This window comes from Benincasa hispida, chromosome 9, assembly GCF_009727055.1.
Source record: "Benincasa hispida cultivar B227 chromosome 9, ASM972705v1, whole genome shotgun sequence".
NCBI lineage: Eukaryota > Viridiplantae > Streptophyta > Magnoliopsida > Cucurbitales > Cucurbitaceae > Benincasa > Benincasa hispida.
Genome location: NC_052357.1, coordinates 77,559,194 through 77,620,141, shown reverse-complemented (window position 1 = coordinate 77,620,141; position 60,948 = coordinate 77,559,194). Strand labels below are relative to the sequence as shown.

Genomic DNA, 60,948 nt, shown 5'->3' with positions numbered 1-60,948 from the left:
ACCAAATAAAGTTATCAAACGGGACCTAATAACCACAAATTTCAAAGTTTAGAGGCAAAACTTGTAATTTAATTTTAAACAATCATATCGATAATTTTGTTACAAATTTACAATCCTTGACATTTGTTGAAAATTTATCAAACAAATTCGAATTTAGTTAGCGAGAAGAATGATCTTTGTCGAATATGCGAGACTTGTAAATTTATCAAATATCTTTGCTATTTTTAAATTTAAAATAAATTTATTTCTTAAAAAAAAGAATTTAGAATTTATCAACAGAATTAGTCTAATACTCATGACTTAATTCAACATTTAGAAGTATCACACCATATATTTTTTCAAATTTCAAATTGATACAATTGTTAGTACATGGATTTAATTCTTTGAGTATAACAAGAAAGATTCGAACCACCCACCTCATGATCATGGATACATATTAGATTAAATTTATTTTATTTTATTAATTTTTAATATTAGTATATAAAAAATTGAATAATAGTGATAAAAAAATAATGGAATTTTCCATATATATAGAAGGGTTCTAAAAGAAAGAGTGTAGAGTACTCCATCATTTTTGCCGCTAAACTTAAAAGCATTTCTCTGCTTTTGAGTTCTGAGTGTGAAGCTTTGTGAAACCAAACGAAAATTTCTCTGTTCTAAGAGATTGAAGAACAGAGCAGAATCGAACCAATAATGCATCTCCATTTTCTTCTTCTTCCTGCGGAGATTCCTCGTGCTGTTATTTTCCCTGCAATCTAGTCTCCAGAAGCAGTTTTCCAGTTTCCGATATGGCCAAGTGTCAAAGAAACGACGTCGGATCTGTAGTTTTTGACCGAGTCTCCACTTCTACTGCCGCCGGCAGCCATTTCCGCCTCTGCACTTCCTTCTCCACCGCTTCATTTCGTAGGAAGATTTTTGACGCTGTAAGTTGTGGCGGAAGTTCTCGCTATCGCTATCACCACGATGGCAATGTCGGTGGCGGCGATGGTACTGTTTCCTCGGCTATTAGGTCGTTGTCTGAGATTGTGAAGGAAAGGGAGGCAGTGAGGCCGAAACGCGCCAATGTGAAGTCGGAGAAGCTGTTCGATCTTCTTAAGTTGGAGTCATCGCCGGAATCGAAGCCGGAGACGAAGAAGAAGGAGGAGGTACTGGAAGACTTCAAAAGCGTGGTGAAGAAGTTGCAGGATGAGGATTTAGTGGAGAGGAGAGCAGCTGCGAGTCGAGTTAGGTTGCTTGCTAAAGAAGATGCAGAAGCGAGAGGAACGCTTGCAATGCTCGGAGCCATTCCGCCGCTGGTTGGAATGCTTGATTTGGAAGACGATGAATCTAAGATCGCCTCGCTTTATGCATTGCTCAATCTTGGAATTGGAAACGATTTGTAAGTTTTTTCTTGCTCTATCTTCTCTATGTTTGCTTGATTTTCACATGGTTTACTTTTAACGCGCGTTCTTGGCATCGGTTCCTTTTTATTAATCTCCATTTGTTCTTCATTCTGCTCGAGGTTTGTGATTCTCCCGTTTCTTTTTTCTTCTTTGGTGGGGGAGGGAATGGTACCGATGAGTCACTTTCAGTATTTTTTCTAATTTGTTTCAGCAATTTTTGTTTCATTGATCATTTTCATATTCCAAGTTCTATTCTTCTGATTCCATTGTGTTCTTTCATATTCCAATTTTGTTTATTTCCTTGGTTTGTCTGTATCTCCCCACAGTCATCCCCCCTTCCCTCTCGGAAAACGAGACATAAAAAAGATGTGTAATAGGACAGTGAAACTAAACAAAATGTCCTTGAGACATTGAATTGAGTAGTTGGGTAACTCTCTTTTTGTTTTCTTAAGACTATAGGTCAAATTACTTCTTATCTTGTTAAAAAAAAATAGCTAAATTAGAAAAATTATCCATCAAACTTTGACTATATCAAAAATATTCTTATTCTTTAGTCACTTTTCATAACCGGTTTAACACTATCTTTGAGAGGAGATACTCTAGAATTTCCTATAGAAATTGGGACTTTCAATAGTATGATGGTGACTTAGAATAGAAATTTAGATTGCACATCAATCTAAGTCACCACTACATTATTCTGGGTCTTATTTGTAAATAAAGTAATGAGAAATTTTTTTAACGATGAGCAAAGTTGCTACAAATTTTTAATCTGCTACCATTTACTGTCCTTTTTTTCCCCCTACATTTTCGTTCTGTGACTCACTTTTTTCTCCTTGACTACATTTTTTTGAATCTTGTACTGTCTGCTTCCATGACCATCATAGCCTTATCAAACTTCCCTCCCCTTGTCACGTGATGATCCTTTTTAGTCTTTTCTTTATCTCTAATTTGCATACATAGATTGACAACTTTGTATCCGGAGCTATTATTCTTTGAATTTTGCATAATTTTTCACCCCATTTTCAGGAACAAGGCAGCCATTGCTAAAGCGGGTACTGTTCACAAAATGCTCAAGCTGATAGAATCTGAAAGTTCCCCAAATCCATCTGTTTCAGAAGCCATAGTTGCGAATTTCCTCGGGTTGAGCGCATTAGATACAAACAAACTGGTAATTGGATCATCAGGTGCAGTTCCATTCTTGGTAAAGAACTTATACGACCCACATCAAGAAAGTAGTTCACAAGTCAAGCAAGACGCTCTACGTGCGCTTTATAACCTTTCTATTTTCCCATCCAATATTCCAATTATCTTAGAAACCAAGTTGATCCCATTTCTTCTAAACGCATTGGGAGATATGGAAGTAAGTGAAAGAGCCCTCTCTGTTCTAAGCAATGTGGTATCAACCCCAGAAGGTCGTAAGGCCATAAGCACTTTCCCAAATTCATTTCTTATACTAATTGATGTCTTGAATTGGGCTGATTCACCAGGCTGCCAAGAGAAGGCATCCTACATTTTAATGGTGATGGCACACAAATCTTACAGTGATAGACAAGTAATGATTGAAGCTGGGATTTCATCAGCTTTGTTGGAACTAACTCTTTTGGGCAGTACATTGGCTCAGAAGAGGGCCTCGAGGATTTTGGAGTCTTTGAGGATTGATAAAGGGAAGCAAATCTCTGATCATTTTGGGGGGAATTCTTCTGCTCCAATTTGTGGTTCTTTATCTTCTTTTACTAACCCAATTCTAGGTTCTGCTGAAGGTTTGGAAGGGTCGGATGATTTGGTGAGTGAAGAGAAGAAAGCTGTGAAGCAATTGGTGCGGCTGAGTTTGCAAAACAATATGAAGAGAATTGTGAAGAGAGCCAATTTGCCTCAAGATTTTGTGCCTTCTGATCATTTCAAGTCGCTCACATCAAGTTCCACTTCAAAAAGCTTGCCATTTTGAGTCCTCAACTACCTGAAGTCATGGCGTTATTGAAGATTCTGAAGTTAGTCTCTCTTCATAAATCCATCTATCTTGTGTAGTTTGAGTGTTTTTTTTTTCTTTCTTTCCTTGGGGGTTGGTCAATTGGCCTTTATTGTTTATCATAAAGTTAATATATTAGAAATATATTGGATTTGTTTTATAGGTTAGGCCAACTACATGTAAGTTCCTATCGTTGAATTTTACCATTTAGTCGTTATTGTTTGAAAAGTTTTAATTTAGTCTCTTTCGCTTTAACATTAATCTATTAAATTCTAGGAGTCAAAGTCACCTAAAAATACAACATTAAAACTCTCATTTCTTAGGTGTCTAATTCCTCTTCTAAATTATGCCAATTTAGTAAGTAACTTAAGTTGGTGTCTAGGGTGTTAAGTTGAGTTATGAAATTTAGAGTTAGGAAGTCTGAATTTAGGATGTAGAGTTGTAAAATAGAGTTCTTCAATAAACGTGCAAAAGAAAGAGTAAAAAATGGAATTTTTCGATAAATGTGTAAATTTCAATAACTTTAATAGTAAATACTATTGAAGTTGAGTTATTTAACACATACTATTAAAGTCGATAGACTAAACACTCCTTAAACTTATTCCAATCAATTTCAACATTCATTTTAATTTAGAAAAAGTTATAAAGCAAAGGACTAAATTGAGAAGACATCCCATAGATAGTTTAAGAGCACATTTTATGAACCCAATAAGTTTGGATTTACATGGTTCAATCTATGCCAAAAGGGTAATTTAGTGGATAAGGCTCGTAGAGGTTGTTTAACTCACCAACTTGAGTTAAATTGAATTGGTTAAAAACTCAAAACAACCAACCAAGTGTCGGACCTACCAACTTTACAAATCAGTGTTAAATAACTTCAAACCACGAACTTTAATAGTGTTTCATTATTTAAGTCAGCATATTGATCGAAAAACTACATCGTCTTTCCTTTGTCTCTCGTCCTTTCTCTAACTTCAATAGTGTTTCACAAGTTAGTGGTTCGATCCTACCTTTGGAATGATCGAGGAAAGGGTTTAGGTTTATGAAATTAAAAATCCAAGTGAAGAGTAAGATTAAATAACCAAAATTTATGGGATATATTCTTGAAATCCTAGAGTGGGATCGAATAACTAGAAGTGTTCGTACCATAGGATCTGCTAATCTCTGTGGATGAATTAGTGATAGAAGAAAGAGGAAGGGTCTTAAGATATGTTGAGATCCAAAGTATTGTAATAAATTAGTGGTACCCTTTGTCTCTCATACAGGTCCCCATAGAATTTAATATTTACACATCACTTATTTCTGTTTCAAACAGTGTGGGTCTATTTTTTTTATTTGTTTTTATCCTCCTAGAAAGAAGGAAACCTGAGAAAGCTCAATTTTATTTTTCTTCTTTGAAGTTGAAAGGTGTCGTTGAAACAGGGACTGCCTATTCGTGTCTTGGAATCTTTTACTTTTGTGATTTCATACCATGTGGCCTCTCTAATATTTTACTCTCTGCTTCTTTGGATCTCTAAAAATTTGAGTTGGACAGACTTTAACTCTTGCAGTTAAACATGGATTCTTCTACTTCTGTTTTGTTTATTGAAAAAACGTACAAGCAGTTAAAATAAAAATGGACGATGATGAACACAATGATACTAACAAGTGGACTAACAAAGAGATAAGTAGAGAGAGAAATAACACATAATATGTTAACCCAGTTCAATATAACTTTACCTACATCTGGAGGCTCAGGGCGTAATCGAAAAGAAGAATAGTAATATTCAAAAGGTTTACAAGAATGACTACTTAAAACCTTAGATAGGTATTTTGTTTAGACTTCCCTAAACTTGATGTCACCTATCTCAATATCTTCTCACAACTCAGGCTCCCCCTGAGTCCGAAACTTTTAGCTTGTTCGATCTCGCACGTTTAAGCTCTCCCTATACTCAATGCTTCTTTTTCAAGAATCACACACACAATGTGTAGATCCAGCCACACTTCATTCTTAGTCTTTCTGTAAGAGCCATACAAGAAGAACAACGTCTATCACCAAAAAACCTACCTTCAATCTATTTAATACTTCCTTATATAACAACGTCTAAAAAGGAAGGGACGGACAAGGTAACCAACATCAATACCAAAAAAGGTAAGCAAAAGGAATATTTCAAAACAAAACCAATCAGTTCAAACCGAAGTCAACCGAAAAAGATCTAACATTCAAATAAAAGAAAATTTACCTGTCAAGTCAACAATAACATTTATATTTGTTTATATGGTTAAATTACAACTTTCAGTCACTAAACTTTAAATTGTCGTGTTTTATATTTTAGTTTGTTTCTAGAAAGTTGTGTGTTTGAATCAAGAAACTACTATTACTAATACAAATGGATGGAGTTTTGAATTATTTTCTTTTGTCTTGTTTTCAAATGTTGCTATCCAATACAAGGTTTGGAGTATGGAGCTGGTGAAATTGAAAGGAACTAATGGAAAAAATTACATTTTTGGTCTCCAAAATTTGATTTAGGTTACTGATAATTTGTAGAAATACAAGTTATTCTGCCTCTTTTATCTAAAATAATTAGGAAAAAACTTTGAAAATGCAATAACTTGATAAGGAATTCATGAAAATAATTATATCATGCGATCACACACACACACAAAACCTGATATGTCTACAAAATGTTAAAAATCATACTTTGTTTAGTGCAGAAAATCTGTCAATGCAATCGGCTGAGTTCTCAACGCCAATATATGATCGCATAGTTGACCAAGTCGGTGGTTTTAGGCGATGAGATATGACATGACGTGTGGGTGATGAAAATCAAATCAAAGGTCAAGTTGGTAGTTGATAAGAAAGTTTCATTGCAGAACCAATGAACTTCTAACGCATAGTAGGTGGCGCATTAGGGTATGAAATTTAAGGCTCCTTATCAGGACAATCATTAGTAAAAGAAGAAAAGCTGCCTCTGAACGCCAATAAATACACCATGAAATCGCCATGCAACATGACACGAGAGGATAGGAAGAAAGTTCTACAAAAGACTCCACTTCTCTTTCCACTATTTATAAATCTTGAGGAAAAACTTAAGAATCACCTCTGGAGGCGGAAGAGGAACTTCAATCTTACACTCCTAGTGAAGCAGTCATCGATAAAGTCGGAGAAAGTAAGAAATTGCACACCATGGCTTGTTTCTCTATCTCTATTTCCTATCTTAGTGTGTTTATATTGTATAAACGTTGAAAAACCTCTTTTCTCGGTATGAATACATATTCAGTCCATATCCCATCCATCCTTTTTATTTTCATTATGGGCAACTAAATCATTCATGGGTTGAGAAGCATTTAGCTAACATGAATTAAACAATATTTAAACCATGCGTTCAACTTATTTTATGCATACTTATTGAAATGCTTGAATAACTCGAGATATTATTCTAAGTAGATTAAATCTAGATTCGAAAGAACTAGAGATTAAGAACTCATTAAAAAAGAAGAGAGGTTATTTAGAAATAAAGAAAGCTTTTGCAACATACATTCATCGCATGCATCCTAAAAATAAGATATTGTGGCTATGTACGTTGAAAAGTGTAGGTTATAATATCGACTACACTGCTTGAACACATGATTTATATATTTTCTTAGGAAATGTTAGTGAATATTCTTCTCGACCCTACCATCTCTCATTTGAATTTCACATTCATCGCATACACTGTTTCACTTAAGTGAAAATCCTATCGCATCCATTATACTAAAATTAATCTTAGCATTAGAATAGCATCAAAATTCATCACCTGTTTAGTGTTCAAATTGCATCAAGATCAGAACATTAGTTGTCAACGCATTCACACCAAAGTAATCCCCTAGTTCAATTTAGATTCACTAGGACTCTAATTGAGCTTATACTTGGGTTTAACTAGATAAAACAGTGCGTTAGAACCCAATTTTCAACATTCATTTTATCGCATGGTATGGACGCATCAGTTACATTCAGGGCTTGTGAGTTTTCAAATTCTACAATTTTATCTTTGAAGTTTGTATGTCCATGCCAACTTTCCGTTGCTAATTAATGGAAAAACTAACAAATGAGCCAAAAGGTTACCAAATACAAATCTTGTAGCATTGTTGAGTTTGAAAAACTCGAAATCTTTTAATAACCTAAACCAAATCTTAAGATAAAAAATGTAGTCCTCATTTGGTAGTCATTTCGTTTTTTATTTTTGGTTTTTGAAAATTAAATATATTTCCTCCTCATTTCTTACAATAATTTGCATATTAAGTAAATGATTGCAGCCAAATTCCAAAAATAAAAACAAGTTTTTAAAAATTTACTTTATTTTAGTTTTTAAAATTTTGCTTGATTTTGTAAACTATTGATAAAAAAAAGAAATAACAAATGAAGAAATTTAGAGGTATAAATAGTATTTGTAGACTTAATTTTTTTAAAAAAATTAAAAATCAAATGATTATCAAACATGACCATGATTTTAATAAAAAAATAGAATAGTTGAGCAGCAACCATCTGTGCTGGCACTAAATTTTCTTTCACCTGCGGACTGCCATGTTATTTTGTTATTCAATGCCCTTCCATTTCTCTCTCTACTGCTTTTAAAGCTTCTTTTGACTCTTCCTTCTTTCTTTTTCTTTTTTCTTTTTTTGTTTTTCTTTATTCAGTATCTGAAATTATGGCCCATATTAAGCATCACGGTAATACATACTTCTTTCCTTCATAATTTCCCATATCATTACATAATATATTATTTTATTTTGTGAATTTCTTTCACTCTAATTCTTATTATTTAGGTTTTTTTAATCAATTTAGTTCTTATGGTATGGTTAACTTTCATTAATTGTTTCTAAATTGTCTTTTATTTAACCAAAACACTTAGGTCTTGTTTGGTAACTATTTGGTTTTTTGTTTTTTTGTTTTTAAAAATTAAGCCCAACAGAACTTCCATTCATGCATTCAATGTTTTGTTATCTACATTTTTAATAGTGTTTTCAAAATCATGATCACAATTTGAAAACCAAAAAAAAAAATATATATATATATATATATATATAGTTTCAAAAACTTACTTTTGTTTTTAGAAATTGACTGAAAAGTTTAATGTCTACATAGAAAATATGAAACCAATATGTAAGAAGTTGTAAAAAAACAAACACAAGTTTCAAAAATTATGGTTACCAAACTAGACCAAATAATGTAGTAATATGATTTGAGAGATTTTTGTTAAACTATATGGACCATATTGAAGCTTCCAAACCAGGAGGTTTCTTGGTAAATTATTGTGTGGGCTGGGGAAGAGAATATGTATACTGCAAATGTAGTATTATAACAGTGCTTCTTTTAATGCAATGAAGTGCTCTTTATAGATTTTGCTGCAACCTATTTAAAGTTGATCTGCAAAAACCTTCATTCTTTATTATTTTCTTTTTAAACTTTTGGGTCTAGCTAGCTACAAGCCTACACCATAGCTCTTCAGCACAAAATCAAGTACCAATTTTTCTGAAAGATTTGAGTATAGTTATTGAAATGAGCTGTAATTTCCACTTTGCAAGTTTTTGGTGTTTAAGCCAAAAGTAGATGGGGCTTGCAATAATAATAAGTTGGAAGGTGAAGGCAATAAGTATGTCTGGGAATTATGTGAAAATGACTCTCCTTGAAAGCTAGTGCTCATATAGCAACAGCAATAACCACTGATGTTTACAAGTATGTACACATTATTTCATATTTCTTTTAGTATTGGACTTATGTCTATTTGGCTAAAAGTAACCCATTTGTCTCATTCTTTTGATTGTGAAGTTAACCTGTAAATTAGTGAGGATTATGGTTGGTAGTTGAGTTTTTTATGATTGTCTTATCTTGTGCAAAGAAGAAAAGAAGAAAGAAAAATGGAAAATCCTCCTATAAATTGTGTTAAGAATGTATTTCCACATGTTGTCTTTTACAGAAAAGTTATGGGGTATAAATATAGTAGCAAGGAACTAAAAATAAAACTTTGAAAAATCAACCCACCTAAGAGCTCTCTAACAACATAGACTAAGTATACATTGACTAAGTACACATTAACACCCTCCCTCAAACTCAAGGTGGTAAAGTAGGAATCAACTTGAGTTTGTTAAGCAATTGAAGGAAGCGCCTGAGGGACAAAACTTTGATGAAAATATCGGTAGGTTGCTCAATAGTAGAAATAGCTCGTAAAAGTGGAGTTTTACTCTAAAGATGATGTTGAACAAAATGACAGTCATTCTCGATATGCTTGGTACATTCATAAAAAACATCATTGTGAACAATCTGGATGGCATTACGATTGTCACAGTGAAGGATGACAGATGACTGAGGAACTCTCATATCAACAAGAAGCCAGCGGAGCCACAATAACTTAGACATAGCATCAGCCAGGGCGCAATATTTAAACTCCGTACTAGAACGAGAGACAACACTCTGTTTTTTACTCTGCCAAGAAATAAGAGAGTCTCTGAGATAGAAACAGTAACCTATGGTAGAACATTGGTCGATAGGATCACCAGCTTAATCTACATCGAAGTAACCGAATAAGATCATGGATGATTGAGATGAGAACTGAAGGCCGTGTCCTAGAGTCCCCTTGACATAGCGAAGAATACGAAGAATAGTAGTAAAATGAATGGTTCGAGGGACAACTATGAACTGACTTACAATGTGAACAACATATGCAATGTCGGGACGAGTTACTTTTATATAAATATGACTGCCAACAAGTTGACGATAGAGACTAACATCTTCCAGGGGAGCGCCATCAAACGGAGTCAAGCGAACATTAGGGTCGAGTGGCGTTGGGGCTGTAATAGAGTCAGTAATCCCAAAGCACACCAATAAGTCTAAAGCATATTTCACTTGTGACAATGAGTAACCATCAGAGCTCATTGACACTTCAAGACCAAGAAAGTAACTAAGTGACCCCAAATTTTTCATCTCAAAATGCTCGCCAAGGTAGTGCTGCAAATAAGAAATAGCCTGAGAATCATCCCCAGTAATAATCATATCATCAACATACAGAAGAAGAAGAACAATACCTTGATCCATCTGACGCGTTAAAAATGTTATATCATGAGCACTGGACATAAATCCAAGTTGGACAATGGTGGAATTGAAGGTTGCAAAGCAAGCCCATGGGGCTTGCTTCAACCCATACAGTGCTCAATGAAGGAGACACACCTTCTGAGATGGATGAGAGATACCTGGGAGTGGTTTCATATAGACTTCCTCAGATAAGGCCCCAGTAAGGAACACATTCTTGACATCCATATGAAAAAGAGACCACTCTTTGATTGCAATAATTGCTAAGAGACTCCGAACAGATGTCCTTCGGGCCACAGCTATAAAGATCTCATCATAATTTATCCCATATTCTTGAGAGTATCCTTCTGCCACATGTTGAGCTTTATATCATTCAACAGAACCATCAGAGCAAGTCTTGATCTTGTAGACCTACTTGCAACCAATGGGTTTCCTATCAGGACGAAAGTCAATATAGTCCTATGTGTGCATCTTCTTGTCTAAAGTCTAGAGTTCGTCACTCATAGCTTGCTGCCACAGAGGGTTAGTATTCGCCTCATGAAAAGAGGTAGGTTCAACCAAGGGATTGTAATGCAAAAACAGTGAAAGTCTCGAAGATGAGTGAAAGGTGCCCTTACCCGAGTGGAGCGTTAAACAGAAGAAGCAGGGTCAAGAGCAGGTTTAGACTCTACAAGTGATGACGGATCAGGATCAACAGAGACGGATGCAGATTTCTCAAGCTCATTATCACAAGAAGATGGAGATGAAGGAAAAAGATCAACGGAACCATCAGGAAGAAAGAGAGGAGGACCTGAAAGAGAAACATGAAAGGTCGAGAGATTAGAAAACATTGTATGCTTTCAGAAAGTGACATGGCGAGAGATGCGCAATCTGTTTGAAAGAGGATCCCAACAACGGAAACCTTTATGCTCAATTCCGTAGCCAAGGAAGCAACAAAGACGCGCACACAGTTCTTGTTGGAATTGTCATCCTAAATCTCTCTAGTATTCTTGTAGTTTGTAAATATGTATAAACAAATTGTTATTAATAAAATAATTGTTATTTTATGAGCATACACTCAATCCCAGGTTATTTTATATAATTTAAATATGTATGTAGAGACATACAGGTGGATCATGTTTAAATGATAACTTAAATGGTCTGTAGTGGATGGATAAAGCTGGGTACCTTATCTTGGTGACACTACGGATACGACCTGCTATGTAGATGTTACAAGTGTTGTAAAGTGCTACAAATGATCTGATCCTGATCATTCATGTTGAGACATGTGAGCGAGGATATCTTATACAAAGAGTTTGTATAAGATCAGACTACGAAATGACTAGTCTCATTATATAATGCCGTTAATAATAGAGACTTACATTTCACCAAGATGACCATAGGTGAATTGACCCGAATCCTGAGTGAGTTGTGAACTCCTGCCTATGAAGGCGGTCCTTTGATTTGTATGGGTGAAAGTGGCCGATTGTCGACTCAATATGTCTACCATTTTGGGGATTCGTCTGATTGGGGAGTTGGGAATACAACTATACATGACGGAATTCACTTCTTTCCTGATGTCAAAGTAAGTAGATAAATTGCTCCATTAAGGGTTGATTATAGGGCTTGAACATTGTGGCCACGCCCTCTATTGGCCTCAAAAGGGACTTGGACATAGTTGGACTATGACTTATTATTTATTAGCGGGATTAGTGGTACTTAAGGAGTTAGATGTTACTATAGGGGCAAAACTGTAATTTTGGCATAGCTATACTTACGAGAAATTTGTGAAGGATCATCGCGCTGTTGACTGGTTATATCCAATGGACACAGAAATATATCTGTAGTGTGAAGAGTGCAGCTGTCGGTCTTTAGTGAAGTGACCGACAGTTAATGGATGTTGGGTAATTTAATTAAAAAGTTTAATTAATCATCTAAGTAATATTGAACTTCAATTGATAGGTCCATAAGGTCCCCTCTGTAGCTCAACAGGGATTATTGAGAATTAATTTTGGATTAATTTGAATTGTTCAAATTAATTGAAGGAATTAATTATATATGATATAATCAATTAATTAATTTAATTATATGCGATATAATTGATATAATGTATTTAATACATTATAATATAAAGTTTATTTGAGAGGAATTAAATATTTGAATGTGATTCAAATACTAATTATATGGAAGAGATTCATATAATTTAGTATAAACGTGATTTATACTAAAAACCATGATTAATTGGGAGAAATACAAACGATAGGTTATATTGTATTTGATACAATATAAAAGCCATAGGTTATATGTTATACTTGATATAACATATAGTTATATATACATATAATAAGTTAGTTATTATATTTATTTATATTTATATATTAAATTTAATTTAATTTTGAATTAAATTAATTGAGAGAGTTTGAAAACAACTCCCTCCCTATCTTCTCTCCATCCTGAGGTGTAGAGGTTACAGGTTGTTAGTTTTTCTCTTGTATTTTGATGCAGAGATTTTCTCTCTGACCTTCTTTCCCAAGATCATACAGAGAAGATTCTCCCTCTCTAAAAACTCTTTCCCTCTTCCAAAGTTACAGAGTCCACAATTCCCGAATTCTCATTCCCAAAAGAATATAGAGGTTGACCTCTTGGTGGTGGCCATTTGTTTTGCTGGAAGTTTTTGGAGATTGAAATCCAAAACGAAGGGTTCGTGATCCAGAATGAGGGAATTCGCGAAGAAGATTGGCTTCAAAGGTAAGCGTTCTACTTCCCTAATTATTTTGTTTTTAGCATGCTGTAATTTAAATCTTATAATGCATAATTTTGTTCTGTTATGTAAAATTTTGTGATTCTCTGAAAAATAAAATTGGGACCGATTCCCGCTTCTGCTGTGGAGCCTTCGCAGGTTCTTTCAATTGGTATCAGAGCCAGGTTTCGATTATCCTCTGAGATGAACCTTCGAGTTTATAATATAGGTGAAGTTAAGCAACTAAGATTATCCTCTAAGATGAACCTTCGAGTTTATAATATAGGTTGTGGAGTTGAACCCATTACTCTCCAGAAAAAGATGAACCCCGAAGAAAATAAATATGATTTACTTGTCTTGGAGATGTGCTTAGTAGAGAATGATGATTCTGCTTGGATAGTTGTTTCAGGAGCCGCTAATCAGGTATGTTCTTTCTATCAGGGATTTAATTCCTGGAGACCATTAGTAGCTGGAGAGATGACTCTCAGAGTCAGTACTGGTGAGGTCGTTTCAGCTGTTGCTGTAGGCATGCTTAAGTTATTTTTGGACAAGAAACGATTTATGTTATTAGATGATGTATATGTAGTTCCTCATATCAAGAGGAACTTAATTTCTGTTTCTTAGTTTTTCATATCAAGAGGAATTTAATTTCTGTTTCTTGTCTGATTGAACAAAAGTATTCCCTATCCTTCTCTAAAAATAAAGTATTTATTTTTAAGAATGGAATGGATCTAGGCTTTGGTTCAATGGAAAGTAACTTATATGTACTAAGGTTGTTAGTTACAAAAGCTGTGCTAAATACTGAAATGTTCAAAACGGCAACAACTGTTAAAAGACCGAGAGTTTCTCCTAAAGAAATGCTCACCTTTGGCATATAAGGTTAGGTCACATTAATCTCAATATGATTGAGAGATTGGTGAAAAGTGGACTTCTAAATGGCCTAGAAGAAAACTCTTCATCTGTATGTGAGTCATGCCTTGAAGGCAAAATGACAAAACGACCTTTTACTAGAAAAGGTTATAAAACCAAAGAAACCTCGAAGCTTATACATTCATGTTGGGGTTGATGTCCTAAATCTCGTAGGGTTCTATAGTTTGTAAACATTATTGAACAAACTCATTATGTATTTAATAAAATATATGATATTTTATTCATTGTCTACAAAATATATGATATTTTAGTTGCATTAACCACAAACCAATAACTAACATCCAAGGTTATCTTTGTAACTTAAACATGTATGTAGAGACATATGGGTGGATCATGTTTAAGGGATAACCTAAATGGTCTGTAGTAGATGGATAAGATTGAGTACCTTATCTTGGTGATAATACGAGTATGACCCGCTTTGTAAGTATTACAATTGTTGTAAAGTGCTACAAATGATCTGATCCTGATCATTCATGTATAGACATGTGAGCTGGGATATTTTATACAAAGGAGTATGTATAAGACCGGACCATGAAATGTTTAGTCTCATTATATAACGTCGTTCATAATAAAACTTAGATTTCACTAGGATGACCATAGGTAACATGACTTGAATCCTGAGTGAGTTGTGAACTCCTGCCTATGAGGGTGATCCTTTGATTTGTCTGAGTGAGAGTGTCTAGATCGCCGACTCAACAGGCCTACCATTTTGGGGATACGTCTGATTGAGGAGCTGGGAACACAACTACACAAAATGGAATTCACTCCTTCCTCGAGGCATGGGTAAGTAGATAAATTGCTCCCTTAAGGGCTAATTCCGGGTCTTGAACAATGTGGTACCACACCCTCTCCTGGCTCGAGAGGAGTTTAATCATAGTTGGACTATGATCTATTGTTCATTAGAGGAATCAGTGGTACTTAAGAAGTTAGATGTAACTACAGGGGCAGAATGGTAATTTGGCCTAGCTGTACTTACGAGCAATTTGTGAAGGGTGATCGTATTGTTGATTGGTTATATCCAATAAACACAGAAATATATCTGTAGTGCAAAGAGTGCAATTGTCGGTTTTTAGTGAAGTGTTCGACAGTTAACCGATGGTCAATAATTTAATTAAAGAGTTTAATTAATTATTCATGTACCATTGAAGCTTCAAGCTACAGGTCCATGAGGTCCCCTTGGTAGCTCAATAGGATTAATTAAGAATAAACTTTTGGATTAATTTGGATTGTTCAAATTAATAAAGGGATTTAATTATATATGATATAATTAAGTTGATTCAATTATATAGTGATATAATTGTTATAATGTATTTGATATATTATAACTTAATGAGAGGAAATAAATATTCGAACGAGATTCAAATATATTTTCTATGAATTGGATTCATAGTTGTTAAAATTAATATAAATATGGTTTATATTAAATGTCATATAAAAGATAAAAAAAACTATAGCTTATATTGTATGTGATACAATATTAAAACTATATGATATATGTTATATTTGATACAACATATAATTTAATATATATATATATATATATAATATGATAAGTTCGTTATCATATTTATATTTATATTATTATTATTTTAATAATAAGGGAGGAAGTTACAACTCCCTTCCTCTTCTTTTCTCTCCACCCACATAAGTGGTAGGTGGTTATTTTTAGAGGGTAGAAAATAAAATGTTTTCTTATACTTCTTGGCAAGTGTGGTTGAACGATTGAGACAGTGGAAAAACAACATAAATATTCTGTCTATTTATTTTAAGTTTTTTTTAGAACATTTTCAATCTTTCCTCCTCTCTACAGTTTTCTCTCGAAGTCCAAAATCACCAGAGCTGACCACTCTTGGGTTCTCACCCTGAGAATACCGAGGAAATATTCGTGATAGTGTTCGTTCTTGTTCGAGGCTTTTTCTTGGTGAAAATCTTCAAGAGGTTCTTGGTGCTGTTCGAGGGAAATCGTGAAGAAAAGGTCTTTAAAGGTGAGGTTGCTAAAACCTTTTCATTAGTATGTTGTAATATATAATTAAATGCATATCTTGTTTCTTGATTACTGTGAAATTTATATTCAATGAAAAAAAATGGCATTTGGTCGATCTGCTTCAACTCAAGGTTCTCTCCCCAAAAAGTTTCTTCAATTGGTATCAGAGCCAGGTTGTAGGTTTTTGATTCTAAAATCCATTCTTTTATTGAATCGTTTTTACAGTAATTGTGGGTTTTATTTTCTGCATTCTGTTTCATGTGATGAATGGTAGTGAATGTGGTTTTGTTGATGGATGTTTCGAGATAGAACTCTCTATTTTAAGGCTTTCTTTATTTAAAATTTTGTTTGTAAAAGCTCCTGTGTTTTTAGGCATAATCTTGCTATAGAGTCTGTAATTCGTAAGTTTGAGTCCCTTGCGCTGTTCCTGAGAAGCTTCAAAGAAGAGTTGCAGAGCACTGTTTCGATGGAGAAGACGAAGCAGTTATTCGAGATCGTGTAGCTTTTGCTATGCGATCTTATAGCTTTTGCTACACGATTGTGTAGCATTTGCTAAATGATCGTGTAGCTAATGCTACAAGATCATGTAGACTTTGCTACATGATCATGCAGTCTTTCCTACAAGATTGCACAGTTGCTTGCTACACGATCACTACAAGGTGGTTGATTGAAGAGTGGTTCGGTTCGAGCAGTTCAAGGCCCGGTTTACCTATTTCGAACCGGATAACTCAAGCTTTTGTAATAGATAGCCTTTTATTTAGTTTATTTTAGAGGTCCTATCCCGGTCCATCAACTGTTAGTGTAAATATACATGTGATGTATGTATTATATTATATGTCATAATGTATATCATATAGTTTTAAAACCCACCATAAGTTATGCATTTATATTCATGCATCATTTTATATTATAAATGTTATAATATATGAATATGCATGATTTAAATTACATATAGCATGCTCATGCATCAGATAGTATAAATGTTATAGTATATGTATGCATGCATTATAGCATATCCATGCATCATTTATTTTATAATTGTTACAATATATGGTTAAATGAATGTATGGAAAATATACTATAGCATGATTCATTACTTAGTTATATAATTATTATATATTAGTGAATGAAGATTGCATAAAGCATGACATTACCTTAGGTTAATTTATAAATGTTATAATTAAATGAAATATGTCTAGCATGCATTGATTATTTTTAATTGTTTCATTTATTTATGATTGTTATAACTAAATGAAATTAGAATTAAAATCAATAATTAAAAGTTGCATGCAAACTTAGGCTATAATCATTTCTTAAAATTATTTTAAAACATGATTGAGAAAGAACTAAGATCACGTTTCTAATGAGATTAGAAATCTAAGTTTAATCTTTTAATCGGTTTAATATGATTAAATTGATTCTTAATAAAAGATTAAATATGTAACAAATGTATCTATAATGGACCTTTGTTGACTTTTTGGCCTTTGATTTCAAATTAATTAATTTTAATTAATTAATTAATCAATGTTCTGATGATAACAAACTCAATTTTTAATTACTGAAAATCTTAGTGTTTTAATATGTCCATAGCGTAGAGCTCGGAACAACAATTCCAATACCTCTTGAATCACTCAAATCGGAGATAAAACGAAGACGATATGACCGAAACAAATCTATAGAGAAAATACTGTGGTGGATGACGTGGCATAACCAGACCATTTACATGTAGACATGTGACAACATATTGTTTGAATGGTGGATCATTAAGAGATTAACATATGATGGATTTTTTTTTTTTTTTTTTATTTTTGGATTGATTTAAAATAAAAAAAAATTGAAATTTAAAAGAAATTTAAAAGGATTAATTTAATATTATATATGTTTAGTTCTAATGACTATTTTTACTCACAATAGGTCAATGCGTCTTTATACATTTAGGTATTGCACTTTAACGAGAATAGAATTAAAAAGAAAATGAATTTAAACAGGAAAGAATAATATTAATGCTTATTGTACTCTAAACGATTAAGTAGTTTAAAATCTACCACACATTCAGAAATTATTCTAAGTTTCCTAAATCACATGGCTCCAAATTAATTGTGAGTACTAAATTATTCTCCATCTCCATTAACATAAAACACATCTCACCTACCTACCAACCATTTAAACTAAAGATTCATATACACTTTTAACATAATCCTCACCCAAAAACTCAAAAAAGTTACTGAATTATTGCTCATCTCTTAAACTATGCCATTTATATAATATTTTACTTTCTCATTCTAATCCAACTTCTTGAAGCGTGTAACATAACTAACTAACATGTATTGAGTGGAATTACAATTTCATGTCTCAAAAGCTAAGTGCTTAACTTGTAAATTCCACTCTAGTGAGAGGTTTGCTATTGCTGTTACATTTAAAAAATACAACATGATAAACTTAAGTGTACACCCGTTTAGACCTTACAAATCCGTCGTGGAAACGACGATTAGGTTTAAGCACCTTAGAAACCAACTGTAAAAACCACGGTACTGCCACCCTGGTCAGCGATGAAATAACAAGTCTGAAGGCTGTAATCTAGTGGATAAGGTACGGAATAGTTTAATAATCAATTCCCAAGAAAGCGGTTGGAGAGTGGAGAATAGACTCGTTGATCCAGAACCACATATTAACAAAAACATATACTGCAGAGTCTTCTCTCTTCTCAACCTTTCCTATAGTTTAATCGTAAATTAAATTTTAATTTATTCCATTATTAAAACATAGTGTTGATATAATAGTAACTTATTTGACCTATCTCCTATCAATCATTACAATAGAAATCTAAACTTAATCTACATTTTTTGTCAACACTTCTTTATAAATCGTGATAGTGCGATCATATTAATGAAGCTTATATTCTTCTTCTCTTATTATCTATTTTAATTACTATCTCATACGTTCTCGCTATGTATTTTTAATCTATGATTGTTCTATATTGAGTTAACTTCATGCAAAAATAAAGTTTCCAAACATTACCGTACACCCATTTGATGTCACTTCTCACTCAAATGCGACGTGGACTGAGATTGTTGAAGCATCATCCATCGATTTCTCACTACATCTCTGAAATAGGCTGTGACGTTGTTATGGACGTGCCACGCGAGTGTTGTAGCTTCTATGTGCTTAAGAGACCAAAAATAAAATTAAGTTCTTTGTGTATCTTCCATAACAAGATTTTTAAGTGAGTATCTTTTTATTTCCCAATGCACTATCATAATTTAGCATGTGATATACTATCCACTTGTTAGTAAATCTAATTACCAGATATGATTCCGAGAAATAAGCTTCTTTTCCTAATCTATAATATGCTTAAACATTTGTCATATATTTCTTCTAGAGAAATCTAAACATGCCAATCCGTTATGCTTTATCATTTATATTAGATTCTCTTAGTATTCTTCAAAATTAGGAAGTAAGAATCTGAGCTTTTATATATTGTTTTTTTATTGAATTCCTCATTTAGTACTTTCTATAGTGGGTTTTGTTCGGATTAATGATAGGATGTTACGGCACTATGATTGATAGGTTTATATTATAATTAATTTCCATTTTCAAACAGAACAGCTGAGTATAGAAATGGTAAAACAATTTAATAGCTAGCATTATAATAGGACCCTATCTGAGAAGAAGCATGGCTTCCTATGGTTCACTAATTGTTAAATTAGCAGCACCCATTCTCTATATGCTCTTTATTATATGATCCAAAGCTAATGACTTTAAATTAGCGATTCCATCAACCATCTTGTTGAAATATTTTTTAGTAAAACCCTTCCTCAATCTAAACCCAACATCCCACATAACAATAAAAAACAAGGTGACATAACTTATTTTGTGCTTTGAATGAAGTTGAGTATAATAGAGTGTTTATTTGCAAAACCACTAAAGAGATATGGGATAAATTAGAAATTACTCATGAAGAAACTAGTCAAGTAAAAGAAACAAAGATTGACATGTTAGTTCATCAATATGAAATGTTTAAAATTGATGAAAATGAAGCTATTTCCGATATGTTTATTAGATTTACTAACATTGTCAATGCTTTAGAAGGACTTGGAAAAAGTACTCAAATCTTGAGAAGATACAGAAACTATTTTGGTCTTTGCCTAAACAATGGGAGCCTAAAGTCACCGCCATTCAAGAGATAAAGGATCTCAAATCTCTCTCCATTGATGAACTCATGGGTTCGTTGTTGACGCATGAGATAAAGATCAAGAAAAAACATGGAGGATGAGAAGAAAAAGAAAGAAAAGAGTATAGCTTTAAAGACCATCTCTTTAAAAGTTGACTCCCAAGATGAAGATGACCTTGATGAAGATGATGTTGCCTATCTTTCACGTAAGTATAAAAACTTCATCAAGAGAAAGAAGCAATTCAAGAAGCATCTCTCCAACCAAAAAGAGTCAAAAAGTGAACAAAAATGATGAGGTAATATGCTATGAATGCAAGAATCCGGGTCATATTAGAACCGATTGTCCTTTTCTCAAATCATCCAAGAAATCCAAGAAGAAAGCAATGAAAGCTACTTGGAATGATAGCGATGAAAGCGAAAGTGGGAGTGATAATGAAGAAGTGGCCAATTTTTGCTTCATCGCTCATAGTGACAAGAGGATGAACAAAATGATGAGGTAACTCTAGAACTCTTTCTTATAATGAATTGTTCGAAGCTTTTGAAAATATGCAAAATGATTTAGAAAAACTTAGTTCTAAGTATGTTGTGCTTAAAAGAAATAAAATATTTTATCTAGTAAAAATAAGTCTTTACTTGAAGAAATTACTTGCTTAAAAGAGAATGAGTATGATGCTATGCATATTGGTGAAATGAATATCTCTTGTGACAAGCATGCTTTTAATTGTGATGAGAAAAATGCCTTACTTGACAAGTTAAATTTCTTAGCATGGTAGTTGTGAAAAAGATAATTTGATTAAATTACTCAAAGAAAAGGAATTTAGTGCTTTGCAAGAACTTGATAAGGCTAAAGAATCTATTAAAAAGTTGACAATAGGTGCTCAAAGATTAGACAAGATAATTGAAGTTGACAAGCCTTTTGTGTGATAAAAGAGGTTTTAGGCTATATTGATGAATGTTCTACTTCTTCAAGTTCTAAAACTATCTTTGTTAAAGCGTCTCTTAATATGTCTAAGCTTAATATGCCTAAGGTTGTGTCTAAGCATGTTAAATCTAACTTTGTGCCTATATGTCATTATTGTGGTTGTTGAAGGCCATATTAGACCTAAGTGTTTTAAATTGAAATATGCTCATACTACTTCTCCAAGAAGAAATTTTTCTCAAATGGCAAAGTTTAACAATACTCTAAGGAATAATTTCTCCAAGAAAAGTAGAGTGCGTAAATTTGTTGTAAGAGATAAATCTTTGCATAATGTTGTTTATTTCTCATGTGGCAAGTTTGGACATACAACTTATTCTTGTTACTTGTCTAAATCCAATGCCTTAAATGTCTATACAAAAATGAAATGGATTCCCAAGTTTGTCAATGCTAACCATCTAGTACCCAAACAAGTGTGGGTACCAAAGAATCAAACTTGAACATTTGTGTTTGTAGGTTTGTTTGAAAGCCTCTAAGGAAAACAAGCGTACTTGGATAGTGGTTGCTCGAGGCACATGACGGGAGACCCATCCAAGTTTGTCTCTCTCTCCAAAAAGGATGGAGGTCTTGTAACCTTTTGGTGACAACAAGAAAGGTAAAATAATTGATAAAGGTAATATAGGTAATGAATCTTCTATTTTAATTGAAAATATACTTTTGGTTGATGGTTTGAAGCATGATTTACTTAGTATTAGTCAATTGTATGATAAAGGCTTTAGAGTTGTGTTTGATAAAAAGAATTGTATCATTGAAAATGCTAGTGATAGAAAGTTAATTTGTTGGAATAGAGATGAAAATGTTTATACTATTGATTTGAATGATTGTCCTATTAATGATAAATGTTTGTCACGCTTTGCATAATGATTATTGGTTATGACATAGAAGACTAGGACATGCTAGCATGCACTTAATTTCAAATATTTCCAAGAATTCTTTGGTTAGAGGTCTTCCCAAATTTAAATTTGAAAAAGACAAAGTTTGTGATGCTTGTCAAATGGGTAAGCAAAACTAAGTCCTCTTTCAAATCTAAAAATGTAATCTCTACAACTAGACCCCTTCAACTATTACACATGGACTTATTTGGCCCTTCTAAAATTGCTAGTTTTGGAGGGAACTATTATGCCTTTGTGATAGGTGATAACTTTTCAAGATTTACTTGGGTTTTGATGCTAAAACATAAGGATGATGCTTTGAAAAGCTTTTCTAGTTTTGCAAAAAGAGTTCAAAATGAAAAAGATTTTTTGATTTCTAAAATTAGGAGTGATCATGGAGGAGAATTTGATAGCAATACTTTTGAAACTTTTTGTGAGAAAATGATTTTTCTCATAATTTCTCCGCTCCAAGAACTCCTCAACAAAACGGTGTAGTTGAAAGGAAAATCGTATTTTGCAAGAATTTGCTAGATCAATGTTGCATGAGTATGGTTTACCTACATAATTTTGGACAGAAGTCGTTAACACCGCTTATTATGTTTTAAATAGAGTTTTAATTAGACCTTCTTTGGATAAAACTCCTTATGAACTTTGGCATAACAAAATTTCAAATATTGGGTATTTCAAGTTTTTGGTTGCAAATGTTTTTTTTTGAATAACAAAGAAAAACTTAAAAATTTTGATTCTAAGACGGATGTTTGTATCTTCCTTGGCTATTCCTCTACTAGTAAAGCTTATAGAGTTTTCAATAAAAGAACTTTAGTAATTGAGGAATCTATGCATGTAGTATTTGATGAATCTTGCAATGTTATTTCTAATGAGCCTATTTATAGTGATGTTTTAGAAGGAAATTTTGGAGATTTACTTGTTAGTGACAAAGGCAAGGAAAATTTTCAAGTAAGCAAGAGGTGAGCTTAATCGAAAAGAACGAAGTTGGTTTCTTCATCCATGCCTTAAGAAGTGGAGGTATGCTCCTTCCCATCCCAAATGAATTATCTTGGTGATCCCAAACAAGGTGTGAAAACTCATCCTCTCTTAATATGTTTAACAATCTTACTTTTGTTTCTCAAATTGAACAAAAAAGTTTAAAGATGCAAAAAATGATGAATTTTGGATTTTAGCTATGCAAGAAGAATTAAATCAATTTGAAAGGAATAAAGTTTGGGAGTTAGTCCCTAGGCCCTCTCATGCTTCTATAATTGGAACTAACTGGGTCTTTAGAAATAAAATGGATGAAAATGGAAATATCATTAGAAATAAGCTAGACTTGTAGCTCAAGGTTATTGTCAAGAGGAAGGAATAGATTATGAAGAAACTTTTGCACCCGTTGCTAGATTAGAAGCTATTAGAATATTGCTTGCTTTTGCTTCTTATAAGAATTTCATTTTGTATCAAATGGATGTGAAAAGTGCATTTTTAAATGGTTATTATCATGGAGGAAATTTATGTAGAACAACCTCTGGGGTTGAAAGTTTTGATTTTCCTAATCATTTCTATAAGTTGAAAAAGACTCTTTATGGCTTAAAACAAGCTCCAAGAGCTTGGTATGATAGACTTAGTAATTTCTTGCTTGAGAATGGATTTAAAATGGGTAAAATTGATACTACTCTTTTCATTAAGACTAAAGAAAATAATATGCTTTTAGTACAAATATATGTGGATGATATTATTTTTGGTTCTACTAATCCATCTTTGTGTGAAAAATTTTCTAAGTGTATGCATAGTGAATTTGAGATGAGTATGATGGGAGAACTTAGCTTCTTCCTTGGACTCCAAATCAAACAACTCAAGGATGATATTTTCATAAGTCAAGAAAAATACACAAGGGATTGGCTCAAAAGGTTCAAATTCAATGAAGGTAAAATTGCAAAAACTCCTATGAGCACATCCACTAAGCTTGACAAGGATGAAAAAGGTAAGTGTGTAGATATAAAAACTTATAGAGGTATGATTGGATCTTTACTTTATTTAACCGCTAGTAGACCTGGTATTATGTTTAGTGTATGTCTTTGTGCTAGATTTCAATCTTGTCCTAAGGATTACATTTACATGCCGTTAAAGAATTTTTAAAATATTTACTTGGTACTATTGATTTAGGCTTATGGTATCTTAGAAATGTTGAATTTAATTTGGTAGAATATTCCGATGCGGATTTTGCGGGTAGTTTACTTGGCCGTGAGAGTACTAGTGGGACTTGTCAATTTCTTGGTAGTTCCTTAGTTTCTTGGTTTAGTAAAAAACAAAATTCGGTTGCCTCATCCACTACCGAAGCAGAATATATATATAGTTGCTAGTTGTTGGGCTCAAATTCTTTGGATAAACAAACTCTTTGTGATTTTGGATTAAAGTTTAATAATGTGCCTATATTTTGTGATAATAGTAGTGCTATTAATTTGACTAAAATCCTATACATCATTCTAGGACTAAACATATTAATATTAGGCATCACTTTATAGAGAGCATTGCAAAATGATAATATTACTCTTGAATTTGTAGGCTCTAATAATCAATTAGTGGATATTTTTACCAAGCCTTTGAATGAAGAGAAAACTTTTGCAAAAATAGGCTTGAGCTCGGTATTATTCGTTATGATGCCTCTTGATTTTATAATTTTACTTGTTAAATCTTTTAGAAGGCATTTTGATAGTGGGAGATATGGAAAACATGTGTTAATATTCTTAGGGGGAGTTGTGCTAAATTTATGTTCATGTTTTTAAGGGAAACATTTATGTAGTTCTAAATTTTTCTTAATTATTCTTTTTGATGATTCCAAAAGGGAGAAGTTTAAGAAAAATATGCTATAAATTTGTTATAATTTGATTGTATTAATTAGGGGGAGAATTTATTTTTTTGAGAAAATTCAAGAATGATCTTTATGGTGATATGTTGAATTTTATTATGTGCTACATATGGTTTACATGTATTTCAAGCTATTTTTCTTGAATAGTTTTTCATCATAAAAAATGGGGAGATTGTTGGCTTTTTGGCCCTTAATCTCAAATTAATTAATTTTAATTAATTAATTAATCAATATTTTAATGATAACAAACTCAATTTTTAATTACTGAAAATCTTAGTGTTTTAATATGTCTATAGCGTAGAGCTCGGAACAACGATTCCACCACCTCTTGAATCACTCAAATCGGAGTTAAAACAAAGACAATATGACCGAAACAAGTCTATAGAGAAAATACTGTGGTGGATGATGTGGCATAACCAGACCATTTGTATGTAGAACATGTGGCAGCATATTGGTTGAATGGTGGATCATTAAGAGATTAACATATGATCGACTTTTGATTTTTGGATTGATTTAAAATAAAAAAAATTGAAATTAAAAAGAAAAATAAATTTATATTATGTTTGTGTCTAAAGCTAGTTTTTTACACATGATATGTTTTTTTATTGGATTGACTTTAAAGAGAATGAATTTAAAAAGAAAATGAATTAAAAGGAAAATGAATTTAATATTATTTTATGTTGTGTCTAACAGCTAGTTTACACATGATATATTCTTTTTTTTTTTTTTTTTTGGATTAATTTTAAAAAGAAAAGGAATTTCAAAAGAAAAGGAATTTAATATTATATTTTGTTTGTATCTAATGACTAGTTTAATTTAAAATCTCCACCATTGATTTTTCTTTTCCAAAATCAATGATCCAAATTAATTGTAGTTTCTTAAAAATTTTTCCATCTCTATATAAATCAACTTCCTCTCCAAATTTTTAACCAACAAATTTTACATTTCATAATCCTCAAAAACTCAAAAGTTCCATTGTTGCCCTTCTCTAAGTTCCCAATTTTTTTTTTCTTTTCATCTTATTCTTAGGAGAGTGTTATTGTATTGTGAGGATAAATTTGTTGAGTGCTTAAACTTGTAAATCCACTCTAGTGAGAGTTGTATTGTGTTCTTCAAAAATTCCAACATTTGTAACGGTTTGATCCTAAACCGTGGAAAGGATTGGGTTTACTCTTGAACTCGTAAAAGGAGCGGTGGTGTAACGGTTAGGCTCTAATCTGTGGAAAGAGTCGGATAGATTTTATTCAAATTCCCAAGAGGTGCTTGGGGAGTAGAGTAAGTCGAATTTGACCGAACCACTATAAAAATTACGATGTCTTCTTCTCTAACTCTTTCCTTTTTTATTTTTGCAATTAATTTAAGTAAGTTATTGTATGTTTTAGTTTGTTCTTATTTATTTGCTAAAATTTGATAGAATTAAATTATCACATTTTTTGTCATCTTATTTGTTGCATAAATTGAATTTTCTTATTATTTATAAAAAAGTGTAATAATTAGTTTAATTGGGTTAATTTAAAAAAAAAAGTTTAATTAAACCTATTCACCCCCCTTAGGGTTGCCATATCATCCAACAATCTTTTGGCTAAGACGGGTTCTGGCTAGGCCGGGGTACTTAAGTTGATGGAAACGTCGCACCCTTACTTGGGAACTTACCTGGAAAGATGAATTAGATAGATTTGTTACATGCATGAAAATTTGATCAAAGTCTATTAAAGAGTTTAATGAGACTTCAATCAAAATTGTTTAATCATCAAAGACAAAAGTTATTTTTTAGCAAATTAAACAAAACACTTAGATAAAATCAGTAGCCGGAATTTTTCTAAATTAATTAACCCTAGGTAAAACACTCAGTGGGAGGAAAATAGAGTATATGATACTTCATGTTAACCTCTACATGTTTCTCCCTATAAATTCACACCATAAGATGTACACTCGATCTCGAGGCATCATGGGTGTCCCCCTACGGGTGGCATTTGGGTAGGTCAATAATAAGATGAATGGAGAGAGTGTTTATAGTAAGTGGGAGCGAGACGTGTGACAACACATCCCTTGGTCTTTCTCATTATGTTAAATAAAGTTTCATGCATCGCCTCGTGGCATCGTGGGTTTCCCCTTAAAGGATGGTTGTATTGCATGACGCTTTATTTGATCTCCAAAAATGGATAGGGTTGCTTTAGTTTCATATCCCAATCGGTTGTTCCCTATGGCTCATTAAGGCGAAACTCTAGAACCTAAAATGAGGGATTATACTTACATATAATTGTTAAGGATGTTAACAAATTCTGAACCGAACAATGGTGACTGTTAGTTACAGTGACAATGTGTTGTTTCTGTCTAATGGTTGATATGTCTCATTTCAGTGAAGGGGCACTTGATCACCCTATGGTGACTTTTGTCCTGCCTCACTGAAACATCATTGCAAAATAGATGTAACTTATGGTACACTAGACTATTTTGCTAAAATCTAATTTGTTTTCTTAAGTAGTTTAATGAAAGTAGACTAAAATAGTTTATTTCTTTTTCAGAAAATTCTTTAAATGACTACCGCTACTTTAAGTTTACTAGCCGCAGATAAGTTAATGGGAGAAAATTGCGCTAGTTGGAAAAACACAATCAATACTATACTGATCATCGATGATCTTCGTTTTTTCTTGATGGAGGATCATCCTCCCATTCCACCTGCCAATGCTCCTCGAAATTTTCGGGAAGCATATGAACGTTGGACACTGGCAAACAAAAAGGCCCGAGCGTACATCTTGGCAAATATTAATGAAGTCTTGGCCATGAAGCATGAGCTCATGCTCACAACTTGTGAGATTATGGAGTCCCTAAGGGGAATGTTCGGACAACCGTATGCACAGCTCAGACGTGATGCTCTAAAACACATCTCCAATGCCCGTATGCAAGAAGGGGAATTTGTTCGAAAACGTGTTCTCAACATGGTGGTCCACTTTAATATGGCGGAGATGAATAGGTCAAGCATCGATGAAACCAATGAGGTTAGCTTCATACTGGAATCTTTACCTGAAAGTTTCCTACATTTTCGTAAAAATGTTGTTTTGAACAGGATTGACTACAACTTGACCACCGTGCTCAATGAGCTATAGACCTTCCAATCCTTGTTGAAAAGAAAGGAGAAGAAGGGTGAAGAAAATGTTGCTTCATCTTCTAAAAAGTTCCTTAAAGGTTCGAACTCTAGAACTAAGTTTGTACCTTCTTTTTCCAGCCCCAAAAAGTGGAAGAAGAAGAAGGGCGGAAAGGGGAAGGCTAACCCCGTAGTTGTTGCTCAAAGGGATAGACAACCCATCAAGGCTTACAAAGTAAAATGTTTTCATTGCAACCAAGATGGGTATTGGTAGAGGAATTGCCCCAAATATTTGGCAGAAAAGAAGAAGGCCAAACAAGGTAAATATGATTTGTTTGTATTGGAAACCTATTTAGTGGAGAATGATGATTTTGCCTAAATTGTTGATTTTGGGGCCACTAACCATGTTTGTTCTTCATTTCAGGGAATTAGTTCCTGGCAGCAACTGATGCGAGTTGGAATCGGGCACGCCGTCTCAACTGTGGCAGTGGGAGGTTTCTGGTTGACTTTACATAATATATTTCTTATTTTAAAATATGTATATGTAGTTCCTGATTTAAAAGGAAACTTAGTTTCTGTAAAATATTTGCTTGAACATTATTATAATATCAACTTTCATTCCAATAAAACGTTTATTTCTAAGAATGGTGTTGATATTTGTTCTGCAAGACTGGAAAATAATCTTTATGTACTAAGACTGTTAGAAACTAATGCCCTCCATAACACTAAGTTGTTTAAAACTGTTGTAACTCAACATAAAAGACTTAAAATTTCTCCTAAGGAAAATGCCCAACTTTGGCACCTAAGATTAAAACACATCGATCTTAATAGGATTGATAGGTTAGTGAAGAATGGACTTCTAAGCGAGTTAGAAGAAAATTCTTTACCTATGTGTGAGTCATGTCTTGAAAGCAAGATGACTAAGAGACCTTTTACTGGAAAAGGTCACAGGCCGAAGATCTTTAGAGCTAATACATTTAGACCTCTATGGTCCGATGAATGTAAAAGCTAGAGGAGGTTATGAATATTTCATCACTTTTACTGATGATTATTCATGATATGGGTACGTTTATTTAATGCAACATAAGTCTGAATCCTTTGAAAAGTTCAAAGAATTCAAGGCTGATGTTGAAAGTGCATTAAATAGAACGATTAAAACATTTTGATCTGATCGAGGTGGAGAATTTATGTGTTTAACTTTCCAGAACTATATGATAGAACATGAAATAATATCCCAACTCTCAGCACCTGGTACACCTCAGCAAAATGGTATATCATAAAGGAGAAATCAAACCTTGTTGGACATGGTTCAGTCTATGATGAGTTACGCTTCCTTACCTGACTCGTTTTGGGATTATGCAGTAGAGACTACAACGTACATCCTAAACTGCGTTCCTTCCAAGAGTGTTGTCAGAACACCTTTGGAGTTAGGGAATGGTTGCAAAGCTAGTTTACATCATTTCAGAATCTGGGGTTGCCCAACACATGTGCTTGAGACTAATCCTAAGAAATTGGAACCACGTTCAAGATTGTGCCTATTTGTAGGCTACCCCAAAGGAACGATAGATGGTTACTTCTTTGATCCTAAAGAAAACAAAGTATTTGTATTGAAAAATGCTACTTTTCTTGAAGAAGACCACAAAAGGGAACACAGTCCCAGAAGTAAGAATGTGTTGAATGAGATTTCCAAAGAAATTATTGAATCTTCAACAAGAGTTATTAAAGAACTTAATACCTCAACAAGAGTTGTTGAAGTAGGTTCATCTAGTAGGTCAAATCCACCTCAAGTGTTGAGGGAACCTCGACGTAGTGGGAGGGTTGCGAACCCACCTATTCCTGTCTCTTATACACATCTAGATGTGTATAAGAGACAGACCTAATACCTCAACAAGAGTTGTTGAAGTAGGTTCATCTAGTAGGTAAAATCCACCTCAAGTGTTGAGGGAACCTCGACATAGTGGGAAGGTTGCGAACTCACCTATTTGCTACATAAGATGAAATTCACTCCTTCCCCGAAGCATGGGTAAATAGATAGATTGCTCCTTTAAGGGTTGATCCCGGAGCTTGAACGATGTGGCGCCACACACTTTCTCATGGCCCGAAAAGTGTCCACACATAGTAGGACTGTGTTGTATTGTTCATTAGAGGGATCAGTGGTACTTAAGAAGTAAGATGTAACTACAAGGGCAAAACGATAAACTAGCCCAGTTTTATTTACGAGCATCTGTGAAAGTTTATTGTACTGATGATTGGTTATATCCAATGGATATAAAAATGTATTTATGGTAAGAAGAGTTCAGTTGTCAGTCTTTAGTGGAATTTCTGGCAGTTAACTAATGGTGGATCTCGTGGCTAAAGAGTATAGTCAGCTATTCACGTATCATTGGAGCTTCGAGCCATAGGTACATAAGGTCCCTTTGGTAGCTTGGATTCACGTTGGGAATTAGTTTTTCAGTCAGTTTGAAGTGTTCAAATTGACAAGAGAGAGTTCGATTATATATGATATGATTGAACTAGTTAATTATATATGATATAATTGACTTTATATATGAGATACATTAATTTGGAGGAAATTGGATATAATATGATTTATATCTAGTAGAGGAGAAAACACTATGGTTGATATATGGTATTAAACTATAGGTTAATGAATATAATATGATTATATTTATTATTTTTAATTGGACAGTTGTGGGATAATTGGCGCCATTTTCTCTGTAACCATACGTTGGCAATTAAATGGCTAGCTACCCAATTCCAAGTGAAAGATTTGGAAGATGCTCGATTTGTTCTCGGTATTCAGTTCTTTAGAGATCAAAATAACAAAATGATACTGGGGTATAGAGTATGCCCTAGTTTATTGTACATTGTACTTGTTTTTTCATGTATTGTACATTAGTATCCCGAGACATTAGGACAAGTGGGAGATTGTTGGGATTGGTGTCCTAATTCCCGAAGTCTCGTAGTTTGTAAACTTTGTACACATTGTTATTAATAAAATAAGAGTTATTTTATTTGCATTTACTTATATCCAATAAACAAAGATTCGTGGTTATTGTATGTAAACTTAAACATGTATATGAGATATACAAGTGGATCATGCCTCAAGTAATAACCTAAAAGGTCTATAGTATAAGGATAAAGGAGGGATACCTTATCCTGGTGACACTATGGATACGACCTGCTTTGTAGAGGTTTACAAGTGTTGTGGACTACTATAGATGGTCTGATCCTGACCATTCGTGTGGAGATATGCAGGGGGTGTTCTATATAAAGAGCTTGTATAAGATCGGACCACGAGATGATTCATCTGTTTATATAACGTTGTTGATAATTGAGACTTACATCTCACTAAAACAACCATAGGTGACATGACCTTAATCTTGAGTGTTTTGGGAACTCCTGTCTATGAGGGCGTTCCTTTGATTAATATGGGTGAGAGTGGCCAGATTGCCAACTCAACAAGCCTACCTTTTTGGGGATTTTTCTGATTGGGGAGCTGGAACTCAGTTACACAAGATGAAATTCACTCCTTCCCCGAAGCAGGGGTAAGTAGATAGATTGCTCCCTTAAGGGCTGATTTCGGGTCTTGAACATAGTGGCCACATCCTCTCTTTGGAAGAGAGAACCCAGTCATAGTAGGACTATAACTTATTATTCATTAGAGGAATCAGTGGTATTTCAGGAGTTAGATGTAACTACAGGGGTAAAACGGTAAATTGGTCTAACTGTACTTACGAGCAATATGTGAAGGGTTATCGCATTGTTGATTGGTTGATATAGACACAGAAATATATCTGTAGTGCGAAGAGTGTAACTGTCGGTCTTTAGTGGAGTGCCCGACGGTTGACCGATGGTGGATCCTGTGACTAAAGAATTTAGTCAGTTATTCACGTATTGTTGGAGCTTTAAGCTATAGGTCCATAAGGTCCCCTTGGTAGCTCAATGGATTTAAGTTGATAATCAGCTCTAAGGGTTAGTTTGAAGTGTTCAAATTAACAAGAGAAAATTCAATTATATATGATATAATTGGTATGATGTATGAGATACATCAAGTGGAGGAATTAATGTAAATATGAGTTATATTAAGTATCATAAAATAGAAAAAGAACTATGGTTTGTATGTTTCATGAGATGAAATATTAAAACTATAGGTTATAAATTTAATATGATAAGTTGTTTATCATATTTATTTATTATATATTAATTATATGATAATTAATTTCTTTTTCTCTAATAACCGATTGAGTGAGAGGTTATTGGTGGTTAAGATAACCATGAGATAAAAGGAAAATTATTTTTCTAAAATTAGTAGTTGCTTCATTCGGAAAAGAATTCATGGAAAAAAGCTATCAAGTGAAAGAGTTTCACTAAGCGATAGCTGACAGAGACTAAATGATCGCTTAGCTTTGACTATACGATGTCATTCAGCTGATCGTATCTAAATGATCGAATGGTAAATCTATACGATAGGCTGTCGTTTACTACACGATCGAGCACATTGTCTATACGATAGACCGGTGTGTTATCTCCCACTTGGTCAATCGTCTACTCGATCGTAGTCCTCCAGTCTCTTCCTCAAGCCAAGATCATACAGGGCCCACAACTCCTGGATTCTCACACCGATAATACCAAGGTAACCATTGTGGTAGTGTCCTCACTGAGTTTGTGGATCGATTACACTTGATTGGGTTTGAGGAGCTGTTGGTCGTTTGTTGTGTTCGTGTTCTGTTCTGTTCGTTGCATTCGAGGGCTGTCTTGGACGCTTGGAGATTGATCGAGGGATTCGTGAAGAATGGTTCTTCAAAGGTACACATACTCTATCCCTTGATCATCTTAAAGCATGCTATAATTTCTTGTTGTGTATGACCTGTTAGTTTCTGTTCTTAGACTGCAATTGTTAGTGTTCAATTCAAATGGAATTTGGAACAATCCCTTCTGCTGCTCATAGAAATCCTCGTATTTGATTTCCTTCACAAAATGCTAGCTCTGTCTCAGGTATCGTATATTGAAAAGATGCTTGTCAAATATTTGATGCCGAACTCCAAGAGGAGCTTATTGCCTTTTAGGCACGGAGTTAAATTGTTTAAGGAACAGTGTCGATCAAGAGATTTAGGAAATGAGACGAATCCCTTATGCATCTGATGTGGGCATCTTGATGTATGCGATGTTATGTACTAGACCTGACATCTACTATGCAGTTGGGATAATCAGTAGATATCAATCTAATCCAGGATTAGATCACTGGACCGCTGTTAAAAACATCAAGTATCTACGGAGAATGAGAGACCACATGCTTGTGTATGGTTCTAAAGATTTGATCCTTACAGGATACATTGACTCTGATTTTCAGACTAATAAAGATTCTAGGAAATACACATCAGGATCAGTGTTCACTCTTAACGGAGGGGCAATAGTATGGTGAAGCACCAAGCAAGGGTGCATCGCTGACTCCACCATGGAGGCTGAGTATGTAGCGAGTTGTGAAGCTACTAAGGAAATCGTTTGGCTCAGAAAATTCTTGACTGATTTAAAAGTTGTTTTAGACATGTCAAAGCCCATCACACTTTATTGTGATAATAGTGGTGTTGTGGCTAATTCCCGAAAGCCTAAGAGTCACAAGCGCGGCAAGCATATAGAGCGGAAGTATAATCTCATCCGAGAGATTGCGCGTCAAGGGGACATGATTGTTACGTAGATAGCTTCGGAGCACAATGTTGTTGATCCTTTTACAAAGGCCCTCATGGCTACGGTGTTTGAGGGTCACCTGCAAAGTATGGGTGTACGGGACAAGCCACGTTTGGACTAAGGCAAATGGGAGATTTGTACTGGGCACGTGTTATGCCCTTGTTTATTATTTGTGTACTTTGTATTTTGACTATATTGTACACCCCACTAGCTTTAGGTCAAGTGGGAGATTGTTGGGGTTGATGCCCTAAATCTCGTAGGTTTCTATAGTTTGTAAACATTATTGAACAAACTCATTATGTATTTAATAAAATATATGTATTTTATTCATTGTCTATAAAATATATGATATTTTAGTTGCATTAACCACAAATCAGTAAACTAACATCCAAGTTTATCTTTGTAACTTAAACATATATGTAGATACATACAGGTAGATTATTTTTAAGTGATAACTTAAATGGTCTGTAGTAGATGAATAAGGCTGGATACCTTATACTGGTGACACTATGAGTATGGCCCGCTTTGTAGGTGTTACAATTTTTGTAAAGTGTTACAAAGGATTTGTTCCTAATTATTCATGTATAGACATGTGAGCGAGAATGTTCTATACAAAGGAGTTTGTATAAGACTGGACCACAAAATTTTTAGTCTCATTATATAACATCGTTCATAATAGAGACTTACATTTTACCAGGATGACCATAAGTAACATGACCTGAATCCTGAGTGAGTTGTGAACTCCTGCCTATGAGGGTGGTCCTTTGATTTGTATGGGTGAGAGTGGCCAGACTGCCGATTCAACAAGCCTACCATTTTGGGGATACGTCTGATTAGAGAGCTGGGAACACAGCTACACAAGATGGAATTCACTCATTTCCCGAGGCAGAGGTAAGTAGACAAAATTGCTCCCTTAAGAGCTGATTTCGGGTCTTGAACAATGTGGCGCCACATCCTTTTCTGGCCCGATAGGGGATTTGTCATAGTTGGACTATGATCTATATTTTATTAGAGGGAACGGTGGTACTTAAGGAGTTAGATGTAACTACAGAGGCAAAATGGTAATTTGGCCTAGTTGTACTTATGAGCAATTTGTGAAGGGTCATCGTGCTGTTGATTGGTTATATCCAATAGACATATAAATATATCTATAGTGCGAAGAGTGCAGCTGTCGGCCTTTAGTGGAGTGTCCGACAGTTAACGAATGGTGAATAACTTAATTAAAGAGTTTAATTAATCATTCATGTACCGTTGTAGCTTCAAGCTACAGGTCCATGAGGTCCCCTTGGTAGCTCAATAGGATTAATTAAGAATTAATTTTTGGATTAATTTGAATTGTTCAAACTAATAGAGGGATTTAATTATATATGATATAATTAAGTTAATTCGTTTATATGTGATATAATTGTTATAATGTATTTGATACATTATAGCTAAATGAGATGAAATAAATATTTGAATGGGATTCAAATATATTTTCTATGAATTGAATTCATAGTTGTTAAAATTAATACAAAAATGATTTATATTAAATGTCATATAAAAGAGAAAAGAAACTATAGCTTATATTGTATGCGATACAATATTAAAACTACAGGTTATATGTTATATTTGATACAACATATAACTTATATATATATATATATATAATATGATAGTTCATTATCATATTTATATTTATATTATTATTATTTTAATAATAAGGGAGAGAATTACAATTCCTCTCCCCTTCTTTTCTCTCCACCTACGTAAGTGGTAGGTGGTTATTTTTGGCAAGTAGAAAAGAAAATGTTTTCTTATTCTTCTTGGCAAGTGTTGTTGAACTATTGAGACAGTAGAAAAACAATAGAAAATTTCTGTGTATTTGTTTTGAGTTTTTTTTAGAACATTCTCAATCTTTCCTCCTCTCCATAGTTTTTCCTCAAAATCCAAAATAGCCAGAGCCCAGTACTCCTGGGTTCTCACCCTGAGAATACCGAGGAAACATTCGTGGTAGTGTTCGTTCTTGTTCGAGGTTTTTTCTTGAAGAAAATCTTCAAGAGGTTCTTGGTGATATTCGAGGGAAATTGTGAAGAAAAGGTCTTCAAATGTGAGGTTTCTGAAACATTTTCATTAGCATGTTGTAATTTATAATTAAATGCATATCTTGTTTCTTGTTTACTATGAAATTTATATTCAATGAAAAAAATGGAATTTCTTCGATCTGCTTCTGCTCAAGGTTCTCTTCCCAAAGAGGTCCTTCAATTCAGACCTCTGTGGTCCGATGAATGTAAAAACATGAGGAGGGTATGAATATTTCGTCTCTTTCATAGATGATTATTCTAGATATGAGTATCTATACCTAATGCAAAATAAGTCTGAAGCACTGAAAATTTCAAGGAGTACAAGATTGAGGTTGAAAACTTGTTAGGTAAAAAGATAAAAACACTTCCGATCTGATCGTGGTGGAGAGTATATGAACTTAAGATTCCATAACTATATGATAGAACATGGAATTACGTCCCAACTCTCAGCCTCAGGTATACCTTAGTAGAATGGTGTATTAGAAAAGAGAACAGAACCCTGTTGGACATGGTTCGGTTTATGATGAGCCATGCTCGACTTCCTGACTCGTTTTGGGGATATGCAGTAGAGACTATTGTTTATATTTTGAAAAACATTCCCTCAAATAGTGTTTCTAAAACACCTTTTGAGTTATGAAGAGGCCGTAAAGGTAGCTTACATCACTTCAGAATTTAGGGATGTCCAGTCTATATGCTAATGGCAATCCCCAAAATGTTGGAACCTCGTTCAAAAGTATGCCTATTTGTAGGCTACCCCAAGAAAACGAGAGGTGGGTACTTCTTTGATCCAAGTAAGAATAAAGTTTGTGTCAACAAACACTACTTTTTTGGAATAAGACCACATGAGGGATCATAAGCCACAAAGAAAAATTGTTTTAATAATCTACTGAGACTTCAACTAGGGTTGTTGAATGGACTGATACATGAACAAGAGTTGTTGATGTGGATTTGTCTAGTCTACACATCCATCTCAAGAATTGCTCGATGAAGTAGGAGGGTTATGAACCCATTTATACGCTACATAGGTTTAACAGAAGCCCAAGATATCATAGTTAATGATGGTATTGAGGATCCATTATCTTATAAACAAGCAATGGAAGATGTTGATAAAGATGAATGGATTAAAGCCATTAATCACGAAATGGAGTCTGTGTACTTCAATTCTGTCTGGGAGCTTGTAGAACAACTGATGGGGTAAAACTTATAGGTTGTAAGTGGATTTATAAGAGAGAAAGAGGTGTAGATGGAAAGGTACAGACCTTTAAAGCTAGACTCATGGCAAAAGGTTATACCCAAGTTGATGGAGTAGACTATGAGGAAACTTTCTCACCTGTTATCATGTTAAAGTCTATCAGAATTCTCTTGTCCATAGCCACATATTATGACTATGAAATATGACAAATGGACGTCAAGACTGTCTTTTTTAATGGTAATCTTGAAGAGACCATCTACATGAATCAACCAGAAGGATTCCTTGAACAAGATCAGTAGCAAAAGGTTTGCAAGCTTAATCGGTCCATTTATGGACTGAAACAAGCATCTCGATCTTGGAATATAGGATTTTGATACTGCGATCAAATCTTATGGCTTTGATCAACATGTTGATGAGCCTTGTGTTTACAAGCATGTTGATTAGAATCTTATGGCTTTAATGATTCATTAAACAAGATCAAGAGCAAACAGTTTGCAAGCTTAATCGGTCAATTTATGGACTGAAACAAGTATCTCGATCTTGGAATATAAGATTTGATACTGTGATAAAATCTTATGGCTTTGATTAGAATTTTGATGAGCATTGTGTTTACAAGAAAATCATCAACAATTCAATAGCTTTCCTCATGCTGTATGTGGATGATATCCCACTCATTGAAAATGATGCAAGTTTTTTTTACTGATGTAAAGAAATGGTTGGCCGCCCAATTCTAAATGAAATATTTGGAAGAGGCGCAGTTTGTTCTAGGGATCCAGATCATCAGGGATCGTAATAACAAAAGGTTAACCTTGTCTCAGGCATGATATATTGACAAGATACTTGTCAGATATTCGATGCAGAATTTCAAGAAGGGTTTATTACCTTTCAAGCATGGAATGGTACTGTCTAAGGAACTGTCTCCTAAGACTCCTCAAGAGGTTGAGGCAATGAGACGAATTCCCTATGCATTGACTTTTGGTAGCCTTATGAATGCAATGTTATATAACATACCTGACATTTGCTATGCAGTAAGGATTGTCAATCGATATCAATTCAATCTAGGATTAGATCAACTGACAGCGGTCAAAACAATCCTCAAGTACCTTGGGAGAACGAGGAACTATATGCTTGTGTATGAAGATAAGGATTTGATCCTAATAGGATACATGGACTCTGAATTTCAGACTGATCGGAATTCTCGAAAATCAACATCAGGGCCAGTTTTTACTCTGAATGGAGTAGCTATAGTTTGGTGAAACATCAAGCAAGGATGCATCACAGATTCCAATATGAAAGCCAAATACGAAGTTGCTTATGAAGCTGCTAAAGAGGCTGTTTGGCTTAAGAAATTCCTTACTGATTTGGAAAATTCTAATGAGGTTGTTTGGCTTAAGAAGTTCCTTATTGATTTGGCTTAAGACTCCACTATGGAGGAGTTATTGTGATAACAGTGGTGCTGTGGTTTTAAGAAACCTAGGAATCATAGAAGAAGCAAACACATATAGTGGAAATATCATTTGATTCGGGAGATTGTGCATCGAGGTGATATGATTGTCATAAAGATTACTTCAGAGCATAACGTTGTGGATCTGTTCACTAAGGCTCTCATGGCTAAAGTATTTAAGGATCATCTAGAAAGTTTGAGTCTACGGGACATGCCACATATTTTCTAGGGCAAGTGGGAGATGTTACTGGGGTATAGTGTATGCTCTAGTCTATTGTATTTTGTACTTTATTTGTATTACACATTAGGCTCCCTAAGCTTTAAGACAAGTTGGAGATTGTTGAGATTGGTGTCCTATATCTCTCTAGTATTCTCGTAGTTTGTAAACATTGTTATTTTATGAGCATACACTCAATCCAATAAACTAAGATCCTAGGTTATTTTACATAATTTAAACATATATGTAGAGACATATGGGTGGATCATATTTAAATGATAACCTAAATGGTCTGTAGTAGATGGATAAGGCTGGGTACCTTATCCTGGTGACACTATGGATACAACTCGCTTTGTAGATGTTACGAGTGTTGTAAAGTGCTACAAATGATCTAATCTTATTCATTCATGTGGAGACATGTGAGCGGGGGTATCCTATACAAAGAGTTTATATAAGACCAGACCACGAAATAACTAGTCTCATTATATAATGTCGTTAATAATAGAGACTAACATTTCACCAGGATGACCATAGATGAATTGACTCGAATCCTAAGTGAGTTGTGAACTCTTGCCTATGAAGGTGGTCCTTTGATTTGTATGGGTGAGAGTGACCAGATTGCCAACTCAATATGCCTACTATTTTGGGGATTCGTCTGATTGGGGAGCTAAGAACACGACTACACAAGACGAAATTCACCCATTTCCTGATGTCGGGGTAAGTAGATAAATTGCTCTCCTAAGGGCTGATTTTGGGGCTTGAATATTGTGACCACACCCTCTCTTGGCCCGAGAGGGACTTAATCACAGTTGGACTATGACTTATTATTCATTAGAGGGATAAGTGGTACTTAAGGAGTTAGATATAATTATAGGGGCAAAACAATAATTTTGCCATAGTTGTACTTACGAGCAATTTGTGTAGGGTCATCGCACTATTGACTAGTTATATCTAATAGACACATAAATATATATGTAGTGCGAAGATGCAGCTATCGGTCTTTAGTGGAGTGACCGACAGTTAATGGATGTTGGGATTTTAAATCTACATAACATACTATATGTATAAAAGATTTATTTCATTATAACATACATTCAAAATGCATAATAATTAAACACACACTGATATGGACCAGTTTTGGCAATATAAGCAAGCAAAAAAAATATTACAATAATAAAAAAAACTCCTTCAAAATGCTCCTAGTCTTCACGAACCGACCCAAACCGGACCTTCAAAGCACCAAAGGGGGTTAAACCGGCCAAAATCAGGCTGAATTGGACCATTGGATCATCAGTACAATGACCTTTCACGGATGCTCGTAATTATAGTAGGCCAATTTACCGTTTTTCCCCTGTAATTACATCTTTCTCCTTAAGTACCATTGATCCCTCCAATGAACAATACAACATAGTTCTACTAAGTGTGAACACCTCTCGGGCCATGAGAATGTGCTTGGCGTCACATTGTTCAAGCCCTGGAATCAGCCTTTAAGGAGCTATCTATCTATTTACCCATGCCTCGAAGAAGGAGTGAATTCCATCTTGTGTGGCTGAGTTTCCAGCTCCTAAATCAGACGAATCCCCAAAATGGTAGGTTTGAGTCGGCGTTCTGGCCACTCGCACCCATGCAAATCAAAGGACCGCCCTCAATAGTAGAAGTTCCCAACTCACTCAGGATCAGGATTGAGGTCATGTTACTTATGGTCATCCTATTGAAGTGAAGTCTCAGTTATGAACGGTGTTATATAACGAGACGTTAACACTTCGTGGTCAGGTTTTATACAAACTCTTTGTATAGGACGCCCCCGCTCGCATGTCCCCTACACGAATGATCAGGATCAAACCATCTGTGACAAGTCACAACACTTGTGACCATTCCATAAAGCGGGTCGCATCCGTAGCATTACCAGGATAAGGTTTCCCTCCTATATCCATATACTACAAACCATTTTGGTTATCACTCAAGACATGATCCATTTGTATGTCACTATATACATGCTTAAGTTACATACAGATAATCAGGGATATTAAGTTTATTGGTTTGTGGTAAAATAAAAAAAAAAAAATCTAAATGTACAAAGTCAAGTAGTAAAATAAATATCATTTATATTATACATTACAAGTGTTCGTACAAAGTTATTTACAAACTACTAGACACGAGACTTTAGGGCACAAACAGCAACAATCTACCACTTGTCCTAAAGCGAAGAGGGGAGTACAAGTAAACAGGCACAAAACAATAAATTAGGGCATAAAAACCTAGTTCAACAAAATCTCCCACTTGCCCTAGTCTAGTCGCGGCCGGTCCCGTAGACCTATGCTCTGAAGGTGACCTCAAACACTGTAGTCGTGAGAGCCTTCGTAAACGAATCAGCAACATTTTTCTCCGAGACGATCTTTGTGATGATCAGGTCACCTCAATGCACTATCATACAGATTGACTTTAACATGGCAACAGGTGAGAAAGTCTCCTCATAGTCGACTCCCTTCACCTAGGTATAACCCTTTGCCACAAGTCGAACCTTGAAGGTTTGCACCTTCCCATCAACACCCGTTTGCGCTTGTAAATCCATTTACAACCTATAGGTCTTACCCCATCAGGCTGATCTACAAGATCCCATACCGAGTTGAAGTACATCGAATCCATCTCGAGATTCATGGCTTTGACCCATTCATCCCGGTCAACATCCTCCATTGCCTTTTTATAGGACAACGAATCCTCAACGTTGCCATCTATCACCATAGCTAGGATTTTCATGAAACCCAGATAGCAATTAGGCAGGTTCGTAACCCTCCCACTGCGTCGAGGTTCCCTCAACTCTTGAGGTAGAACCGACCTACCAGATGAACTATCATCAACAATTGTGGTTGATGAATCAGGTCCTTTAACAACTCTTGTTGAAATTTCAGTAGTTTCTTTGGAAAGCTCACTTAACACGACTTTACTACGTGGACTGTGCTCCCTGATATGATCCTCTTCTAGTAAAGTAGCTTTCGTGGAAACAAACACCTTGTTTTCAGAAAGATCATAAAAGTAACCTCCTCGTGTGCCTTTCGAGTAGCCTACAAAGAGGCACAACCTCGATCGTGATTCCAAATTCTTGGGATTTGCTTCAAGCACATGTGTTGGGCAACCCCATATGCAGAAGTGATGTAAACTTGCTTTACGCCCATTCCACAACTCCAGAGGTGTTCTTACAACACTCTTAGAAGGAACATAGTTGAGAATGTTTACCGCAGTCTCCACTACAAAACCCCAAAACAAGTTCGATAAGGAAGTGTAACTCATCATCGAACGAACCATGTCCAACAAGGTTCTGGAGAAACTCATTGGCATTTAGATTGAGTTACGGAAGATTTAAACATCTCTATGTTATTGAGAGAACTTAAGGATAAAAGTCTTAGCATATACAAGTTATTTTCCAGTTTAGCTATGCAAATTTCAACACCATCCTTACGAATAAACACTTTATTCCATTTAAAAAAAAATAGTGTAATTGTATTGTAACAAACACTTTATAGAAAGAAGGTTCCTTTTTAGTTCAGGAATTACAAAGACATCTTTTAATATAAGAAACATATTCTGTAAAGTAAACTGGATGTCTCCCACTGCCACAACTGAGACAACGTGCCCGATGCTTACTCGCATCGTCATCTCACCAGGCTCCAACTGTCACCAAGATCTAATCCTCAGAAAAGAAGAACAAACATGATTAGTGGCGCCCGAATCTACTATCCAAGCAGAATCACCATTCTCCACTAAACAAGTTTCTAATACAAGTAAATCATATTTACCTTTGTCTGCCTTGGCCTTAGCCTTAACAGCCTTCTTTTCCTTCAGATAACAAGGACAATTCCTCTTTCAGTGTCCATTCTAGTTATAGTAGAAACATTTTCCTTTTTCAACTGGCGGTGGACGCTTCTTCTGGGCGACAAGTAGCGGGCTAGTAGACGCATTCTCTTTTCCTTTACCACCCTTCTTCTTCTTCCCCTTTCTAGAGTTAGAAGTTGAAGGTGCAGACTTTGTTCCTGAGGTCGAACCTCGATAGAACTTTTTAGAGGACGAGACAATATTTGTCTCACCTCCCTTTTTCTCCTCTTTTCAGCAAGGATCGGTAAGTCTACAACTCGTTGAGGAGAGTGGTAAGGGAGTAATAATTTGTTAAGAATCGTATTGCTAACAACATGGAGGAAGATCTTCAGCAATGAATGCAGAATAATGCTAACCTGACTACCTTCATCAATTTTAGACCCATTCATCTCCGCCACGTTAAAGTGGACTATCATATTCAGAACGTGTTCACGAACAGAGGTGTCTTCCTCTATTTTAGAGCTGAAGATGTGTTTCAGAGCCTCATGCTTGAGCTGTCCAGACGGTTGTCCGAACATTCCCCACAAGGGTTCCATAATCTCACGAGCTGAGACCTTGGACTTGTGTTTCTTGGCCAACACGTCACTAAGACTGGCTAAAATATAGGCTCGGACCTTCTCATTTGCCCGTGTCCAACGCTTGTATGCTACCCGAATATTTTGAGTAGCGTCCTGAGGTGGAATAGGAAGACATTCCTCCGTAAGGATAAACTTCAGATCCTCGATGATGAGTATCGTCGTGAGCATATTTTTCCAACTTGAATAATTTTGGCCATTCAGTTTTTCAGCGTTAAGCAAATTGACAGTGGCTGATGCCATTAAAACCGTTGCTGAAAAAAAAGAACGAATAACATTTTATAAGACTTTGCAAAAATCACATTTTAATTAACCAATTAATTTTTAGCAAAACAAATTCCAAGTACCCTAAATGAAAAGACTTCTATGTTGCAATGATGCCCCAGCGAGGCAGGACAAACGTCACTGGTGGGGTGAACGGATGTTCCTTCACTAGGATGAGACATTCTCAACCATTAGGCAGAACCAACTCTTGGAACTAAACCTAATAGCCATTTTTTCAGTCAAGAATAGATAACCTTTAACAATCCTGCGTAAATGTAACCCCTCGTTTTCAGCCCTAAAGTCCACCCTAATGCGCTCACCATAGGGAAAAGACAGATTAGGACAAAAGACTAAGTAACTTTATCCTCTTACAAGAGATCAAATAAAGAAACGCACAAAACAGCCATCCTATAAGGGGACACACCCAGTGTGCCACGAGGTGATGTGCAAAAACTTTATTCAATCCAACGAGGGAGACCGAGGGATAATGCTGTTGCACTTCCCCGCTCTCACTTACTATGAACACTTTCTCCATCCCTCTTGATATTGACCTACCTAAACACCATTCGTTAGGGGGATACACCAAAGGTGCCTCGAGCCAAGGGTAGATCTCACAATGTGAACTATGAGGGAGAAACACGAGAGGTGAAAATGAAGCATCAAAAGCCCCCAGAACCTCCCACTGAATGTTCTACCTAGGGTTTTATTAACCTAGACAATCCAGCTACTGATTATGATCTAAAGTCATTTATAAATTTGCTCAATCTTTGAATTAAAAAAAAAAAAAAATCCAAGTAGTCACATTAAACTCTTTAATGGACTGGCCTTAATTTGCATGCATGCATCAAATCTATCTAAATTACCTTTCCAGATAGGTTCCCAGGTAGGGTGTTTTCATTGCCATCATCTTAAATACCTCAGCTAGACAGAACCCGCCTTCGAAAAAAGCTTTACTATAGAGATAATGAACTATGAGGAAGAAATGCGAGAGGTGAAAATGAAGCATCAAATGCCCCAAGAACCTCCCACCGAATGTTCTACCTAGGGTTATTAACCTAGACAATCCGGCTACTGATTATGATCTAAGTCATTTATAAATTTGCTCAAAAACAACTTTTGTCTTTGAAATTAAAAAAAAAAAAAAAAAAAAAAATCCAAGTAGTCACATTAAACTCTTTAATGGACTAGCCTTAATTTGCATGCATGTATCAAATCTTTCTAAATTACCTTTCCAGGTAGTTCCCAGGTAGGGATTTTCGTTGTCGTCATCTTAAATACCCCAACCTAGACAAAAACAAAAAACCAAAAAGAACCGCACTTCGACAAAAGTTCTACTATAGATAATGAACTATGATGGAGAAACGCGAGAGGTGAAAATGAAGCATCAAATGCCCCAAGAACCTCCCACCGAATGTTCTACCTAAGGGTTTATTAACCTAGACAATCCGACTACTGATTATGATCTAAGTCATTTATAAATTTACTCAAAAACAACTTTTGTCTTTGAAATTAAAAAAAAAAAAAAATCCAAGTAGTCACATTAAACTTTTTAATGGATTGGCCTTAATTTTCATGCATGCATCAAATCTAACTAAATTACCTTTCCAGGTAGGTTCCCAGGTAGGGGTGTTCCACTGCCATCATCTTAAATACCCCAGCCTAGATAGAACCCGCCTTCGACAATAGGTCTACTATAGATAGACTTACTACATATTAATCTTTTACTAATTATTTTAGTTCTAGGTTCATTTTATAACCATTTATAAAATAAACAACTAAATCACTCATCCCACATAACGAAGTATTTATAACGTTATATATAATGCATGAGCATGCATTTATGTAAATTAAAACATGTTTCTCTAAATTATAACTATTACAATAAAGAGATGATGCATGACCAATGCATAACCTAAGGTGAGATTTACTATATGTGCATACCATATGACATATTAAAAAACATACATCGCATGTAATAAATAAAGGATTAATGGACTGGGATGAAACTTTACAAAACTGGAATGAAATAACCCTATCTATTACATGTTTCATCGAGCGAACCAGTTCACAGGCGAACCGGGTCTTGAACCGCCAGGAGGACTCCATCATGTAGTAAATGTCGTAGGTAGACGATCGTCCAGCGTGAACTAGACGAACTAGACGATAGAAAGCAAAATTAAACGATCTCGTAGACGACAACGAGGCAATAAAGCCTGATCGTCTATGCAATCGCTCAACGCGGTGACAGGTAAACGAGTTACCTTGCGTTACTAAGCGATCGTTTAGTCAGTTACTAAGCGATGAAGCTTGCTGACCAAAACGATCGTCTAGTGCGATCACTTAATGTGGCAACAGGTAAACGATTTACCTTGCGTTACTGAGCGATCGTTTAGTCAATTACTAAGCGATGAAGCTTGCTAACCAAAACGATTGTCTAGTACGATCACTTAACGCGGCGACAGGTAAATGATTTACCTTGCGTTACTAAGCGATCGTTTAGTCAATTACTAAGCGATGAAGCTTGCTGACCACAACAACCGTTTATGTGATAGCTTAACGCGGCGACAAGTAAACGATTTACCTTGCGTTACTAAGCGATTGTTTAGTCAGTTACTAAGCGATGAAGCTTGCTGACCAAAATGATTGTCTATGCAATCACTTAACGCGGCGACAGGTAAGCAATTTACCTTGCATTATCGTTTAGTCAGTTACTAAGCGATGAATCTTGATAACCTAAACGATCGTCCAGTGCGCGCGCGCGTTAAGCGATACGCGAGCATCACATTGTCTACACGACTCGATACTCAGTGACCGTGTAACCGATCTTCAACACGATACGATCAACCCTTGATTGCTTACCCGCTCGTCTACACAATGCGATCATCAACGATCGCGTACCCCATCGACTGTACGATGCGATCAACACCTGATCGCATACCCCATCGTTTAACCGATGCAATCAACAACGATCATGTACTCCATCGTCTAATCGATGCGATCAACAACGATCACGTACTCCATCATCTGCACGATGCAATCAACACTTGATCGCATACCCCATCGTCTACACGATGCGATCAACACTTGATTGCATACCCCATCGTCTAACCGATGCGATCAACAGCAATCGCGTACTCCATCATCTATACGATGCGATCAACCGTTGATCGTCTTCTACCTCGAAGAACCACAACACTTGCTCCAATCTTCTTCACGAACGACTCAAAACTCAAACAAATTTTGAATACAGACTCCATAATGATTAATAATGCCCAAAAAATGCAGGGGCCTTTACAAACAACCGCAAATGTAAAAGCATTAAATCAAACCAAGACTAACATCCACGAAAACATCTATAAATCCGCACATCCACAACAATTTAACGATTAAACAGTATAGAAATGCAACCACCAAGAACGTATTTGCAATTCTTATGCAGCAATGAATTGGAATATTAGAAAACGAGTGCTCTGATACCAATTGAAGGAACTCTTATTCAAGAGTACCTACGAGTGGAAGCGGATATTTTCAATTTATTATGAAAGAATTACCGCATATACATTCAAACATACTTTCATAATGCAAAAGAGATCAAGAAATCATATCAGATGAAGATTTCTTCTTCACAACGAGTCTGAAGCCCAACCATCTACCTCGAACAATCACCACTCGGACAGAAGGAAACAGAGAAGACAACACTATTCAAAGCCCTCAGTATTCTTAGAGTGAGAATCCAAAGTGTGGGCTTTGTTTGGATTTGGTAAAGGGAAGAAGGAAGAAAGACCGTACACAACGATCAAGCAAGTGGGAGAAAAGGTCGTCTATTGCATAGACAAGATGCTTGATCATATAGGTGAAGTTGAAGTATACGATCGTGTAGGAAAAATAAGTGATCGTCTAAACAATCGTATAGGAAAAATAAGCGATTGTCTAAACGATCGTGTAGGAAAAGGTAAATGATCATGTAGGAAAAGGGTGAGAGATCGTCCAAACGATCGCGTAGGAAAAACTAAGCGATCGTCTATACAATCGTTTAGTAAATATCAGGAGCTAAACGATCGCTTAGGAAAAAGGTAAACGATCGTTTAGATAATAGCGCGCGACGGTGTAATCGGTATGTGATCGCTTAGCAATATCGTATATGTAAGCGATTGTGCAGTCACTATCATATAAGCACTGATTTTCTAAACAATGACACTATCTTTTTCACAATGTCCGCACATCCCGAGATTAACACACTGTCTGCTATTTATAATGCACTCATCCGTTATTTAGAACAGAAGATGTGTCTTCCCATTTCCTTTATAACCGTCCATTGAATGTGATCTAATCGTATTCATAACATATAAATTAATATCATATATTAATTATAATATTTTTCTTTACTAGATATAAATCATATTTATATCCAATTTTCTCCAAATTAATGTATCTCATACATAAAGTTAATTATATCATATTTAATTAACTCTTTCAATTATATCATATATAATCGAACTCCCTCTTGTTAATTTGAACATTTCAAATTGACCCAAAAACTGACTCTTAACTTGTATCTAAGCTACCAAGGGGACCTTATGGACTTATGGCTCGAAGCTCCAACAGTACATGAATAGCTGACTAAATTCTTTAATCATGATATCCACCATCCGTTAACAGCCAGACACCCCACTAAAGACCAACAGTTGAACTCTTCTTACCATAGATATATTTCTATGTCCATTGGATATAACCAATCATCAGTACGATGACCCTTCATAAATGCTCGTAATTACAGCAAGCCAATTTACCGTTTTGCCCCTGTAATTACATCTTCCTCCTTAAGTACCACTAATCCCTTTAATGAATAATACAACATAGTCCTATTATGTGTGAACACCTCCCAGGCCATGAGAAGGTACGTGGCGCCACATCGTTCAAGCCCTAGAATCAGCTCTTAAGGGAGTATCTATCTACTTACTCCTGCCTCGGGGAAAGAGTGAATTCCATCTTGTGTAGCTGAGTCCCAGCTCCCAAATCAGACGAAACCCCAAAATGGTAGGTTTGAGTCAACGTTCTGGCCACTCGCACTCATGCAAATCAAAGAACCGCCCTCAATGGCAGAAGTTCCCAACTCACTCAGGATTGAGGTCATGTTACCTATAGTCATCCTAGTGAAGTGAAGTCTCGGTTATGAACGGTGTTATATAATGAGACGTTAACACTTCGTAGTTAGGTCTTATACAAACTCTTTATATAGGATGCCCCCGCTCGCATGTCCCCTACACGAATGGTCAGGATCAGACCATCTGTGACAAGTGACAACACTTGTAACCATTCCACAAAACGAGCCGCATCCGTAGCATTATCAGTATAAGGTTTCCCTCCTATATCCATATACTACAAACCATTTTGGTTATCACTCAAGACATGATCCACTTGTATGTCACCACATACATGCTTAAGTTACATACAGATAACCAGGGATATTAAGTTTATTGGTTTGTGGTAAAATAAAAAACATCTAAATGTGCAAAGTTAAGTAGTGAAGTAAATATCATTTATGTTATACATCACAAGTGTTCGTACAAAGTTGTTTACAAACTACAGGACACGAGACTTTAGGGTACAACCCCAACATTTATGACAATAACTGCACTCGACTTTTAGGCAATCAGCAAATTTGTGCTCAATGAGCTTATAGTTTTTTACAAAAGAGATCTCTAGAAGTACTAGCCATATGATTGCTTGCGAGCACAACCTTAGATTTCCTAGAAAAAGCGATGCCAAGACGCTTTTCCTCAAATAGGATTTCCTGAATATTTGTGTCCAATGACAGAAGAGGACTGCGATGTAGCAAAGCAACACAAATAGATTCATTTTCTGGACGAAGCCCCATAAGAACCTTAATAAGACGGAGATGATCAATACTGATTTTAGCTTGATCCAATTGTGTCTAAATTGGCTGAAGTGTGGCTAAATTATCGTTAACGGATTAGCTAGTCTCCTGATTGAGACTATCAAGAGTATTGTGCAGTTGATAATAATGAGCTAATCCAATAGACTGAAATCACGTAGACAGGAACTCTCATAAACTCTTGGCGTCATCAAACGCATCAAACTAAACATGGATGGCAGGTATAGACGTATTACCGAGCCAAGTGATGATCTGATGATTTTTACTATCCCAATCCTCTAACTGTTCAAGAATTTATTGTCATTCTAGTATCTTGACTGGTTTAGGAATATCACTAGTGACAATACGTTATAATTTATGCCCTATTAGAAAACTCTTCATTTGATGGGCCCAAGTAAGATAATTTGTCCCATCAAGAATAGTACTAATAGAGCGAAGCACATCATCTTTCTCCATGGGCTTAGTTTGGCTCAATTGGGAAAAGAAGCTTGGCGGCTCGGCTCAGTGGCTTGACTCATAAGCTCGGCTTGGTGACTCGACTCAGCAGCTTAGAAACTCGACTCAGCTTGTCTATTCGGCTCAGTCGACTGGATCAAGTAGCTATATCTCAGCGGCACGGGCGCTTGGATCTGGGTCTCCGGATCTGCGAGCAAGGATTCGATGGGCTAGATTGTTGAGGGTTGGATCCAACGTCCGTTCAGTTTCTTGGGGGCTAGCGCGACATTGGCGAACAAGGGGCACGGACGTCCATTCGGTTTCGAGCTTGGCACAAATTGGCAGTCTTGTTCGATTTCTTCGTCTGTTCTTTGGTGGAGTCATGGTGGAGATCTTCGTTGGAAATTTCCCCGTTTGTTGAATGGAGTCATGAAAAGGAACTCGTGCGATGAAGCATGCGTGGAGATCGGGAACTGTAGAGCAAAGCTTGGCTGATCTGAACAAATCAGAGATTGGGAGCTCGGGAGCACATGTGAGACTCGGCTCGGTTGGTGGCAGATCGGGAAAAAGAGAACAGAGATCGACGTGCCGATCTGAGATGAAATAAGAGGGAGCACGACCAGCGCTTGTGGACAAAAAACAGAGGCACGCCCACCTGACGAACGGAGGACAGATGGAAAACAAGCAGGGGCTGGGCGGTTGGACGAGTGGACGTCGATAGTAATTCCTTAGTTTGTTAAAAATTTATTTCCACACGTCTTTTTTTTAAAAAAAAAAAAAAAAAAGTTATGGGTATAAATATAGTAGCAAGGGAGAAAATAGACCCTAAAAACCTCAACCAACCTAAGAGCTATCTAACAACATAGACTAAGTATACATTGACAAAGTACACATTGACATTATAAATTAGAATGTCACTTTTAGAATTAGACAAGGTTTAATTCATTTCTTATCTTAGCTTACAACTAGTAATCTTTCAGTGATACGATTAGAATGTTAAATTTCAAGTTTAATCCTTGAACTTTGAAGTTTGTATCTATTTAGTCTATGAACTTTTAAAACTGTCTATTAAATTCATGAACCTTCAATTTTGTGTTTAATAGATCCTTAAACTTTCAATTTTGTCAAGTAGGTTTATGACATTAAAAAAAACATTTACAAATAATTGATCATTGGATATAAATTTAAACTTTATGTCTAATGAAACTCTTGACTTTCAACTTTGTGTCAACTAGAATCATAATTTTTTTGAAAAGATATTGAACAGGTCAACGACCATATTAAACAAAAAATTGAAAATGTAGAGATCTATTTGGCACAAAAAAGTTTAAGGGCCTAGTTTTGACACAAACGTGAAAGTTCATGGAGCTTTTTAAACCGTTTTAAAAGTTTAGAGACTAAATAGCTACAAACCTCAAAGTTTAAAGACAAAAGTTGAAATTTAACCTAGTCGGAAATTTATGGGTACGTGTGGTTGTTTATTTGCTTAGCATAAACAATTGTTTTGTTGTTCTACTTCTTAGCAGACGTGTGTAATCGGACAGGAATTTGTGAAAAGTTAAGGATGTCTGATTGTGTGTCAACTTTATTTTGTGGTGAAATTTATTTTTGATATTTGATAAATTTTTGTTGTCAATTCAAGCTCTAAATTTTGGAGGCAGGGAAGATGGAATTATTGTTCTTCATGAAATCATTTGAGGGAAGAATGATTTGAGATTTAGAGGAAGACTGGCCATTGTCAAGGTGGGGCATTCTAATATGTTCTTTCTTTTCCCTTTTTTATGTTTTTTCCTTTGGTCCTAATCTTCTCATGCCTTCCTCCATAGGTCACTATTTTATAAGTCAGTTTCATTATTTTATTCAATAATATTATTATTATTTTCTATAATAATTGTTCATTTAATTATTGGAGAATATGGATTAGTTTCCATGTCACAACTTAGTAATGTTGATTCAACAATTGGTGATTGTTTGTAAGGGTACTTCAATTAACCAAATCATCTTTAGCCTTTCAAACTACTAACAAAAAGAAACAAGTGATATGTTGTGAGATTTTAATTGACAAGATGAGGCAATGTGAATTCTTTTACATTAGACTTTAATTTGCATAAATGATAATTGGGATATTTAATTTAAAATAGATGTTAGGAATGGTCCAGGGAGAAAGTTGAGCTGTGGCATCTTCTCAAACTTTTCATGGAATGATAACTTTTGAAAAGAACCGTTTAGATTTTGGACTAATTAGACTTCTCAATCGAGTTCCTTTTTTTCCATTTTAAGTTCAGTAATGGGTCGTTTGAATTGAGGGAATTGAGATGAGAATAAGGGTGTGAATGGATAAGGGATACACATCCTCTTATTTGGTACAAGTTTGAAAATTTTGGGTATGGGAAGAAGTTATTTCCGTGCATTCTTTATATACCCATGAATTATACCCATCTTGATCCTTTCTCTCTCTCGTTTTAATATATGAATTCATTCTTTTATTTTATATTATTAAGATTAATTAATATATGAATATTAAATTTATAATTAAAAAAATTATATTAAATTTATAATTAAAAAATTATATTAAATTTATAATTTAATTACTTCAAATTCATAAGTTAATTAATTAATTATATAATAAACTGTAAAGGATTGATGCATTAATACTATTAATTCATTAATAGATTATATATGTAATTAATTAATTATCATTATGTTCAATATTTTATGAGATTATTTTTAAATAATTATAATTAATGTATTATTGATTAATTATAATTCATTATTCTTGAATGACATAATGATATCTTTATTTTTCTAAACTAATTTTGATTGTTTTATTAATTAATACATCATATTTATATAATAAATTCATCAAATTAATACATCAAATTATATAAAGTATTGATTATAAATTACTCATTTTACAAATATTTGTAATTAATAATATAATTAATATTATTGTTTTATAGTTAAATAATTGATTTTGTTGAAAACTTTGAATTGAATTTATTATTTATCAGTTAATCTATCAAAATATTATAAAGATGTCCATATAAAATATAGAACTGTTGTTACAATAGAATTTTGATAATGTTCTCAAGTCCAACCAAACAGTATCTTTGATTTCCAAAGATCTGATTCCTAAACTTTCTATTCTCAAGACATCTTTAAAATCTTAAATCAAACTACCCCTAAAGGTCATATTGACAAATTTTTAGAAGTAAAAACCGAGCTCATATCAATTCAACTACGTTAAAATTAAAACTTTCAAATCAATTTGATGATAGAATTCTGATCTCATTTTACATCATTTTCAAAAACACCCTATCAAAAACAAAAACGAAATTGTACGTAAAAGGGTCGAACTATCATTGAGTTCCTTTTTTAAAGAAAAAACAAACAAATAAATAAATATCATTGAGGCCGAAACAGAAGTCCAGGCTAGCAGTAGAAGGAAGCAGAGACGTTTGAAAATGGAAGCTCATTTGCATTAATTTTTCACTTTCACCCGAGTACTCGTAACATATTATCAATGAATAGCCATAATCTATGGATTTCATCACGGTTCTTCAGAACTCAAAAGACAATTATATAGATCCTGACATTCTTCAGAACGTCGTGACATCATTGACTGACCTTAAAAGTTAAGGAATCAGCTCAACTTCATGTAAAGCAGGTAACAATCTCTCGATACTTCAAAAACCTAGTAACCTAATTTTGAAAGTTAAATACATGGTTACCTCACCAAAATGTTTCTACTTTGTCTCCGTAACAGGAAGATAAACGCCTTCTGCAGCCAGCCAGACGTTGTCAGCACGCTTCTCCCGGACTCCACAGACCTGCGAAGGTGAAGAAAATGGTTAGGAATTTGTTACTTCCAAATGACTAGCAGACCATGTTTACATATACTGATTTACTGAGATAATCATGTTAGTCTCACCTCTTGCTGCCCTCCAGCAATACGGCTGTATTTCTTGTCATGACTATGTAGGTAGCCACCGGTATCGACATGCTGAAGCCGAACTCTCTGTTCTTGCCTCCATGTCTTTCCACTCCCTTCGATCATAAGCCTATACAACTTTGCGGATGAGGAACCACTAATGGTATCATAATTATACGTGTTTTTTAGAGAAAATAATTATCTCACCTCCAGTAATCACCAGTGTCGGAGTCAGAATCCCCACCAAAGCAACTAACCTGCACCAAGGAGTCTAGAACCATTAGCAAACATAGAAACCATAACTAGATTTTGAAATCAAAATTCTCATGTCCCATAGGCCATAACTATATTATAAAGTATATCCATTAGCCAGCATGGAAAGCTGGAAACCATGACAAATTCTCGTAAACATACAGTGAGGTATGCATATCAAACAAGCCAGTTACCAAAACATGTCAAACAGTGAACCACAAATCACAACGATTAGGGAAACTTAGAGATACCAATCAAAACAGAAAAGGTGATGTAATAGTTGGTGGAAATCATTCCATGAATTGACATTTTGTAAGTAGAAGAAAGGAAATAATTATAAAAACGTAGGAAGAGGGATGGCAAAAGATGATAATGTCATACTATAAATCACAATTGTTGTCTACAATATTATGGCGACCTTGAACTTGGTTTCTTCGGTAAATTCAATAACAAAATCTATCGCAGGACAAACATTTCTAATAGCAGAATAAAATACTCAGCCAACAGTACTATAAAAGATGACACAAGTAAAAGATGAATGAGAAATCTCGTATTAGTTCTACAATATCAAGCACGTACCGTCCACTATGGTCTCTTTTTGTTACTATAATAACAGAATTCTCAGGAATATAATCCCAAGTTTAATATGCATGCAAACAGATTAATGACTTTCTTCCTCCACTATACACAAACAACAATATGGGGCTCGATGAATGCCTTTAAATTATGTCAGGGTTAAGCTTTCTTTATGAATTCAGTCATCATGAAATCAACATAAGCAATCAACAAAATTCAATACGGGAGGAACATCAAAGCAGCAAGCAGCAACACAAAGAGATGCCATGAAATGGACATTATCATGAGATTATCCAGTCAAAAAATTGTTAAACATGAATGTTATAATTCAATAACCTCTAGATTTCCCGATATTGGGGATGCGTGCAAGTGGCTGTGCAGCCATTTCCTTGTCCTCATGTGTTGCAATCTGATAATTGTCCCACTTTTAATGGTGTCACCCTGTTTCGCAGATGTCCCAGGCTGGGGTCTTACTATCTGCCAATGATAAAACTCGTTACGATTGCAAACCAACACTAACATTCTTGTGGAGCGGTGAGAGACAGATAACAACTTTTGTTGGAAAGAATTAGAAGGCAGAGAGAATTACCCAGTAGCTATTGGAATCATCAACATTTGGAAACCCGGTGACCGACTGTTGGCCACTGCCAGAACCATAGGGCACGTCATGGGAATGCAAACGGAATTTAGTTTTCTCGTGCATTAGCTTAAGAATTGTCCCATACGTAATCTGTCCAACAAAAACACCAATCAACAAAATGGTTCAATTGTAGGATTAAGTTACTCAATTTAAGCTCTGTTTAATCACTGTAAAATTATGAAATTACAGGAAAGCAAATCAATATCGGCCGAAGAGATGGATTCATGTGCAATTTTTCAGTAAACAGAATACAAGGTTAAAAAACTAAGCGATTTCCAACAAATTATCTATCTGCGTTTGGGCAGATTCGTTCAGCTTCATGCTTATAAACTCAATAAGAATCCACATTGCCGTTTTCCTCATTCATTAATCATTATATCTTCCCTCAATCACTACATTTGATCAGTTCCAAACCAAGCAATGAATCTCCAGAAAGAAAATCCAAATGTTCTTAAGAGATTGCTTCACGTGCGTTTTTCAGTTGGAAAAAAAAATAGAGGTTGAAAAGTTCGATTGATTTTCAATATAGCATCTAACTGCGTTTTAAGTGAATCTCTCCTAAGTTGAAATCGAATCAACATTGCCGATTTTCTCACAGTTAATCATATCATTTCCTAATTCCTTCCAATCTGATCGTGTCTTCACTAGTCATCTACATACTAAACTAATAACCTAAATCTCCAGTCAGACAGAATCCAGCAAAAACGAATCAATGCGAACACGAACAAAGCACATAAACAAGATTAACTGATTCAAATTACAAACCTCAACGCCCTCAGAGGACGTAGCAGAAGCAGATGACGGGGAGCCATGGTCGAGATCGAGACCGAGGAAGAGAAAGAGCGCAAGAGCGAAGAAACCGATGGCCATAACGAAAAGTAAGGCGATGAACCAGTTACGCTGCCAGAAAGGCAAATCGGAATGCGACGGCGGAACTCTCTCCCTGTAGACGATTCTCGTCGGCGCTGACGGCGAAGGAGAAGCAGAAGCCGAAGATTTTCTCCGAGACAGACCTGAGGACCCTGAAGAAGCCACGGTTGATCGGAAGAACTCACCAAAACCGACGACGTCCAAAAGAACAAAAATGGAAGAACGATTTCGATTTGGTCCGATCGGTGAAACGGAGAATTGTGATTTAAATATTTAATCTTTTTTTTTTCCCCTTTGTGATTGTGAAGTCAGGGAAATTAAATTAGAGTGAATTTGGGGTTTCGGCGTGGTTTGGATGACACGTAAGAATACTCGGTCTAAACAAATAGGAATTTTACACGTGTCGTCTGAATGAGGTGGCTTGTTTTTATTGGATATAACGGAGTCTTCTCTCCAGTCTATGGGAACTTGGGACGCTCTGATATGACGTGGACTCGTTAATAGACACGAGGACATAAAGTTTAAATTTTATGTTAAATTAAAAATTAAAAATTAAAAATTAAAAATATTTGTTGTCCCTATATTTGAAACTTATTTGATTTAATCTATTTTTTTTTTTAAATACAAACCGAGATAGGAGTTTTGAACTACAAAACTATTGGAGATCTTCAATACATACAAATATTAATTGAGCTAAGCTCTTGTTTGTCATCCATATATTTCTTTTAAGAAATTCAAACCACAAATATTTGCAAACTATGTTTGATTTGGTTTAGTTCATATATTTTTAATTAATCTTACATTTAGTTATAGTTATTATTTTTTACGATAAATTAAATAAATTTACAAGAGCCAACAAATGGAGTATCCACATTGTATTTTATATTATACTATTATTTAATCATTTTCAAAAAAAAAATAATAATAACACTTCAATGACTAAATTTATGGTTTACTGAAAGTACGTAAACTAAAGGTAAAAAAGTTTTCAAAGTATAGATTGAAATGTTATTTTAACCTTTGTTTCCACATAATCATCTACCGTAATAATAATATAAAAAGGTGAGAAGGTAATAAAAACTTTTGGAACACTTTTGTCCCTTATTTATTTTACTTATTTGTGCAATGTCATTATCGATTAAATATAAATAATAAATTAATTCATTCCTTCATAATTATCAATAAATAAATATATAATTAATATGGTCAAGTTGGTATGTAAAAGGTTGTTTCCTCTCATTTAGAATAATTTAATTTTTACTTAAACTATAATTGATATTTAAATATTAAAAATTGTAAAATTTAAAGAGATTTTGTAACTCTCACCTCCAACTATTATAAAAATGGAGTTTTCTTCAACATTTTTCACTAATATATAGAGTTTCAATCTTTCCCCAATCTTGTTCTCTCGATTCATCGTTCTCAAAACCTTCTCAAAATAGTATTACATTGAAGTTTCAAGAGATGCATGTGTCAAATTAAAATCTTAAACTCTAAGCTTCTTTTATTTTTTTCTTTTAATGAATGAATTTTAGGGCGTTTATTACTTTAGTTTACAACTCCACTTTGACGAAGTTGAACATTAGTGTTTGTCTAGCAAGTGAGCAAATTTATAAGGAAAGGAAACATACAGTGAGTATTATTTTTTGTTGGGTCGAGGGTTTTTCTTATTGTTTATTTCAAATTATCAAGTTGTGGTATTTGGATAAAAAAAGTTTATGTTTGGCTATTTTGGTAGAGATTTGTAGTGTGAGTCTAGGTGTCTTTGTAATCTTCATCACAATAGAACTTACATTTGCAGAGGACTGGACATAGTCGAACCAGTATATTTTTCGGCGTGGCTCCTTTTTTTTTCCTTATCCTCTTTATTTGCTATTTTGTGATCGATTACTTTTTTTAACTGTGGAAGTGGGAATTTTAGATATAATTTAGTTTTCGCATTTATTTATATCTTAGTATGAATTCCCAACAATTGGTATCAAAGCTTTTGGTTCATGAGTCATGGATCAATAGAGTCAAAAAGTTTTGAGGTAGTCATAAAATTTGACGGAGAAAAAATTGGGATGTCAGATAAAGATTAGGATAACCTGAATGAAGAAGCAGCCGCAGTCATTAGAATGCATTTGTCGATGACTGTGGCTAATCTTGTAGCTAATTCCACATTGTACACATGTCAGTTTGATGTTACCAAATGATTAGAGGGACGGCGAATGCCCTACAAATGGCATGTGTAGAGAATCTTGTAGCTAATTCCACATTGTACACATGTCAATATGATCAAAGGGACGGTCAGTAATGATAGCCAATTTAGATCGGTCAAATCAATGTCCATCAAGTCAGAAACAATTGGGAAGTCCAATAGATGAAGTTGATGGCTATCACAAACCCCCAATTCTCAGACAGTCGAATGGATTGATGAAGTCATCGAGGCAAGTAAGGGCATCAATGTGGAAGACCAAAGCAGTTGCTAAAGTGTGTCTCCAGCTAGGTAACAAATTTGAATGAAGGAGTCAAACCACTTGCATAAGGGTTGAGATTTGAAGAGGCAATTGGTACCACTTAGTTGAAGTAGGATAGTTTCACGTAACTTGTTCATATCTCGGGACGAGCATAGATGAACTATATATATATATATATAAATACAGATACTGTGTTGATTTTATGGGACGCTAAGATTCTAAGCCTTGAAGTTCACCAAGAAGATCAAAGATTACGGTTGTAGTGGGAGTAAGTCTTGTAATCTGTCAAGATCATCGGTTTTATCGTGGAAGGTAAGATTGTCGTTTTGTTTCCAAGTGAGAGATTTTTAAGAAATTTGGAGTCAAAATTCCAAAGCCCAATTCTTCCGGACCCTATGTCTCTATTGAATGGGTTGCTTAATCGAGCCTTAGACTTCTATTCTTTGGGAAGGAACGTTGTACACAGTTGATAGTACCTGGATTGAGATTAGAAGAAACAAAACTGTGTTAAAAATGAAAAAACCCAGTGGAAGAATTTTTTAGAAAAAAGTATATATGTATAAATTGTTTAGTGTTTACTAGTAGCAATAAATACCATATATTTATATGTCTAAACTACTCACTGTCACTGTTATGGGATTTTGGATTTTTTTTTTTCTTTTTTCAGAAACATGTTTGAGGTAGATGACAATGGAATGTATTGCCACTATTTTGTAATTTGATTTGAGAACTTGAAAAATATAAGATTTAATTTGATATTAAATTTTCACTCAATACTAATTAGAGAACTAAAAGAAAGGTCAAGAGATGTTTACTAGCTCTCTCAAATGATGATAAATTTATGAGTGAAAGTTTACATACAAGAAATTTGTGTTATGTAAAAACTTTATTTTTTAAATTTAATTTTAAAACTTACAAAATAAAATTTACATGACAAGTATTTGTGTTACAAATTTCATATTTAAAATTCTATTTTAGAAACTTAGGAAAAAATTTGCAGCTTATTTTTTAGTTTATATATTTTTTCAAAAAAAAGAACAAGTTCTTCTAATGTCTTGTTTGTTTCTAATGTCTAGATTTTTCAAATATTTTATTTCAATTTGATTTGGTTATTCGGTTATAGGAATAATATTTAGGAGGGATAGACTGGTACATTTAAAATTAGATAAATGAAAAAATCTAGGCATTTAGACATTCTTCAATGAAAATTAAGATAGATATTTTTCAAAAACGTATTTTAATTTAGATATTTATCCGATCGTTCCTTATATATGTGTGTTTGTTTACATTTGAAGAAAGAATTTATAGAGATGGACATGTCGGGCTATTTGGAAAGAAATTTGTAACATGAGTCTAGGTGTCTTTGTAATCTCCATCACAGTAGAAACTATCATTACAGAAGACTCGGGATAGTTTCGAGTTTGGTGCGAATTAGTATATTTTTCGGTGTCACCCTCTTTTTCTCTTATCCTCTTTATTTACTATTTTATTGTCGATTACTTTTTTGCTCTAGTAGAAATGGAAATTTTAGATGTAATTTACTTTTCGCATTTATTTATACCTCAGTATGAATTCCCAACCCTTTCTAATTTACGTGGTTAATTTAGTTTTTTTTCTCGAAAATATGTAGTCAATACCTTCTATTTGACTTTTTGTTTTCTTACCATAAAAGGTGGGATATTTTCAAAATAAATAAATAAAGAAAACTATTTATATAAAATAGCAGATTTTTAAGTGATAGACACTAATAAAAGTCTATTTTTTTTGTGGGTTGTTTTTAACCTTCTTGTTTTTCCCCTTAAATGCGAATATACATTTATCAAATACAAATATAAAGAAAATTATAATAAAAATCAATTAAACATATCTATAATATTATTCCACAAGTATGAACATAAAATATTGCAGAATCAATTACCAAAACCTTGTTTATCTTCAAACCATACAAATAACAATGTAGTTGGACGTATTTAAATAATAATACACATGATTATGTATTTAAATAATAATATATATGGTTAAAATATAAATTATGTATGTACATTAATAATTTATTACATTAAATTATTTTATTAGATTGGACTCTATCATGTGATCTAATTACTAGATTCCTAAATGAATATCTACTTAATAGATAGAAGTTCATTCCTAATTGAACTAGGAACTAGTATATAAAGAGTATGGTCTCAATATACCAAAACAAGCACTCGGTCTCTTTTTAATCCCATTTAGAGAGGACTTAAATTTTGGTTGAGAAAGAAAATAGTTGTCTTATAATTACCGTCAATTTTACAATAAAATTCGGTATGTTATTTTTGACAATTTAACATAAATGATCGTTATATCTATTAAATATAGATTTAAGGTCCGTATGTTATTTTTGACAATTTAACATGAATGATCCTAAAATTATATCTATTCAATATAGATTTAAACTAACAATGCTAACGAGTAATATTAGGGTATAAATTCCATGTTGAATTGTTGGTTTATGTTTGTTTCTATTGGTAGTGTGATTCAATTTTGATTTCTTTAAAAGTTATTTTAAAGAAAAAAAAATCGAAACCCGCGCACGAACCTCACACC

At 34.5% G+C, this 60,948-nt stretch overlaps 2 protein-coding genes and 1 pseudogene across 4 annotated transcripts; 1 reads left to right on the top strand and 2 right to left on the bottom strand.

The window, feature by feature from the left end:
• The first annotated feature begins 521 nt into the window (after window positions 1–521).
• Window positions 522–6,261, top strand: LOC120085385 (U-box domain-containing protein 15-like). Of its 3 annotated transcripts, none has more exons than XM_039041339.1 (3): window positions 522–1,378; window positions 2,409–3,370; window positions 6,043–6,261. In XM_039041339.1, exons 1-2 carry the CDS (start codon window positions 789–791, stop codon window positions 3,325–3,327), a joined length of 1,509 nt encoding a protein of 502 aa, XP_038897267.1. In that variant the 5' UTR covers window positions 522–788; the 3' UTR covers window positions 3,328–3,370; window positions 6,043–6,261. The 3 variants fall into 3 exon arrangements, with proteins under 3 accessions (XP_038897267.1, XP_038897266.1, XP_038897265.1); XM_039041338.1 differs by having other exon boundaries at window positions 6,038–6,261; XM_039041337.1 differs by lacking the exon at window positions 6,043–6,261 and having other exon boundaries at window positions 523–1,378; window positions 2,409–3,576.
• A 3,289-nt stretch (window positions 6,262–9,550) lies between these two features.
• On the bottom strand, window positions 9,551–10,621 carry LOC120084919 (annotated as a pseudogene).
• Window positions 10,622–53,091: 42,470 nt separating this feature from the next.
• LOC120085063 (stromal cell-derived factor 2-like protein) lies at window positions 53,092–56,207 on the bottom strand. Its single transcript, XM_039040908.1, has 6 exons — window positions 55,799–56,207; window positions 54,983–55,123; window positions 54,730–54,870; window positions 53,773–53,822; window positions 53,566–53,695; window positions 53,092–53,464 (listed from the first exon to the last, which is right to left on the bottom strand). Exons 1-6 carry the CDS (start codon window positions 55,901–55,903, stop codon window positions 53,381–53,383), a joined length of 651 nt encoding a protein of 216 aa, XP_038896836.1. The 5' UTR covers window positions 55,904–56,207; the 3' UTR covers window positions 53,092–53,380.
• Between the last annotated feature and the right edge of the window lie 4,741 nt (window positions 56,208–60,948).

Excerpts from the sequence above, each read along its gene's own strand:
- LOC120085063 (XM_039040908.1), bottom strand. The coding sequence starts at position 55,903 with ATGGCCATCGGTTTCTTCGCTCTTGCGCTCTTTCTCTTCCTCGGTCTC. Across the intron at positions 53,696-53,772 it reads GACACTGGTGATTACTGGAG|GCTTATGATCGAAGGGAGTG; the intron begins GTGAGATAATTA and ends AAAGTTGTATAG. Across the intron at positions 53,465-53,565 it reads TTGCTGGAGGGCAGCAAGAG|GTCTGTGGAGTCCGGGAGAA; the intron begins GTGAGACTAACA and ends TCACCTTCGCAG.
- LOC120085385 (XM_039041339.1), top strand. The coding sequence starts at position 789 with ATGGCCAAGTGTCAAAGAAACGACGTCGGATCTGTAGTTTTTGACCGA. Across the intron at positions 1,379-2,408 it reads CTTGGAATTGGAAACGATTT|GAACAAGGCAGCCATTGCTA; the intron begins GTAAGTTTTTTC and ends CCCCATTTTCAG.